General features: G+C 44.0%; 1 protein-coding gene across 1 annotated transcript; it reads right to left on the reverse strand.

Moving 5' to 3' along the window:
• Positions 1–499: 499 nt before the first annotated feature.
• CFAP161 (cilia and flagella associated protein 161) lies at positions 500–12,676 on the reverse strand. The gene is made up of 7 exons (XM_068538041.1): positions 12,602–12,676; positions 11,661–11,750; positions 10,910–11,142; positions 9,588–9,672; positions 4,814–4,972; positions 1,682–1,755; positions 500–1,273 (listed from the first exon to the last, which is right to left on the reverse strand). Exons 1-7 carry the CDS (start codon positions 12,668–12,670, stop codon positions 1,042–1,044), a joined length of 942 nt encoding a protein of 313 aa, XP_068394142.1. The 5' UTR covers positions 12,671–12,676; the 3' UTR covers positions 500–1,041.
• Positions 12,677–72,089: the final 59,413 nt, after the last annotated feature.

Below are 72,089 nucleotides of genomic sequence, written 5' to 3' on the forward strand. Positions count from 1 at the left end.
GCTTGAAGCCGCATCTATTTAAAACGCATTTACATAACCCGTGACTTACTTTCCGCCTCTGGGTATGCAGTCGTCCCTCGGTATCCGCGGGGATTGGTTCCAGGGCCCCCGAGGATACCAAAATCCTAGGATGCTCAAATTCCTTAATGTGGCCTCCGAATCTGCGGGTTCCGCAGCCGCAGATTCAACCAACCGCAGATCGTAAACATAATACTACACATTCAGCGGTAGGTTGAACCCACGGATGCGAAACCGCAGATACGGAGGGCCGAAGGTATTTAAAAGCGAACCAGCCTTAGCCCTCACCTTTACTTCCTGGGCTGGGCATCTCTTCATCCCATTACAACACCTTACACATCATAGGTGCTCCGTACTCGACAAAGAATGAGTAGATGGACAAACACATGGAAGGATATATATGTATTTTGTCTGATGATGTGAATGCCACAACTAATGCACTGGTTTCAAAGATAAGGTAGAAATAAGGAGATTCTGCAACACGAAAATCATTAGAAAATAATGGAGGTCAAATAGAGGTCTTGAGCCCACCCCCGCAAGCCAGAAGGAGACACAAAAATACAAGGGGGAAAATGTTCAACTCTAAAGTAAGGCCACAGTCCACAGCTACCCATTTTTGATTTCTTAGTACATTGTACAGAGTCGGGGGAAAGAGAATGGTGCCAGAAATTCAGTAAAGTTCCGATAGCTTCATTACACAGACATAGCTTTAAAAAGTAACATTTTTAAAAAGCAACGAGTTTTTTACAGTCCTTATAGAAGCTGCTGCTGTAGGATGTAAATAAAGGAAGCTGAGTCTTCAGAATTTGGTCATCAACAAAGAAATATCATCTGTCACCTTCAAAGACCATTTCTGAGCTATGGCCCAAGGCAAGGTTTTTTGTTTGTTTTTCCCTGTGTCCTAGACCTCCACCGTTAATTCAATAATCTGAATACAGCCTTTGTTTTAATACAATGTTCAGAGAGTTCTGTGCCTTCTTTAAGAATAGCTTGAGGCATGACCAAGATAGATTTCCTGTAAAGCTACAGCTGACGAGTGCACGCATGCGCACCAGGTGCATTCCTGGCCCCCGGCTCCGCCACCGGCTCCAGGACTCGGGTGTCCTCCGCCGGCGGTTTAGGCATGTCCAACATGGTGGACGAGTCCTTTCGGGGATTCCCAGTCACCAACATCCAATGGTTCTTTGGCTTTTCAACTCTGTGTGAATCCAGATATGTGTGTGCAGCGACCTCTGCTTCCTTTCCAAAATAGGTACTGGGGCAAGAAAGAATTAACACTGGTTGGAAATGGAATTACAACCCTCAGTAAGCTGTTAAGTTCATCTCAAAGCACCTAATTCAACAGACTGCTATATAAAGCTCTTGGTGGGGGGTGGGGGGGGGGGTGGTCTCTAAAACACTATGTGTTTACCAACAAGACTCATCCTATTTGGGCAAGGACCAGGTAGATAGGATCCCATTATAGCTAAAGTCCTCTGTGGGGAAGGACCTGTATAATACAAGGGACTCTAATAGGAGTTTTCACACCATCTATGGTGGCGATATTTCGTCATCAAAGGACTTTTTCTGTGCGTGGCCATCCTCTTTAAATTGAACTTCTTTGCCTATATTCACAGCCCCTGCCCTCTGGCATGGCATTTTCTTGTACCCTGCTATACAATACCTTAAGAAAAGATGCCGGTGGGCCACCAGCCCCCGATTCGTGTGGCAGTGATTGATAAGAATTTTTGCATTTGCCTTTAAAGATAAAGAGAGTATGTTATTTGAATTATGAATTAAGGCCTCCAGTTTCCTAAAAGCAAAAATTTGGAAATATAGTATATATATATAGAGAGAGAGAGAGAGAGAGAGAGTGAGAGAGAGAGATGGAATAACCTAGAAGCCAAACCATAATAGATTAATAAATACATTATTATAGATACACATATGATGAAACACTATACAATCATTTAAAGTCATATTGGAGAAGATCTTTGACAAGTTGAAATATGGTCAGTGGTGTTAAGTGGAAAAAATAAGAATATTCCTGATGTCCTATTTTTTTAAAAAATTAAAACTAAATTAAAAAAACAACATATGCATGGAAAAAGAAATGATAACAGTGGCTTTCTCTAGAAGATGGAACAACTGGTAATCATCATATTATTTTTTTGTACTCTTCCGACTTTCCATAAGTGAACATATATTGTTTATAATCAGAAAACAGAAGACGTATTATTTCAAAATCCTGACTCGTGTAAGCTAAAAGCAGTGTGAGATGGGGAAAAGCAGTCCCTGACATCCGGGAACTGGCCTGGCAGCCAGGGCTCTGCCTTAGTGTTCCCCTGTGGCATATAATCAATTTCACACAGTGCCCACATCAGACAAGGCCACGCTGTGACCACGATGGGGCAAGACAAAAAGAAGACCACTTTGTGATCATGTCTGAACACAGCAAAGACATGAGCATTGCCCAAGCCACAAAATACCAAATGTCCTCCTCTCCTAGAGGATAGGAGTGACTCCTGCTTCCTTACTCATGACAGCTTTGGCAGTGCTCTGGCCTGCCCTCTATAGATAAGATGTACTGAGACAGCCCTGCTTCCTGACAGATTCCAATCCAGGGCAAAGCCCCACTTCCTGAGACCCTCACTAAAATCTCCCAACCACAGCCCCAATTCTATAACTTGTCCTTTCTTTCTAATTATTTTATTTTATTTTATTTTTAAAGCTTTTTATTTTATATTGGAGTATAGTTGATTAACAATGTGTTAGTTTCAGGTGTACAACGAACGTATTCAGTTATACATATACATGTATCTCTTCTTTTTCAAATTCTTTTCCCATTTAGGTTGTTATATAATATTGAGCAGAGTTCCCTGTGCTATACAGCAGGTCCTTGTTGGTTATCCATTTAAAAGATAGCAGAGTGTGCATGTCAATCCCAAACTCCCTAACTATCCCTTCCTCCCCCCCTTCCCCGCTGGTAAGCATAAGTTCGTTCTCTAAGTCTGTGAGTCTGTTTCTGTTTTGTAAATAAGTACATTTGTATCATTTCTTTTCAGATTCTACATATAAGCGATATCATATTTCTTCTTCTGTCTGACTTGCTTCACTCAGTATGACAGTCTCTAGGCCCGTCCATGTTGCTGCAAATGGCATCAATTCATTCTTTTCTATGGCTGAGTGCTATTCCACTGTATATATGTACCACATCTTCTTTATCCGCTCCTCTGTCAATGGACATTTAGGTTGCTTTCATGTCTTGGCTATTGTAAACAGTGCTGCTATGAACACGGGGGTGCGTGTATCCTTTCGGACCATGTATACCAGCCTCTTACTGAGACGCCCCACGGTTTTCCATGGCGCGCATTCTCCATCACTGCAACAAGTAATAAAGCCAGCTCGTTCAACCCCAGGTGCTCCTGATGGTCTCTGACTGGAGGGTATTGACATGTGGGCAGCAGCTGGGCAGGTATGAAATGTCCCATTCTGCAGATGTGTCTGAATGTGGCTCAGAGACCTGCCTCGGGCTGTGGACTGAGTTAGCAACAGAGAAACGAGCTCCTGGTGCCTGAACTCCCCAACCTCTCTGACCTAATGACAGCAACAATAGAACAACCACCGTTAAATTAACAACAGTGAATGCTTGGGAGTGCTGTCTGGGCCAGGCGCTTTTCTAATAAGCACTGTAAATGTACTAACCGCTTAGTCCTCACAAAACCTCGTAAGTTAGGCATCATCGTCTGTCCCCATTTTACAGACAATGAAGCTGAGATACTGACAGTTTAAATCATGGGAATGAGAGGCAATTCCAAGGAGAACAAAGCCTGGCAAAGACCAGTGGAAGAGAGGAAATCTGTCAAGCATGCATCGTTGTGGACCACGTGTATATTCTCCGTGCTGGGAGAAAGACCCTTGCAAACCTGGGTCCGCCTGCAGAGCTCGGGAGAGAAGCCTACTGCGTCAGGTGGATTCAGAGTGCCTGGTAACTGGGGGCCCCTTCCTGGATGGCCAACTCTTTAAGTCCTTCCTGGCTGTAAATCCAGTAACTCTCCCAATAACCTCCAACAACTCCTTAGTCTCTGTCTGCTGGATGTCTCACAAGCAAGTAGCATGCCCTCTAGTCCTCAAAACAGCTCTGTGCCCACCAGACCTGCCTTCCCATCCAGAACTCTGCTCCTGTCCGCAGGGCCCAGGCTCCTGAGAAAATGTCCAGCAATGTGCTCACCTACGCGTCTGCCCTGCCCTGTCCTGCACTTCCCCCAGATTACCCAGTCTCTTTAGAAATGAGGACTTAACAGAGGCCTGAAAGAAAGCAGTGTCATCACCCTTACAATCTCGGGGCAGTGGTTCTCAGCCTGATCTCAGGGGCAGAGCCTGGGCCTCGGTATCTTTATGAAGCTCTGTAGGTGATTCTGTGTGCCGCCAGAGTCGAGAAACACCAAGGCAGGATGCTGCCACGGGCAAAATGGTGCCTCCCAAACGTGAGTTAATGAAAAAGAGGGACTTCCTGGCGGTCCAGTGGTTAAGACTCCGCTCTTCCACTGCAGGGGGCACAGGTTCGATCCCTGGTCAGGGAGCTAAGATCCTGCATGCTGCACGGTGCAGCCAAAAAAACAATTTTTAAAATTTTTTTAATAAAAATAAATAAATAAATATTAAAAGAAAGAAATGAAAAAGAGAGAGAGCGTGAAAGTGTGTGAGGCATGTAAGGCATCGGAGCCCTGACGAGCCTCCATTTCACACACAGGAGTAAATCGCACCCGCTTCACAGCATCCGCGCACACGTCTGTCTTCCCCAGGCTGCGCTCACCAGGACGGGGAAGCCTTCATATTCCAGGCGTAGCTGGGGGTCAGGGAAGGCCGCCTGCCAGCAGTTCAGGTAGGAGTCCTCATCCGTCAGGTACACCTCCTGGAGCCAAGACCTCTTAGACGACTTCGTGAGGGTCCTGTGGTCACTTGATAAACATAACTGAAAACGACAGCAAGCAGATGGACTAGCTCACAGCTATCCGAGAGGCTGGGGAAGCAGGGAGCAGTCAACTGGCTGGACGGCCAGTGTGTTCAAAAGCAGTTTTCAAAAACCCTGTTCTTACGGATTGTACAAGAACATTCAACTTTCCTCTCCCTCAGAAAGGCCATCTCAGAGGCTGAGACCACCCGCCCTCACATCACCTGCAACTGTTTTCCCTTCCTTGGAATACCAAACCCAGCCTCCCTCTCCATCTCATGCACTCCTCCTCTTCTTTTTAATTAATTAATTTATTTTTTTAGCATCTTTATTGGAGTATAATTGCTTTACAAGAGTGTGTTAGTTTCTGCTTTATAACAAAGTGAATCAGCTATACATATACATATATCCCCATATCTCCTCCCTCTTGTGTCTCCCTCCCACCCTCCCTATCCCGCCCCTCTAGGTGGTCACAAAGCACCGAGCTGATCTCCCTGTGCTATGCGGCTGCTTCCCACTGCCTATCTATTTTACAATTGGTAGTGTATATATGTCCATGCCACTCTCTCACTTCGTCCCAGCTTACCCTTCCCCCTCCCCGTGTCCTCAAGTCCATTCTCTACGTCTGTGTCTTTATTCCTGTCCTGCCCCTACATTCTTCAGAACGCTTTTTTTTTTTAGATTCCATATATATGTGTTAGTATACGGTATTTGTTTTTCTCTCTCTGACTTACTTCACTCTGTATGACGGTCTCTAGGTCCATCCACCTCACTACAAATAACTCAATTTCGTTCCTTTTTATGGCTGAGTAATATTCCATTGTATATATGTGCCACATCTTCTTTATCCATTCATCTGTCGATGGACACTTAGGTTGCTTCCATGTCCTGGCTACTGTAAATAGTGCTGCAATGAACATTGTGGTACATGACTCTTTTTGAAATATGGTTTTCTCAGGGTATATGCCCAGTAGTGGGATTGCTGGGTCATATGGTAGTCTTATTTTTAGTTTTTTAAGGAACCTCCTTACTGTTCTCCATACTGGCTGTATCAATTTACATACCCACCAACAGTGCAAGAGGGTTCCCTTTTCTCCATACCCTCTCCAGCATTTATTGTTTGTAGACTTTTTGATGATGGCCATTCTGACCAGTGTGAGGTGATAACTCATTGTAGTTTTGATTTGCATTTCTCTAATGATTAGTGATGTTGAGCGTCTTTTCATGTGTTTGTTAGCAATCTGTATATCTTCTTTGGAGAAATGTCTATTTAGGTCTTCTGCCCATTTTTGGATTGGGTTGTTTGGTTTTTTTGATATTGAGCTGCACGAGCTGCTTGTGTATTTTGGAGATTAATCCTTTGTCCGTTGCTTCGTTTGCAAATATTTTCTCCCATTCCGACTCCTCCTCTTTTTCAGGGCATCAGGCCTGGAGCAATATTTTATTCATTATAAATAATGTTGCATGAAACTTATTGCATGAAGTGAAGTCCTCTTAAAACCAATACCAGCACAGCTGATATTCATACGTGAGCCTCCAAGGGGGCCTCGGCCCCTCTGGAATTGATGTCCACACTTGGAACTTCTGCCAGCTCTCTGGTTGCCTATAACTTCGCCAAGGAGCACGCCATCTTGCTGAAAGGTCCATAATGTTAGTTCCTCGTTAGCCGTTTACTGATTCGCCTTCGCCCTGCACCTGGAGGTCGTTTCGGCATATCTTGATCGGTTTTCATTAAACACCTTTTCTATACAAAGCTATGCCATGAAGTGTTCTGGGGAAGGCAGAAATGAGGTACTGCCCTCAAGAAGCTTTCCGACTAACAGGAGAGATGATTGAGTATAGAAACTGGAAGCGTCTGTAAGGTATGGCGTCCAGCAGGGATGCAAAGAGCTATAGGAGGGGAGAGATGGGAACACATGCTCTCCCGGGGGCTCAGGAAAGACTCCGAGGAGGAGGTGATGTGGTATCAGGGAGCCCGAGAGGATGAGTGTGGACAGGGAGGGCTTTAAATGCCACAGTGAACAGCAGCACTTAATGCAGAGGGCAATGGGGGCACCGCTACTGACTTTTCAGTGGAGGTGGAAGGTGAGCAAATCTGAGCTTTTAAAAGATCGACCTGACAGCACGCTGCGAGTATGAGATGAAGTCAGGATAGACTAAAGGGATGAAGCTATGGGGGCGTGGACTGAGGTACCGGCACTGGGAGTGCAAAGACGGGCCAAACTGCACCGTGAAGGAAGAGCCGTGGGACCTGACAATCGCTGGAGCTGGATGTGGGTGGGAAAGGAAGATGGGTCCAAGATGCACTGCGGCTCTGGCCTGGCTGATGGGGAGAATGACAATGCCATTCAGAGCAAATGGAAAATAATGTCTATCTCAAACCACAAACGTAGCTTTGTTCATATAAAGAACAACAATAAGGAAATCAGGAACAAAAATCAGGCCTCTGCAAGGCCACCATCACCAGATTTTTCATAAATACCCTGAAAGAGCTTGCTAATTCAAAGACAAGAAACAGAAATAAGAGGTATAAGAATTTGAGGAGAGATAAAATTGTCATAATTTGAAGATGAGATGACTGTCTACCTAGAAGTCCTAAGAGAATCAACTAGAATTCATAAGAGTAAGTGATTTCATCCAAGGTGAGTATAAAAATCAATGTCTATCTTCTATTTTTGCTGCAACTGTCAAAAGGACCTACCTTCAATAGCTTCCAAAATAGAAGATACCAAGGAATAACCTTGACGAGATCAGTGTCAGATCCATGTGAAGGAAAGCACAAAACTTTACTGAGAGATAGAAAAGAATAATTGAAGAAATAGAGAGACATCTCAGAAGAACAAATATTGTAAAGCTACTAAATATGTGAACTTACTTAATTTTAGAATGCCAATCAAAATACCAAGTGACTTTCCCCCCGACAGGGGCAGAGGGACTTAAAAAAATTATTATTGCATTTAACTGAAAGATTAATTCCTAACATAATTCAGACAAAGAAGTGTAATGATAAAGAACTAGTCCTACAAGTCATCAAAGTGACCTGGAATAAAAATAAACAACTCCAGTTCAAAGGATCCAAATAGAAAGCCATGTCTAATAATTTAATGCATGCAGCATGTGTCAGTGAAGAAAGGAATAATTATTCAAGAAATAACACAGATATGACTGACTAGTCATTTGGGGGAAATTTAGATGTTCACATCAAGGCCTTTATCAAAATAAATCCCAAGTGGAGGAAAGAATAAACTTAAGCAACAGTTCAAGTTTAGACATCTAAAAATTAATACAAGTTATTCTTTTTATCATATCTTTGGAGCAGACTTCAAAGGCTCTGAGCAATGGAAGGAATTACAGAGAAAAGCACTGATAGATTTTACTCAAAAATAGATGAGAACAACTACAATTTAAAAGCCAAGTTAACAAATGAGAGGAAATATTAACAACAAACAAACATGACACATTTTTATCATCTGTGGAAGAGCAGATATTTAAGCCCAAGTCAATAAACAGGCAAAGAGCAGACGACTTAGGGGAAAGAGAAGGAGAGCAGAGATGGAGGGGAGAGGTGGGAAAAGAAGGTAAATAAAAAGAAAGAGAGAAACAAAAAAAGAAAAGAAACAAAATAATGTCTGAATGTTGTAATGCTTGTAATTTTCCCTATATTTTAAGATTGTCCCTTTATAAAATAAGCTAAAATGTTAGTAGGGCTACTCTCTGGATGAGACAGTGATGATTTACTTCCTCTTTCAACAACTGGGTTATTTCCTCTAATTTTCACATTTAAGATCGGGCTGCAGCTTACCATCTACGGTGTGTTGGAATTTAATTGCCAGCATTGATTTCTTGGTAGTATGAAGATAATAATGATGCTGCTGGTAATGATGCCACATCATACAATAATGGAACCTCTGATTCAATGAAAAATGTTATATATACTACCAGCTCTGCCACTTAGTAGCCAAGTGACTTGGAGCGAAGTCACTCAACTTGCTGTGCCTCGGTTTCCCCATCAGCAAAACAGGGGTAAAACAGTCCCTACTTTAAAGACTTGTTGGGGGAATAAATGAGTTAACATAGGTGAAGCTCTTAAACACCTAGTAAGTAAATAGTCTCCATTTTATAGAAAGACTCAAAAAGGTTTAATAACTTACCCAAAGTCCCAACCCTTATGCATCTCAGCGGGAATTCAACTCCATATTTGTCTGGTTCTATTACACTGCCTAATTCCCAAGGTAGAGGTAAAGATCAAAGACTTATGCTCCCCGATTTATGCAAATGTGTTAGCATTGGTGACATTAAACAGCTGTCAGATTATTATTACATAATCTGATCATTTAACTTGCAAGTGGAGGTGGTATAAATTTTTGCTTTTTACCAGCTGCATTGCAAAGAGGTTTTTTTTTTCCCCCCCCCCCCTTATTCTGTAGCTTTTAAGGATGTATTTTTGTAATTCGTGAGGTTAGAAGGAAAGCATTGGCCCCAAACTGCCTTGGAAAAGCTGCAGGCTGACACCATAATGAGGCCAGAGATGGAGCCCATGCCCTTAGAGTTCTCTGTCCACTTCAGTAAGTAGCCATTAGCCTACATGGAAACAAAAATGACTGGTCCAAAGTAGACGTGCAGTGTTACGACTTACCACTCTGTCTGCAAATCCTCCTGCTATCCCGAGGCGAAAGTTCTGCCCGTATCTAAGGACCTGACCAATGACCTCTCCAGCTGCACTGTCAGTGGAGAATTAATAGAACGTAAATTCTCTGTATTAGGATCATTCTACAGCTCTATTTTTTGTGCATGCACTTTTGTTTATAATTTTCTCAGCAATGTCTATTCACGTACCATAACTGAAATAAGTCACTTACCAAAAGGTCTTTTCTTTTGGCCTTCAAGTCTTGCTGGCACCTTACTCACTGTCTTCCAACACACTCGGAACACACAGTGTTCCCACTTTGTGAGCCTAGGGTAGACTGAGCAAGTCATACTGTCCTACGCTAATGAATTGGTCCAAGTCCACTGACAGCTTTTTTTTAATTGAAGTACAATTGATATATAATCTTATATTTAGTTTTAAGTGTATACATCATGATTTGATATTTATACACGTTAGATGATCACAATAAATCTACTTACCATCTGTTGCCATTAAAAATTATTATGATATTACTGACTATATTCCCTATTCTATATATGACATCCCCATACACTGACAACTTTAGAGAGAAGCAAGGTAACAAATTTGTAGACATTTAATACACTCTTCCCTCTTAATCTTCCAGGAAACAGAAATTGTGATCAATCTTTAGCTGTTTTAACATAAATTATGTGTATTAAAAAAATCTAAAGACTTAAAGGACTAGTTATATCCCTGTCATATAAACTTGCTATCATAGTTTAGTAACAAACTGAAAGCAATGACTTTTAATTGTAATTATGTATCTATTCTCTAAGGATTTAAATGCTCATCTCCAAAAATTCAAGCACATTTTTAGTGGACAATTAATTTTAAAACAGCAAATCCCCATGTACTGCTACCTTGCATTTAACTATATATTTCTGACGTAGAAATAACAGAGTAGCATTAAAAACAATGAAAGCACTCAAATGAGCTCAAAGCATTATGAAATGTTATTAGGAAAACCCACTTTGCTTCTGGGCAGATTCTGAATTTAATTCCCTGGATCCAATACTTTTGAATTAAGCATTTTGAATTGAATTCAAATTATCCATTATCCTGATGTGAATTGAAATCAAATTACCCATTATCCTGATGTTTAAGGTAACAGGATTGTAAAGGCCCCTTGACAATCATTCTCAAGATAAGAAAGCAAGATGAGAATCACAGAGAATATTCACATAACCTTTGCCTCCAATCAGCACTGCTCTAATCCCAGGGCATCCTTAAACTGCAAGTGAAAACAGATATTTATGATGAAAATGAGCCTAAAATTAAAGTATCTTTACCACAAAACGGTAAAAGTGTTTCTGCCAACCGGGATCTTGGTTTGAGCTGCACTCAGGCCACAGGGCACCTCTAATTCGTCACTCAGATGGGCTTTAATTTCATCTGGAGTCATACACAAGCTCAGGTCCCCACCCAGAAACAGATCAGCTTCTGTCTCAGGGTGATCAGGATTCACAAGCATCACTTTGTCGCCATAGCGAATGTATCCGTCTTCAGATATGGAAAGCTGCATCTACAATTTAAATAGGAGTTTTTCAGATAAACCATGCGATTCCTTCACAGCCAGTGCCGAGGCCACTGCAGATGTACCCTATTTTAAGAAGGGATTGACTTGAATTTCCTGAAATCTTTCTTCTTCCTTTTCCTGCCACCAATCTGCTCCCAATTTGCCAAATCAATGCCCCTGATAATCCCAAACGAAGTAAAATAAAGCTGATGAAAAATTACATGGGTTGATTCCATTATTGATTTATTCAACATTCCTAGAAATTTTCTTGAGCACCAACTAAAGGGCATCTTACTCGTGCATGTATCAATCTATTCATTTCTTAATTTGGAAAATGCAGGTGAACATAATAGCAAAATTCTCATGTTTCTAAAATCTTAGGGAATTTTAAACATTGTGGTTATCTAAAGAGAAGAATTGGTATTTTCCAAATGACAACTCACTTATGGAATTTTTGCTTGCTTAACATATTCTCACATTTAATTTGATAGACTTTTGAAAACAACGCTTGAATTTAAAATTACCGGTCTCAAAAGATTCTCTTTCAGTCTTCTGTTTCTCTGTATGAGAAGTTGTCCCTTGTCCCTCTTTGCTAAGAAGTCTTTCATGAGCTCCTGGTTAAAGAGAAAAATGAATGAAACCCAAAGGGTCAACAATAGTCCTGAATAATAGAGATACTGAGAGCTTTTAGGTCCAAAGCACGACAAGTTGTAAAAGCAAACTTTGAGAAGGTAAAAAGAAATGTGAGCATAATGGGAATGGGGGACTTTTTTTAGCATTACTTTTTTAGCATTACTTTATTTTCTGTTTCATTGTGGAATGTTTAGAAAAATGAGAAAGACACAAAAGAGAAACATCACCTGTAATTACTCCAACCAGTGACGATGATGAGTAACATTTGGAGGTCATATATCCCCTCCTACTGAGGTCTCTGCTAGTTGTATGATGATGGACACCGAAAGTGTCTCCCCACCCAACTAGTTCCATTAAAGGATGGCCCAGGGTCTTGTTAAGACCGCCATAGGACAATTCAGGGCAATGAGTATAAGGTCAGTAAAAGGGATGCTACAGGGACACTCAGGAGGGGATGTGGGACAAGGTGGCGGATGGGGGCAGTATTTCTGCTTAGAGTCTACCTGCTCACCTGGACCGCAGCTTCGGAGACTGTAAGTCTCTGCGGAACAGAGGGAATTTAGTGGGGCTCTAGACTAAGGGAGAGACACAGGCAGGGGCCTTGAGAGTTTGGGAGGCCAAGAGACGCGGGTAAAGAGTAGAAGGGCGTGAGACCTGCGGGTCAGCCAGTGAGATTCTTAGGGCGTTCAGAGGGAGTTGGGATTTTAGGGACATTGGGTGTGTGCTGGGTGCGAAAGGAGGCTTGGGATGCTCAGTGCAGGGGCCCGAACTTAGGCCAGGGGTGGGAGTCCCCGGGCAGTGGGCGGGCCGTGCCCGGCCACTCCCTCCGTACCTCCTCCAGGTAGACGTCCTCGTTCCAGTTGCCCATCCGGACTCCTGGACCGTACAGGTTCTGAGCCATCGTCCCCTGCTCTCCCACGAACAAGCTTCCGGGGCACAGCGCCTGTGTTAGCCTCCCCGTCGCCATGACGACCCGGTCCCCTGCGATTGGCCAAGGTCCGGGACCCTGCTAGCCAATAAGTGACTACACACGAGTTGCGCTGGGCTCTGGTGCGGCCCCATCCCAGGGGCTGTCACCGCCCCCCTTCCGCCCCCCGCACCCTGCGCCTCACTTCCCCTCTTAGGTTTTTCTTGAGTTTAATTGCAAAGCAGGCAAGAGAGAAAACTCGAGCCTACAGACCTCACTGTCCTAAATGATCGCTAGAGAGAAATTTTTAACTTTTTTTTCTTTTAGAATCTAAACGAAAATTGCTTTTAAGTAAAGTATCCCTTGCTCTGGGGGGCAGCAAAGAGGAGCTTTGAAATGGAAGCATAGCTTGCTTGCAGCCTACTTTTATTATCGGAAAGCAGCCATTTCATCCTAATCATAATACTGGCTCAATGTAGAAATTTGGAAACCAAAATAATATAGAAAGAAGGTGGAAGAGAAAATTACTCAAAATTTTCACTGTCTCCAAAGTAAGAAATATGTCATACTAGCCTATTTGTGTTTATATGTGTCTGAGGTGGTTCTTATTTTCACAGACTTTACAGCATTCCTCCTCCCTCCCCCAGATACCAAGTGCAAGGGCAAGCCTATGATTTGCAAGAAGTCTTGATAAAACTGGAATATGCTGGAGCCAACATTTTTTAAACAAAATATAATTTTATGAGTAGGAAGGGTGAACAGTTACTGCAGGACTCCCCAGGGCTTGATGCTGATTGAATGCATTCAGTAATTCACCTTTATTTAGTGTCTACTAAGAGAGGACAGAAATGAAAGACACAGGGACCTTTCTTCCCTTCAGCAACCTCAGTCTAAAAGAGAAGAGAGTTCATGAAAACAAATTACTTCAGAAAGAATGGAATGAGTGCAATTAAAGATGTGCCAATGAAGGGCCATAGGCACTTAAAGAAAGATTCATTTCTGCCTTGGGGGATGGTGAGAATGAGAGTAAGGAGATCTATGGGTGGTAACTGAGGGAAGGGGGACTTTGGAGATGAACTTGGATTTGAGCTGGCAGCCTGCAGCTTGGGATACAAATAGGAACATTCTCACACATTTGTGAATCCACGAGCTTTGTCAGTACAGCATCACATGCTAGGATCCTTCAAAAGGATAAATGGGACAAAGAAGGTAGGTCAGATATTATATCACTAACTGCACTTGATAAATCAAGTAACTGAGACTCAAAGATGCTAGTGGCTTATCCAAGTTCAAACTGCTAACAGTTGCTCAAAGCAAGGACTTAACTCAGATTTTCTGACTCCAAAGTCCATGTTTTTTCTCTTTGTTTCCATATTCCCTGTAAAATTGGGAGTAGGATAAGGCAACTTTGGTCTCCATATGATTTATTAAGGTTCTAATGATTCAGTTATTTGCTTAAGTCCTTACACCAAGACAGCTTTGCTCTCACCTATTTTCTTTGTGCTATCATGGTCAAGTATTGTACACTTCTGTATGTTACAGGATCAACAATACAATTACATACATGTTGCTTTATGAAATTGCTTCTTAAATCAGTCAGGATTAAAAATGTGCAATTATGCTCTTTTGTAAATTACATACATAATTATCTTTATTTTTTCATGTGGATACCAATTACAGCCTGGTATTACTTGCTTTCCACCTGAAGAGTCTCTGTTGGTATTTCTTGTAAAGCAGGTCTGCTAACAACACATTGTCTCAGTTTTTACCTGTCTGCCTATTTCACCTTCATCCTTGTAAGATAGTTTTACTGGGTATAAGACTCTTGGTTACAGTTTTTTCTTTTAACACTTCAAATATGCCCTCCTTCTGCCTTCTGGCCTCCATTGTCTCTAATAAGAAGTCAATGATTAATCTTATTGGGGTTCCCTTGTTTGTCTACTAAGTGTGTTGTACAGCCCCTTGCTGCTTTCCAGATGTTCTCCTTGTCTTTGTCTTTCATCATTTTGACCATGGTCTGAGTGGCACTCTCTTTGCATTTATCCTATTTGGAATTTGTTGAGCTTCTTGAATGGGTAGATTACTGTTTTTTTAAAATAGAATTTGGGATTTGCCATTCTTTCTTTGAATATTATTCTGCTCCCTTTCTCTCTTTCCTCTTCTTCCAGAGCTCCTTATTGTTGGTGCACTTAATAATGTCCTTGTTTCTGTAAGGCCATATTCACTTTTCTTCCTTCTTTTTTCTCTCTGTTCTTCAAATTGCATAAAATTTCTATTGATTTATCCTCAAGTTTGCTTATTTCTTCTTCTGCCAGCTCAAATTTACTATTCCATCTATCTGGTGAATTCTTCATTTTGGTTATGATACTTCTCAACTCCAGAATCTCCACTTGCCTCTTTTTTTTTTATCATTTCTCTATTGATATTCTATATCTGAGGAGGCATTGTAATCATACCTTCCTTAAATTCATTAACCTTGGTTTCTCTTAGTTCTTTGAACATGTTTTTAATAATTACTTTGAAGTCTTTGTCTACTGCGTCCAACATTTGGGCCCTCTCAAAGCCTGTTATTTTCCCTGTGGATGGATCACATGTTCCTGTTTATTTGCAGGTCTCACAATTTTTTGTTGAAACCTGAACATTTTAGATAACATATTGTAGGAACTCTGGGTACTGATTCCCCACCCCCAGTGCCTGTTGCTGTTGTTTGCTTATCCACTTGTGTATCCGTTTAGTGACTTTGGCTAGACTTGTTAGGTAAGGTCTATTCCCCAACAGGGTGCAGCCCTCTGATGTCACTCTTCAAGGGTATAGCCCTGAACATGCGCAAGGTCCCCTGACCCCCTAAATAAATCTTAATATGATAAAGTAACATAAAGAAGCATCTCACAACTTACAACACAGGTGGATTTAAAAGCCAGGTGATAATAACAAAACTATAAACAAACATACAAGGAGTTTTTTGAAAGAGCTTTTTACTGATTTTTACTTTTATTTTTGAAAAATTATGAAATCTTTATTTTATTGCAGTTATAGAGTATTTTAAATTTATATTCTTCAAAACTGCTCAAAACTACTATTAAAACAGAAATGCACACATACATTGCTAGACTCTGTGTAATTTACTCAGTTCATGGTGTAGCAATAAATATCTGTTTAAATTAGGACACCATTCCCTCCCTTTTAGAATTATTATAGTTTTGACATAAACCAGGTATACACTGGAAAACTCATTTGCTATTTCTTTTTCACGATTTGATGAGGCTCTTGGAAAAAGTTAATTGGAGCCTTTTGTTACTTACTTGTGAAACATCTGGCAGGAAAACAAAAGCCAAAGAAATACTTGGACAGGATCATTTTTAGAAAAGAAAAGGTCATTTTTAGAACTTTTAGGATAAAGTTCAGATATTGAGAAAGAGAAATGAGAGTTATCATCTTAGAAGCAAGTAACTTCCAGGCTGCAGAAAATAAGTTTACAAGTCCTCATTGGGCAAGAAACATTGTAAGTGATCACTGTGTCCTAAAGGAAAAAAACGGGATTGAAGTTCCTTTCACTCAGCTTATGCAACCATTTTTGTCTCCGAGCCTCAGCATCTCCATCAATAAAAACGAGTCAAGGATAATTTTACAGCTAACTCTCTAGGAAGCATTTCCAAAATACTCTGTGTATGTTAACAGCTGTGGAGAGGGAGAGAGTTCTGTTGTAGATCATTTCGAGAAAGGCTGGGTTAAATAGGCATCCTTATTGGAGTCCTTCCCAGAGCCTTGAATGTCTCGGCGTTCTCTATAAACCCACAGAAAGATGATACGTACGGCATTGCCCAAGCTAAGTTCACTGTGGAACACTTTTTAAAAAGAATCATCTTGGGGGGCTTCCCTGGTGGCGCAGTGGCTGAGAATCTGCCTGCCAATGCAGGGGACACGGGTTCGAGCCCTGGTCCGGGAAGATCCCACATGCCGTGGAGCAGCTGGGCCCGTGAGCCACAATTACTGAGCCTGCGCGTCTGGAGCCTGTGCTCCGCAACAAGAGAGGCCGCGATGGTGGGAGGCCCGTGCACCGCGATGAAGAGTGGCCCCCGCTCGCCGCGACTGGAGAAAGCCCTCGCACAGAAACGAAGACCCAACACAGCCATAAATAAATAAATAAACAAATACTTTAAAAAAAAAAAAAAGTAAAATCTATTAATTAAAAAAAAAACAAAAAAAAACCCAAAAAGAATCATCTTTGGGCTTCCCTGGTGGCACAGTGGTTAAGAATCCGCCTGCCAATGCAGGGGACACGGGTTCGAGCCCTGGTCCGGGAAGATCCCACGTGCCGTGGAGCAACTAAGCCCGTGTGCCACAACTACTGAGCCTGTGCTCTACAGCCCGCGAGCCACAACTACTGAGCCCACGCGCTTAGAGCCCGTGCTCCACAACAAGAGAAGCCACCGCAGTGAGAAGCCCGCGCACCGCAACAAAGAGTAGCCCCCGCTCGCCGCGACTAGAGAAAGCCCGCGCACAGCAACGAAGACCCAACGCAGCCAAAAATAAATACATAAAATAAATTAATTTTAAAAAAAAGAATCATCTTGCAAGAATAATTTTTAAGAGGTTTTGTGCGGCTCAAATGATATAACACTATGTAAAACGGGTAGGATTTGGACATGTAGATAAAAGAATCAAGGTAAGCACTTGACAGACAGAGGAAACAGGATGGAGCAGGGCAAAGAAGCTGGAATCTCTAGGGGTCAGAAAGGGGCACACAGTAATGAACGTGAGTGGGGAGAAGCTAGTTGGGGGGCGGGGGGTGGGGACCTGTGGTACAGAGGCAAGTGCTGTGAATTTTCTTCTTTAAGTCAAAGAGAGCCATGAAAGTTTCCGAAGAGGAAATTGACAAAGGGCAGGGTCGAGCTTTGGAAATTTGCTGGGACTATAGGCTGTGGATTTCAGGCAGATGGGCCAAGTAGGGGGCAGGGGTCCCAGTTAGGAGACAGCCTGGGGAGAAGTGATGGGTGTGCTTAAGTAGAGAGGTAGAAAGGAATGATAAAATAGCTCAAGTCAGGACGGTGAGCTCTTGGAAAACGACTGTGCAGTGGCAGAATCCATTGTTCACCCAGCCAAGAATCACCGAGCCCCAAGCACTGTGCTCAGGGATAAATAAGGAAATCATGGGCCCTGCCTTCGTGGAGAGTCAAAAGGAGGACACAATTCTGAGCAAATAAGTACACATGGGAGGCCTGGTGCCAGAGGGTCAGTGCGGGAAACACTTCTCCGAAAGGATGTCAGCAAATAACCATCCTTGGACAAGTAGGCAGGCTACTGAAAGTCCTGATGGAACTATAATACATCATCATTTTGTTAGTGCGTCATTTACTCTATCCTCTCCAAAGACCACAGGGTGGCGTGTGACCAGAAAAGTGTCTCCCCCTCTTGTTTTCCCTTCTGGTTGCACCAGATCCCTGGGGAAAAGACCACCCACAATGCACTTGTAATTCTCCCTGTCCAGATGCAAGCACCAGAGCCAGCCTTCACCCCAGGGGCAAACCTGCGGGACTAAAGTCTCTCAGTCCCTCTTTACTGCCGTTGGCAATCTTGCAGAAAACCTGCCGTCCCCCTCCATCTAGGCTGACCTCTTGGGTGACAGGCTTGCATGTACTCTTAAGTCCTGGAAGCAGAAGACATTTCCTTCTGTTTACAGAAGGAGGAGGGTGTACCCTATGAAGAGGAAGCCCTTCTGTTCTACTCCTCTCCCTGCTGGGCTTGGAAATGCCAAGGGCAGGATTTGGCGGCAGGAGATAGGAAAAACCAAATGGCCTGCCTAAGAGAGCAAGAAGAAAGCCAGTTTCTTCCCCGTCGGGGCGGGGAAGTCTGGAGAAGCACCAGCACCCAGGGGAAGGGGTGCCCAGGAGAAAAGAAGCTCCCTGGGCAGGACTCTGCACTTTCCACAGGCATGGAAGCAAGGCTGCCAGCTGTCTCTTCTAGATCTCAAAGCACAAGGAGGATGTTTAGCTTCTAGGAGTGTCATTCTGTTTTAAAAGTACCAGAAATTCATTTCCAACTCTTTCTCCCTTTTTAAAGTAGAGGAGCCCTCTTTTCCAACCAAAGCAAGACGGAACTGAATTACAGAAAACAGAGAGACTCAAATGATGAGCCCCAAATGTCCACCCTGTCGCCCTGGAGGACACCGAGAGTCTACAGAGCCTAGTTTGAAAACAGCTGATCTATTTTGTCTCATGCCTGACTTTACAGGTGATGAAAGTGAGGCTTACAGAGCGGGACTCAGTGCCAGGAGTTCTTCAGGAAGAAAAGCAGCGGCTGGAATCGATGCCACTTTTCTCTCAGTCCAGGGCTTTTTCTACTTTTCAGCCCTCACAGGTCCCCATCCAAGGGACCACTCATCTTTTTACCACTGACCCGTTAATCTTGTCTTTCTGGTCAAAAGAAAGTTCTGGCCTTTATCGCTCCAGAAAGATATACATAGAAGCATTTTACACATTGAAGGCAAGATTTAGAATGCAACAAGGATAAATCCATTTGGGTCCATTTCTCCTGTTCTTTTGCAATATGAAAGCCAGTAATTACAAATGTGTTCTGAAAGCAAGGCAACCATGAAAACACTTAACAGTACCCTAGGACACAGTGGAGAAATGAACCAGTTCCAGGAAATTCTGGAGGGTGTCAATGCAAAGACACATTTCCCCAAGCGGTCAGCGTTTCCAGTTCCTTTAATGTGACGGGAAAAGATAGAATGTCCCTTCGATTCACAAATGAGGAAACGGAAGCACAGAGAGGTTATGGGGAATACCCAAGTTAGCATCCGAGCCAGAACTAAAAGCTACCACAAGCATGCAGGAAGAGAGGAGGAAGAAAGAAAGGAGAGAAAACAGAGAAAAATAGGGCCTTGTATTTTCATAGCATCCCCAGGTGTTACACCGCTTTCCACACAACATTTTATTTGAGTATTACCATTACAGGAAGTTGGAAAATAATTCTATGTTCTACGGCTAGCTCTGTGGTTTAAAACACAAGCTCTGGAGTCAAACATTCTTAGTTCAAATCCCAGAACTAACCACTGGCAGGCTGTGTGACCTTCAGGTAAAGTCATGACCTCTCTGTGACTCAGTTTCTCCATCTGTAAAATGAGGAAATAATAAAACCCACTTCATATGGTTATTGGGAGGCATAAATGAGAGTGTCCAGGACAGAGCAAGCGGTCAGTAGCTACTGCTGTGTATTGAACTGGAAAGACTGACATCAGGAGTGGCTGGACCAAGGAGTTTTCTGTTTGCAAGATTCACAAGTTTCAAGTTCAAGGGATATTTCATTTTACAAATGGGGAAACAAAGACCCAGCCAGGGGAAGAGAAGTGGCTAAAGTCACACAGCTAGTGACTCCAGGACTCCTACTAATTTCTTCTGTTAGACGCTAAGGTTCCAAGTAAGAAGCTAGAAGATGAAGCATGTCTTCAGTACATAATTCCCAAATAGACAGTAAAGGTGGTAATGTTTAATATTATGGCTCTGTGTGGTAGAAAAATTCCATATGGGGAGTTAATTACCTATAAAGGTATCATTCTCCCTTCTCTTAGGGTGAGCTCTGTGGGCCAGTAGGATGGTCTGAACTGCCCAGAAGCACAGAGGCAGTGCCAGTGCATGGCCTGGGTAGAGCCCTGGACCCACTGCCTCCAAATCCAGTGCTCCCTGGATCATACAACTAGCACACCCTCTAAGAAACGGGGAGAGAAATTACACACACCACAATCCTTGAGTTGTTGAATTTCTCCTTCAAATATCCTTCTAGGGACTTCTGTGAGCTGCACTAAACTGTAGCTTCAACTAGGGTAGGGTTATTCTGTTTATCAAAATCTGATAAATACCCTGAGAGTTTCTGGGAAGCACTCTCATCTGCTGCTGTTGAGAAGGAAAACAGCAACAATGATTCTGGAAGGCAATTTTGCATTACATCATCAAGAGCCTTAAAAATAAATATACTAGATATCTCTAAATTCCACTTTAAGGATATTATACCAAGGAGATGTGTATATTAACAGGAAAAAATTGCAAAGAACACACAACCCAAGTATCCAATAATAATGGGTTGTTTCAGTAAATTACAGAGCATGTGTGCTTTGGAAGGCTATGCGACTATTAAAAATCATGATATAAGAGCAATATTTAATGATTTGGGAGATGTTCATAACATTGTGAATTAAAATGAGATTACAAAAGAGTTTATAATGTAAGATGTCCGTTTTACGTTTAAAATGTGTATTTTTATTATATATGTTCATAGGAAAAATAATATAATTTATAAACATGCGTGACGATCTATTTGTACATCTATATGTAAAATATGCATACATGCTATATATAATACAATATATAATATCATATAAAATCATACACATGTATAATCTACATAATCTGTACATATATAATCTATACACATATATATACATAGCTGATATGGAGGGGGCATCAGGCTTCTTTTTTTTTTTTAATATTTATTTATTTATTTGGCTGCTCCGGGTCTTAGTTGCGGCACGTGGGATCTTTTATTTGCGGCATTCGAACTCTTAGTTACGGCATGTGGGATCTTAGTTCCCTGATCAGGGATCAAACCCGGGCCCCCTGCATTGGGAGCGTGGAGACTTAGCCACTGGATCACCAGGGAAGTCCCTGCCTAGGCTTTGCATATGAGAATGCTTTTTTTTTTTTTTTTTTCTATAATGAGCATGCAATTTTTTGCAATAATAAAAAAAGAAAACCCTCTGAAGACATTCTGGCCCAGGGGTAATCCACACCTAAACTAAAGCTCTGATCTGTGTCCCAACAGCAGGACTAGTGGATAAAAGGTCTCAGTGGCTCGAGAAGTTAGGACCAAGAATGGGAGCCAACTCTCTGCTCGAACTCCTCCAAGCACCTCACTCAGCAGATGTTGGCAGCTTTTATATAATCACTGTGGTCCACTTCTCGTGCTCATTGGTAGTTTGTCAGCCAGAAGAGCTTGCGAGGACAAGGTCTTTTCTGACCTTTCTTTGGAGGTGAATTGGATTCGATAACTGGGCAATTGCGCCCTCGTGTGGCACCTCCTGGGTACAGCTTTTTGTCCGTAACGAGGAAACTATGGACTCAAGGCAGGAGACCCCTTGTAGACCCCAGTTTACGAGTGGGTCTTTGTTCCCAAAGGGAGTTGTTAAGTTGGGCTTCTAGAAATTACAATGCATCTCCCTAGAAGTGATAAACATTGAGGTTAAGAACCACTCAAATGTCAAAAGCCTATTAAATCACTGTCTACTTACAATAGTCTCAGCTTCCCCTCCTGTAAATAATACTGTTTTACCGTATGTTCTAAGAGTATCAAGATATTTGAGGCTTTCCAACAGGATGTTTTTATTGCCCTTGATGTTTCCGCTATTTGAATTTCCTTACTCAAGACACTTCTTCCCCATGTAATTTCTACTCATTCATCAAGACCATCCCAAAGGTCATCTCCCTCAATAACATCCCCAGACTGGACAAAGCCAGTCACCCCTCTCCTGGCTCTCAACGCACTTTGTATTTTCTCTGCAAATTGCTATGATTAGAAGTTTTTATTGGCAATGGGCAATTTGAACCAGTGTGTAAGCTCCATGAGGACGGTGGCTTTTTGTTTCATTGGTGTATCCTTAGCACTTAGCACAATGCCTGATACATAGGCATCCAAAAGTACACGTTAATCAAAGAATTGTTCGGTTACGTATTCCCCCTTCCCAGCTCCCTTGGGGCCATCTTCAGTACAGTCCAGCACAAGCACGCTTACCCTTAGATACAGTCATAAATGTTATTTACTGAAAATACCCAGCTACACCCACCCAACACCCACCCAACACAGAGACTGGTTGCACACGGACTTGGCCATCTCCTGTCTGCTACTGTCTTTGAAAGACTGTCCACCCAGATCCCACGTGAACCCTGAAATGAGATCCCTGAGGCATCAGGCAGGCCTCGGTTTCCCCACCAGCATCATGGCCTGATTGATAAGATTCCTTCCTCTCCTACTCAGCGCATGCTCTGAATCTTAGGGGTGGGCAGGAAGCCCTCTCCTGTTCGTCCCAGGTGAATTGTTTTCCTTCACTTCTGCCAGCCAGCTTCCGGAGTCCCCTTCCTGTGCTCGCTGCTTTCTCACCTCCTGAAGACCCATGATGTCTTCCCAGGCTCATAGTAGGCCCTCTCCCCACACCCACAAACCAAGACACACTCCTTCCACCCGACTCTGGGGGCAGAAGGTGGCTGGTGTTTGTTTGATCAATGCATGTCTCCATTCCTGTAACCTGAGTGCCCTGGGACAGGCTGAGCAGATGGAGAGATTGTGACCCAATCCAGTCTGAAAACCACGCTGAGCCCTAGATGGGGGCTGGCCACTGCCGCCCCGGTCAGACCCCCGTGCTGTGAACGGAAGTCAGAACACATCTCACAGCAGGAGCTGTTTTCTTTACAGAGCATCCCCACAGATGCTGGTTACAGGCCCCACCACGACGACAGTGCCAGAACAGGACCCGGCTCCCGCCTCCCGAAGCATCTGCTCTCCCATCCTCCCCGTGTGTTTGGTTCCCAAAGAAAACTCACTGTCGAACATACAGAAATGTCCTCTCTCTACCAATGCAGCACTCAAAAAAGTCTATTAGTTTTTCCCTGGAAAATGTCTGTTTTCCATAAATACCCATGTTCATTTGATAAACATTGATGAAATGCCTGCTATGTGTCAGATACAGAAGTTTTTGTGGCATTGAAATGAGCTTCCAGTGAGGCCATGGAATGCTCTGGAGGCTCCCACACTCCATGTGTAAGAGCAAAGTTCCCACAGCCTACGGTCCCTCTCATCCATCGCTGGGGCTATCTCCGTGAGAATCTCGGTCAAGAGATGTCAAGATAAAAATGTAAAAAAAAAGGAGTGATGGCAAGATAATAAAAGTGCATGCCCTTTGGATCACCAAAACTATTTACAGTATTTCTCTAAGAAAAATAACTATACAAGTGTAAATCTATGCATAAGAGTGTATATCAAACAGATGCTGAAAATAGCCAAAAAGAAAAATTATATAACCTAGATATCAATCCTTAGGAGATTGGTTTAAGTAAATGATGATACGTATCTCCAGTGAAATATTATACTGCCCTTAAAAATAATAATGAGTGGGACTTCCCTGGTGGTCCAGCAGTTAAGACTCCACGCTCCCAATGCAGGGGGCCTGGGTTCAGTCCCTGGTCAGGGAACTAGATCCCACATGCTGCAACTAAGGGTTTGCATGCCGCAACTAAAAGATCCCCCATACCGCAACTAAAAGATCCCACATGCCGCAACTAAGACCTGGCACAGCCAAATAAATAAATATTTTAATAATAATAATAATAATAATAATAATAATGAGTATCTATATTTATTTACATGAAGAGGTGCCCATGTGTACTAGGTTGAATGTTGTCCCCCCAAAATTCATATTTACCTGGTACCTATGAGTATGACATTATTTAGAAATAGGGTCTATGCAGATATAATCAAGTTTAAAAGAGGTCATACTAGATTAGGGAGGGTCCTAATCTAATGACCAGTGTTTGCTTTTGTTTGTTTGTTTGTGGGGGTTTTTTGAGGCCAAAAAATGAGTTTATTGGGGGTTTGTTAGGACTGCAGGCCAGGAGACACAGATCCAAGAAACACTTGAACTGTGTTCCAGTAGACTACAAAATGGGGCCCAAAGACTGGTGTTTTTATAAGAGAGAAATTTGGATCCAGACACACAGGGAAAACACCATGTGAAGATGGAGACAGAGATTTGAGTGATGAATCTACAAGACAAGGGAAACCAAGGATTTTCAGAATCCACCAGAATCTAGAAGAAAGACACAGAGCAGATTCTCCCTTGGACCTTCCAGAAGGAAGCAACCCTGCCAACACCTTGATTTCAGGCTTCTCCAGAACTGTGGGGCAAAACACTTCTCGTGTAGCCACAGAGTTTATGAAGATCTGTTACAGCAGTCGTAGGAAACTAGTCCACCATGTAAATCGCAAACTAGTAACATCATATACAGTATGACACTATTTATGCACAACTTTATACAAATTAATACCCATGTACAGAAGCTTAGAGGGATGTCTGAAAACACTTATGGGTCCCCTGAGCTTGCCTTCTCAGTTCTGCCCTGTGTTAGGGAAAAAAGAATCCACCAACTCTAACCCTCTTGTGAATTTAGTGACTCATTGATGATGTCTGGATGTCGAGGGAAGAAGCGGGTCATGCCAGCATAGCCTATCCCTATCCTGCTCACACTTCTAACATCCTTCCATCTTCAAAGTTCATGTTCCCAACAAGTTACTCTTCCCGACCCCCACGTGGGCTGGTGGAAGGCCCTGATCCCACTGCGTCCTTCCTGGTGAGTAGCCCTCTGGCCAGTCTATGTGCCCAAGCCCCTTGGATTCAACAGCTAATACACCCCGTCCTTCAACCTAACACTAAAAATCATCAGATCCTCACTAGCCCATGACGGGGGGTCACGGTGGGCGGATTTAACTTTTCCAAACTTCCAGACTGGAAAAGTGTAAGACTTCAATATAAGGCATTTGGAAAGAATTCCTTTATATGGCTCCTCAGTGTGTGAGCTCCAAAAGCAATCATTCTAGAACCTTCCATAGATGGTCAAAAGTGTGCCTTGTAACTCATGGGTTGCATCCCTTTGGCACAGCTTAAGGCCCACCTGTGGGAGACAATACCTTCCCTGTAGCTCCCAGCTTCCCTTTGTATGTCTCCTTCCATGCCTTGAGACTTTCCACGGCTCAGGCTAGGGCTCTCTAAACCTATTTCCTCACCCCACCCCCAAGGAGGGAACAGAGGGAACCAGTTCCCATTGTCCTCAGCTCCAATCTGACCTCACACCCTAGCTGGCCCTGGAAGCAGGAATTGGCAGCAGGGCTGATCCCAACTCCACAGCCTGTTGGCAATAACAGCATGTCTAGAATTTCCAGAGAGGAGTACTCAGCTACTCCTACCAAGCCCATACACAACCTGCCCAGTATTTCTCTCACTCACACAACTTGTCCAGAAATTCTAGATTCACCAACATATACCTTCCCGGTAAGTTCTTCTCGGGGAACATGGACCAATGACCTCCTACAGATTGAGTTGGAAATGACCTACAGTCCGGCTCTGCCCGGCAAGTATCTCCATCTGTTCTTGGGTCATTGCCCATAGCCTTGCCTACCCCAGTGGGAAGGGCTTAGGTTCCCCGGGCAGCTGCTGTGTGAGAGGAATCTGGAGCAGCCGGGCAGAGCTGGACCTAATGGGCTATGACTCCAGCCAGCCAGAGCCCATGATCTGCAACTCTTTCCTAAAAGGCATGACTTGTCCACGCCGAGGAGAGATTCTCTGAGGGGTTTCAGGTTGCCAACCCATGCCATTTCTTCCACACTGGTAACAAAATATGGGTGTACCTCACTGTGGGTGACCTTAAACTTCATTTCAATCCTACCTGCTCCGCTAAGGGGTTCCGAATCCCCTGTCTTGAAAGTAGCCACCAGCACTTCAGCCTGCCTCTGTTCAGTTGCCAAAAAAACTGGATTAACGTCCATGAAGCCGCGTCCACTGCCCCATGCCCCTGCCACAGCTTTCTGGCCACCCAGATGCACTGCATTCGTGAGAGAATAAAGAGCTGGGAGAGGGAGTTGGCTACAAGCTCCTGTCTCTGGATGCCCCTGGCAGTATTTGATTGAGCCAATCCCCATTTTTCATACTAAATTCTACTGTTTTCTCTGCTTTGCAGAAAAATGCCTGATTTTTATTACTGGATTGCCCATTCTTCACCAGAAGAAAAGGACTTGACAACCAACTCCATCACGTATATGTTTGGTGACTTTGAGCAGGGTTTGGCCTCCCTCTATGCCTCTATTTTCTCATCTACAAAATGGGATAGTAACACTACCTTTTTGTCCACTCATTCCAACAAGTGAGTCAATGGATTTGAATAGTACCAGGCTCACACTAAGCGCTCAATAAACGTTGCCTGTTGCAACATCACCATCGCCGTCATCAGGACATGCTTCCTCTGTCCTCCCTTCCTCCAGCTAACAGTCCTGCGGTAAACTGAGGTTTTTGGTTCTTCAACCCAGGCACTCTCTGAGGGCCTGTCTGGCAAACTCTCAGGAATCCCCCTTTATTCTCAACCCTTGGGATGTTCCATGCCTACAGCATTTCCTCAATCCCATAGATCCCAATTCTTCCCTCCTGAATTAATACCCAATTTAAGAATCCAGCACCACCTGCATCCCTTACCCCATCACATGTCCTAGCCTATCAGCCCTGGGTCTTGGAGTACGTGCATGCATAAACCAGTGTCCCTTTGGGTTGGCCTGCCAAAGACAGCAGCCTGCCCTCTCCAGAAGCAACCCAAATGCCTACAGAATTTCTGGGGGCCAATTCCATATTGGGTATTTTTTTTTAAACATTTTTTAAAAAATAAATTTATTTATTTTTTGGCTGCATTGTGTCTTCGTTGCTGTGCGCGAGCTTCCTCTAGTTGCAGCGAGGGGGGGCTACTCTTTGTTGCGGTGTGCAGGCTTCTCATTGTGGTGGCTTCTCTGATGCGGAGCACAGGCTCTAGGCACACAGGCTGCAGTAGTTGTGGCTCGCGGGCTGTAGAGCGCAGGCTCAGTAGTTGTGGCGCACGCGCTTAGCTGCTCCGCGGCATGTGGGATCTTCCCGGACCAGGGCTCGAACCACTGTCCCCTGCATTGGCAGGCAGATTCTTAACCACTGCGCCACCAGGGAAGTCCCCCATATTAGGTTTATGTAATACTCTGCAGAGACAATCTCCTCCCATGTTTCCTGCAAAAGGTCTTGTGCAGGAACTGGCCTAGAGAACTTGGCCATGGCCCAAGTCCCAGCACCTTCTCTGACCCAACCTTCACCCCAAAGCTTAGGTGCCAAGATTATGGCCACTATTTTTCTGACCCTCTCCCTGGGTGAGGATTTATTTTTGTCGAATAAATCTGTAATTCCTGGCACCATTCTCCTGACAGTTTGGCTGCGGTGTGACAGAGCCATTCTCTGGCTCAGTTTAGGGTAGGATGAGATTCAGTAACGGTTAAATGCCGATCTCCGTTCAATATCCAGATGGTCCTTGCCATCCCCCAAACTACCCTCAGAGCTACACCTTTTATCACGGAAGAGAGCAGGGGTACCGGCTGCAGTGTGATGGGCTCGGTTCAGGCACGTGCTTAGATTCCTGGAGAAAGTCCAATCATTGTCTGTCCTGACTCTGAGCTTGGGAGGATGCTACTGGTATTCAAGAAGCATCGCAAAGCATCCCTGCCAGAAGGGCCCCAAGGAAGCAGAGGCACTAACGGAGAACCTGGGGGAACAGACCAAAGGAGTCATCCCTGACGCTAGGGGTTGGGCATGGACTGGCATTGCTATACCAGTTTTATCACATTGATTCACTTCCATACTGATTGGCAAATAGCTGTTAACCCCAAAGTGCCTTAGTGCCCCTCTGCTGCAGTGGCCTCTCCAGACCGCCCCCCCACCCCCGCCCAGGCCACCCAAACGTCACCCTCGCCACCATTATTCAACAATTAAGGATAAATACTTAGCATAAGAGGCGGTCCCTAGGCCTCTGCCACTGTACTACCTGCTTCTTTCTGATTGGTCAGGGCAGGCTGTTAAATATTGGCTGTCAATATATTGGCTACCAGCCCTGGCTGGACCGGTTCACAAAAGGAAGAGTGAATGGATCAGAAATTTGATATGGAAACTTTGCTCCAGTAAAGTAAGCATTACGAAAAACAAAACATACAGATCTAAGGATTTCCTAAACTCCATCCTCAAGCCATCCAAGCTAGGGGCCAAATCCTTGAACTTGTAACACAGACTTGATCAGCCAGCCCTCCACCATGGGAAAAAAAAGGAGACATCCACATCCAGGACAAGTCAACTGGGGGCCCAGGGGGATCACAAGTGCCTATCTGGGGAGAAAATACCTGGCCAACTTAAACTTTTTTTTGGTAAGAAGGAGAACTCCTAAGAAAGAAAAGGTGGAGACTTTTTTCTAAATTCAAGGATAAGGGAAGATGTCTATAATCATCTAGGCATATAAAACTTTGTAGGCAAAGGAATAAAAAGGGAGCTGGCCTGAAACTCCTCGTCTACTGGATCAATAAAACTCTGAGCGGAGAAAAGTCTGGAAAGCAAGATTTCAAAACCCAGCAAGTTGTTGTTCATGATTTAAAGCAACAGAAAGACATTCCAAGGTATGTATCAGTTCAGAATACGCCTCTTAGGTAACTTTCCTGAAAAATATTATGCAATTGGGCTATAAATCAAGTTAAAGAACTCAATAATAGGGAGGCTGTTTTACAAAGGGACTTATAAACACTGAAAGAATATGTATTATATAAGCATAAAATAACTTAAGCATAGAACTAAGATGAAATAATTATAGTGAATAGAGTGACAAAACAATGTCCTGTTACATCATTCTTGAAGAAGAAATACTTAATAATAATAAGCATTAACCTTTAATTATTTTTCATAGTCAAGAATCCCAGACTATACCAAAAACCTGGGAGGCAGGCAGAGGTGAAAGAAATTAAAAATGGAAATTTTCTCCCCTGTGATGACTTTTATTGAATGTTCGAGAACTGTTTTAAATGCTTTACCTGTGTGTGTTGTCTTATTTAGTTGAAGCTCACAGATCTATGAGGTAAAGATCACCCCCATTTCATAGATGACAACATGGTTGCACAGAAGTGTATTACTTGTATGCATAAAAGGAAAAAAATTAGAAATATGACAGACATGAGGAGGGCAGGAGACATACCTTTATGTCTAATAAAATAGATTTTTAAAAGTAAGGATTTTTGAAATGGTATCATTAATAAGGTTGACTTAAGTAACATACATTTAGCCCCTCTGGCCTTCAGTTTCCTCCTCTGTCAAAAGGGATGGGACTTCCTTCCCATTGTAATGTTTTGTTTTGTTCTTTTAATTTACTTATTTATTTATTTATTTTTGGCTGCGTTGGGCCTTCGTTGCTGCGCGCAGGCTTTCTCTAGTTGCGGCGAGCGGGGGCTACTCTTCATTGTGGTGCGCGGGCTTCTCATCACGGTGGCTTCTCTTGTTGAGAAGCACTGGCTCTAGGCGCAAGGGCTTCAGTAGTTGTGGCACGTGGGTTCAGTAGTTGTGGCTTGCAGGCTCAGTAGTTGCGGCGCAAGGGCTTAGTTGCTCCGCAGCATGTGGGATCTTCCCGGATCAGGGCTCGAACCCGTGTCCCCTGCATTGGCAGGCGGATTCTTAACCACTGTGCCACCAGGGAAGCCCCCCCATTGTAATGTTCTAAGGGTGCTGAGAGGGAGGGGATGCTTCATCTCAGCAGCCATGCACATCAGGCTACTTGTGGAGCTTTTGGAGTCTCCAGAGCTTGATTTCTAAGACCTGAGATGATTGTCCCAGAATTCTGGACTCAGTCGGAAGAAAGGACCAAAATTCCCCTTTGCTCTCAATTACAGAAGTGACCTTCGTCCTCCACTTCCAATGTAATCGAGTATCTCGAGAGGGGCTGCTGGGATCCTGCTGAGGGTCCTGGAAGAGTCTGGCAGGAAGAATTCTTCTTTAACACACAAATTAAAGTGGTGTTCTCCATGTCACTGGTCCTCAGCTGGTGACCCTCACTCTCCCTCCTCCGGCTAACTCATTCCCTTTGGGGTAAAGGATTGGGCAGGGCTCCTCGCTGGTCATCTGCTTCTGGAGATAAGTCCTTGATGACTCTCTGCAGCCTCCCGTTCGGGAGATAAATTTCCTATTTGGGAGGAAATCACACCCCCTCTTCCCCAGCAGAGTGGCTGCATCTCCCCGCCTTCAGCAATGGTGGGAAGTGACCACACCCACTCTTCCCAACCCTGGGGGATTCCAGCATTTGAAATTTCAGAGCTGGAAAGATAAACATCACCGCTTATCCCTCACTCCCTCATGGTTCCTCTTCAGCAACAGAAAAGGAACCGAGAACCCGGCTGCGCGGAAACTCACCCATCTGCAGGCGTTGTTAAGGGAACCGCGGCTGTAATTTACACTCACGGGCTCCTCCTTTTCCTCCTCATCAACACCCCCACCCACCCCTTAAGGAAAAAACGCAACAAAACTTTGGTTCTTATGTCCAAGGTAAACTTCACGAGCCTGGCCCTCCGAAGCCCTCCTCCTGTATTTCCAGAGGTGAAACTTTAAAAGAAAGGATATATTGAAGCCAAATTTTGGTTATCCATTGCAAAGTACATATCACTGTACAAGAATATTATCCTTCCCTCCCACCGCCTCCTTCATGGGTCTTACCTGCCAACTGAACTAGATTCCTGATGTTTTTGCCAAATGTGGGAGGTGCAATTTATTTTTTCCTATACTGGTCTTTGCTGAAACTGTTCGCTCAGTCAGAAATGTTCTTCCTTCTCTATCTATGCCTTTGAAATCCTTTCCATCATTCCCAATCTAGTTGAAATGCCCTCCTCCCTTCCAGAAGCCTTCTTCCATTCTGGTATCTTTTTCTGGAGTCACTCCACCTCCAGCCTTTTCTTCATCCCTTGATGTCAGCGTTGACCCTATTCTGCCTTACATTCAAGTTCTCTGTCCATCTGCTTATCTTCCCAATAGACCAACTGTCAGCAATTCACAGGCGGCACCATTTCATCATTGCTCTCCCAGGGCCTGGCATGGTGATGGTAAGAAAGGGATGGGGGGTGGGGTACATCTGTGTCGTGTACATGTGTATGTATGCATGGATTGATTGAGGGGACATTCACACCTCGTTATGTCCTCAAAGAATCTAAGGAAACTTTAGAAACAGAACACAACTCAAAGCAAAAGCTAGAGTAAAAGAGAACAATGTGTTTAAAGGCACCTGGGAGGAGTTGTTTACTACAGTTGACTGCTGGATTTATCTCTGAGTTTCCTGGATGAAAGGGGAAACGCACTGGCTCGTGTATTTTGCATTGTACAAAAGCTTTGGAATCAGATTGGAAAGAGAAATTTTTCCTGGCGCCATGTTCAAGGAGAAATTTATCAAGTGAGTCCTTATATAACAGACATGAGGTAACCCAAGGAGCAGCAGTTCCAACTGGCTTTTTGCAAAAGGACACAAATGTCCTCAGATGGACAATTCCTGTGTTCGAATGCAGTTCAAAGAGAGAAGGGATTTCTGCGAGAAAATGAGTTAGCGTGGCCCATATCCAGGGTTTTCCCTACATTTGTAGAAGTTTTGAGAACCCAGAGAAAAGTAAAGTTGCTATGAGTCCGTTTAATATCAGATCTCAAAGACTCTACCTAGATCCATCTTAAAGAACTTGGTGGCCAGCTTGCAACAGCTCAAGACTGGTAGAAGCAGGGAGTGAGCCAGGAGTTCAGACAAGAAACCCACCCTTTCCTCAGGGGGCAGACTCCAGAGGGGCTGGTATGCACTGAGTGGGCAGGGCTCTGTGTTCAAGCACACAGTATGTGTCCCTCCATGGATGAAGTCAAGGGAGCCACTGTTCATCGGGAGGGCATGCCCCGCCCTGGTTAACCTCAAAGGAGACTCGAGAGAAATCTAGGAGCCACACAGATGTCATGACAGGCAACAAAAGAAACCTGGGGAAAGAAAAGGACAGTAACACCAGGACCCAGCCCCAGGGAACAACTAAATGCGAGACCACCAACATGGCGGACACGGATACCTACTTCCTGCCTTAGGCGAGGCTGGGAGCATTGGGGTGTCCTTATGTGAGTTTCACAGGCTGGAAAGAGAGGTGGCAGTTGACCATTTCAACTCACCTCCTTATGTACTTTGTATGGGAGGAATTGAGGCCCAGAGAAACTAAAATCTAAGTGCTCCCATCTGTGGCGACCACAGAGAAAATTCTTACCATCCTCAGTCCTAAGTTGGCTGCTTTGTCTCCACATAAAGAGGGGAGTATTTGCCTTCTGGGGCCTCATTGCACCTGAGGAACGGCAGTGCCTCACCATGAGTCCACAGCTGAGACACCACTCGGGTTTTCAGGTTGAGGTTTGTATGTCTAGAAGGAACTGTCTCTATCTTTTTTCTTTCCTTTCTGTGCTTACTGCAGCTAGAGCACCTCCCGAAAGGTGGGCTTAGTCCCTCTCACTCACGTGACTCCAGAGGCCTGGACCCTTCTCTCTGAAGGCACTCTGGATGAGAAGAAGGGCTGGTCTCTCAGTATATTTGCCTCCAGTGAAACCTGAGAATTGAAACCCCGTGGTCACCTCAGACCACCACAGACATCACGGGGTTGGGAAAGATAGACTTCCTGTGGTCCTTATTAGTAGCTGTCATGGAAAAGGAGAGCTCAGAGACAGAGCATGGAAAGGTCCAAGGAGGGGACCACCAGGATGCCCAGAAGGAAAAGTAATCTTGTGTTCCCCTTCCCGTGTATGTGTTGTAGCTTTATCCCAGGTAGCCCCGGTGTGGACATTCTGCAGCCACGCCAGGGCAGTTCTGATTCCATTGTATTCAACCGTGTCTGGTTGATAAGGCTGAAGATGCGATGCCAGTTGAGCCCGAAGCTAGAACTCAGTGCAGACCCCGACCTCTCATTCTCATCATTGCCATTGTCATTACCACTGCTGACGGCAGCAACGTAAGAGTGGTGTTATGGGTCTGAACAGCTTGGCAGTCAAGTACAAAACTGCAGCATGCGTTTCCCCAAAAGAAATTAGATTATGTTTTCATTCAGCTGAAAAGTCCAGAGCAGCAAATTAATCAATTGATTAAATGTTTCCTAAAAAAAAAACTCCTTAATAACTCATCCCGTTAAATGACTATCATCTTAAGCATCCACTGTGTGCCCACCACTCTATTAGGCACTTTCCATAGAGACTGCCTCTGATCTCCACAACAACTCTGCAGGCCAGATCTAGCCCCTCTCACTGTAGAGGAAATGGCACTGAGAGCTTGGGTACCACAGGGCCAAGGTAAGTTAAGCAGCTCTTAAGAAGCTACTTGTCATCATTTCGTGGTCAACCAGAAAGGTACCGGTCAGAGGTACCCTCCGTGCTGCTCTCCGCATGCGAACCTAGGGGATGATTGGGAAAATATGGAATAAAGAAACTACCCTTAGAGCAGCTTATGATGAAGTAAGATCCCCTAAGGCCGAATCCAAAACCAGCCAGACCAGAAAATCATCTACAAATGTTTCCAGCTAGACTTGGGTTCAGTCAGTCTACCCAAGTACCTCCAACGCGCTCTCATATATTTCACTTCGTTCCCTCCTCCCAATACCCTTTGAGTTAGATTTCTCTGTGTTGCTGATAAACAGAGGTACAAACAATCAAGTAAGTTGCTCAAGATCCTGGTTAATCTATAACAATGCTAGGATTCAAGCCCGGCCTGATCACCTGCTCCTGGCTGGCACACAGATAGAGGCCAGCTACTGAAATGCATGATCAGGAAAGATCATAATTTCATTTTTTTGAGTTTTTTTCTTAAAAAAAAAAAAAAAAAAAGGATGCACTGCTGTCTTTGGGGAAGCCGAGAGGTACACACAGCAGCACAGCAGCAAAGGCATAAGTATGGTTTTTGTCTTCTTTCCTTCTTTCTTTCCCTCTTTTTTTTTTTCTTGTTCCGCCTACTCCTCTCCTAATTGTCTAAAAGGGTCTCTGAGAGGCTAGAACTCCCTTGCTGCTTGCTTTCTCCCGGGCACTGGGTCATCTGGCGCTCACATGATGGTTGCTCTAATTATGAGCGCATTTGTGTGGCTCAGGGCGGAGGGAGAAGTGTTAGCTCACCGAGGGGCTGGGAAAGGAATGGCCTTGATCTGAGCTGCAGCCGCGTTCTAATTTTAGCAACAAGGGAGCACTGGACTTCCTGGAGGTATCAGATTGCTGGTGCTCTCCCCGCTCCCTGCACTGGGCTGACCAGACATGTGGAAGAGATTCAGATCACAGGAATCACCAAATCAGGTTACACCCATGGCTCATCCAGCCCAGCCTCTGTCTCAGAAAGTGGGGACAGGAAGTCTCAGATGGTCGGAGCTGAGCCACCTCCTTGTAAAACTCCCTTAGTTTATAAACAAGGGCAGAGGCAAAGAGAGCGAAGCACAGCTATCCGCAGTGAATGGCCAGCAGAGCCAGGGCATCGACCCAGGGTCTCTGGCATCTGGTCTTGTGTGTTACCTGTCTTGTGACCCTCTCAAGGTTAGGGTTGTAGCCTGAGGATATATTCTTTCCCTTTTGAGGTATGAGCCATCAGGCATATTTTTAAATAATTTTCCCTACTAATTCTGTATCTTTTTAATGAGGTCACATTTACATACAGTGAAATGCACACCTCTTGTGCGCATGATTTCATGAATTTGAAAAGCATGTATATCCCCATGGAGGTAAAGAACACATCCTCGGCCCCAGAAAATTCCATCACGTGCCCCCCTCCCCACTTCCAATGCGTCCCCCGAGTCCTCACCTCAGTTCTGATTTCTATCATCATAGCTTAGTTTTCTGGTTCTTAACTTCAAATAGATGGCAACGTGGTGTCTGCGAGACAGAGAAGATTCTAACCGACCCTCAGCTTATTGCAGGCCCTTCAGTAGGTGGTTTCCATTGCATTACACTTGTCCAGACCTCATCTTTTGGGGCTCAGTGGAAAAGACCCTTAATTCATGAGCCTCCATCTCCTGACCCCACAATGTGGAAAAGGAACTCAAGGCCACAGTGATCCCTGTTATATTGTCAAGTTAGAAGCCATTTAATCTAGTTTCCTGCCACAAGCGAGGCTGGTACCCCTGAGAGTTCTTTATTCCATCCTCCCAGATCTCCTGGAACAAAGTCTGCAAACCTTCTAGTTACTTAATAATGAGTCTTCATCCTACAATTAACCTGAATGTTTTTCTCATTAGAACACAAGCCCATTTCTTCATGCTTTCTCCCCAGTGAAGCTGTTGAACATTTGGTCGATAGTGCAAGTAACTCAATGTGAAAGCTCCTTAAATTTAATTTTGTGAGCTCACTGGGCAGGGATTTTCTACATCCATTCTGAAAAATTTAGCATTGAACGTGTAGTATGTCATAACTGCTACATACTAACTTGGGTTTGAATTTTAATTCTACCAGTGACTGGTCCTGTTCTTGAGTCTTGTCATGTGTGTGTCCTGGGCAACTCAGTTGTTCCCAGTGGAAAGCATGTGTGCATTAGCAAGTGGTACCTCCTTGGGGGCATCTCTCACCTGGGCTCATCTGGGCTCATCTGGGCTCACCTGTGCTGTCTCTCCCCTCAGGGACAATGAGTCTTGCCTTACTTTCTTGCACGTACCTCCTGCTATGACCTCATAGAACTCTCACAGTGTTCTCAAGAGCTTCTTGAAAGACACTTCATTTCTACATCCCCAACATTCAGCATAAGACCTGGCTCAATAAAGACTAATAAATAGGGACTTCCCTGGTGGCACAGTAGATAAGACTCTGCACTCCCAATGCAGGGGGCCCAGGTTTGATCCCTGGTCAGGGAACTAGATCCCACATGTGTGCTGCAACTAAGAGTTCACATGCCACAACTGGGGAAGCTGCATGCTACAACTAAGGAGCCGGCGAGCCACAACTACGGAGCCCACCTGACGTAACTAAGACTCAGTGCAACCAAATAAATAAATAAAATTTTTAAAATACATGCAAAAAAAAAAGACTAATAAATAAATTAATCAATAAGCTACATTGACTCCATCTGGGGAAGAAGGAGAGGTAAGTTCTCCCAAAGCATTGGCTCCTCCTTTCCCATAAACCAGGGTATTGCCTTCCTGGTCCTGAGCCAAGACACATCCTCTTAACACCCATGATCAAGACCTGCCCTCACCTTAAATATTGGGTTGGCCAAAAAGTTCGTTTGGGTTTTTCCAGAGGGGGAAAATATCACCTACTGAAGTTGTCCAATGTCATTTAACTGTAGGCTGTCCCAGACTCGCCCTCAGCTGTCCCATCACCTGGGTACCCACCTTTCAGGTAAGCACAATTGCGTTCTCCCTGAGGCCCCCTCACCACCTTTTCTTTTGTCTCTGTCAGAGGCTGACTTTGTATACCCAGCTCAATGGACTGTACTGACCACGAAATAAAGGAAGTGTCAGTTCCTTAAAGAAAATCTTCCATTTTCTTAATGTTGTTTCTAGAACCATAATCCCATCAGCAAAAGGCACCCTTTCATCAACTGCAAGTTTCACTAAGCCCTCATCTTCCCCAATATCTTTAACAGTTTTCCCATAGGCTCCCTGATTTCATGCTTTGGGTTCTCTTCATTGCTCAGTAAGAGGAAGAGGAGTCTCCTTTCCTTGTCTCACCATCCCTGCCTCCATCCTGAAGTCTGCCCCTTCATCACAAGAGCCCTGAGCTGTTCCATTAAGCATGTGATTTTTATCCACAAGCAGAACTCTAGCTTTGTTACTCTGCTCTGCACTCAAGAAACAAAATGAGTAATAACTCCTTGCATAGAAAATGGCTTCCCTGGAGCCATGCACTTTACGAGGCAGGAATACACACTCCCCCGATCTGCCCCAAACTGCTGTCCCGATAGCATCCGAAACCTTCCCCAGAGGGTCATCCGTCATTACATGGCACAGCGTGGCAGCCGATCCCAAAACGGAACTAATAAGAAGTATTCACGGATCGTAAGTGATGGAATCAGAGCCAGAAGGAATCTTACAAATTGTCTGGCCCAGCTCTTTCCATGTTTCAAAGAAGAAACCGAGGGAAAGTGATTTGCCCGGGTCACCCAGCAAGCAAGCAGCAAGGTATGTTTTTAGCTGATTTCCCTCCAGCTATGAAGCCATCATTTTAAGGAATATGCTGGGATGATACCAGATATGCTGGTCACCTTTCTAGTAACCTAAAGAAATGAATGGAGCCTTCTAGAAACTTAGACACAGAAAAGCATTTCTAGCATGTACAGGTGCTATGTGGGCAATGAGGCAGAGTTAGGCAGAAGTTTCTGGAAGAACAATAATGAAAGTAGGGGCAACTCCTGGCAAGGGCAGCCTGCATTCTCAGTGTTCTGGGAAGACCTGGGCCATGCCCAGTAGGACACGGTTCAGCTCAGGCCAGAAAAGTCAGCCCTTGCAGGGTGGGAGGGTAGGTGTGAGGGGTTTTGATTTCTGGAGCCAGCACTGTAGATGCCAGGGCCTGGAGAGACTAAAGTGGCTAGAAAGTGCATGTGAGTGTGTATGAGAATGTGTGTGTGTGTGTGCACACGAGTGTGCTCCTGTGGGCATGGTTGGGGAGATCAGAATGTGCAGAGGAAAGAAAAGAGTCAAATGGGAAGAGCCCAGACAGCAGGCGCCCAAGGCATTTGGATTCTCTTCCCCTGGAAAACAAATGTAAGAAACAGCATGGCTGCACTGAAGAAAAAGCAAAGAGAAAACAAAATCCCCCGTAGTCCTATCACTTTGATGTAACAACCACTCTCCTGTTCCCTTCCAATCACTGTCCGAACGCAGACATTTTCACACATTGTTGTCACGGTGCGCAAATCATTTCGTAATATATGTTTACTCAATATGGGATACAGTCAGTCCTCCGTATCCACGGGTTTCGCATCTGCAGATTCAACCAACCAAGGATCGAAAATATTTGAAAAGAAAAAAATTCCAGAAAGGTCCAAAAAGCAAAACTTGATTTTGCCCTGCGCTGGCAACTATTTACATAGCATTTACATTGTATTTACAATCATTTATCTAGCGTTTATATTGTATTTACAATCATTTACCTAGCATTTATATTGTATTAGGTATTAAAGTATATGGGAGGATGTGCCTAGGTGATATGCAACTACTATGACTTTTTTTTTTTTGGCTGCGTTGGGTCTTCGTTGCTGCGTGCGGGCTTTCTCTAGTTGTGGTGAGCAGGGGCTACTGTTCTTTGCGGTGTGCAGGCTTCTCATTACGGTGGCTTCTCTTGTTGTGGAGCACAGACTCTAGGCACAGGGGTTTCAGTAGTTGTGGCATGCGGGCTCAGTAGTTGTGGCTTGCGGGCTCTAGAGCACAGGCTCAGTAGTTGTGACACACGGGCTTAGTTACTCCACGGCATGTGGGATCTCCCCCGGCCAGGGATCAAACCTGTGTCCCCTGCATGGGTAGGCAGATTCTTAACCACTGCACCACCAGGGACGTCCCTACGACATTTTATATAAGGGATTTGATTATCTGTGGATTTTGGTATCCACAGGGATCCTGGAACCAATCCCCTGAGGATATATATGGGACAACTGTATAAGCATTTTTTCCAAGTTGATTGCCCAACTTGGAAGAGAAGATGAAAATGCAGGCACCATCATTTTCTAAATAATTCCCTGAAGGTTGGATAGTTAAGATTCCTCACAGATTTTACGTAGTAAAACAATGATGAAGGTGGAGCCTTTTCTCCTTACAAATTATTTGTTTAGGATAATTTCCAGGAGTGTAGGTCAAAGATTAGGCAGTGTTTTGAGTCAAACCCGGAAGAGTTCCAACCAATGATACTCCTACCTGTAGCAAGGAGGAGACTCCATTTCACTATAAGACTCTTCAGGCAAGGAAAACGACTATTTTAACAAGACTGTAAAACCCTTGTATGCAAGGACCAAGTCTGGCACCTCCAGCAATGTCTTGCAACACCAAACACATAGTAGATAACCAAGGCTGATCCAGGCTCGTGACACCTGAAGCTAAAATTAAGGAACCATCTTTAAGAGAAAGAATATGAAATCACCAAAACAAAACTAGGTATGAAAGTGACCTTTTCAAACGGGGGGAGGAGTGGGAATCAAAACAAGTCATCATTGTTGAAAGGGCAAAAATGCAACAAATTCACAACACTGAAAAAAATAACACAGTTTTCACTCATTAACTGCCTGACACCCCTCTTTAATACCTTTTTCCCTATGTCTTTGGCCGCATGCTCTTTGGTATCTTCTTCATATGATGAAAATCTTCAGTATCCTTTTCTGTAGCAAGAATAGAAAACGAATTCAGTCTTTCCTCTGGCATGGCTGATCAAAATTGTTTATTACTGTTAATGGGTTATAAAAGTTTTTTTCAGCTTCACAACTCATTATTAGCAATATCAGGACTTCCCTGGTGGCGCAGTGTTTAGGAGTCCGCCTGCCAATGCAGGGGACACAGGTTCGAGCCCTGGTCTGGGAGGATCCCACATGCTGCGGAGCAACTAAGCCCCGCGTGCCACAACTACTGAGACCGCATGCCACAACTACTGAAGCCCTTGCGCCTACAGCCCATGCTCCACAACAAGAGAAGCCATCGCAATGATAAGCCTACGCACCAAAAAGAAGAGTAGCCCCCGCTCGCCGCAACTAGAGAAAAGCCCGTGCGCAGCAACGAAGACCCAATGCAGCCAAAAATAAATAAATAAATAAATAAATAAATAAATAAATAAAGCAATATCACATAGAGTTTTAGAATTGTAAAATTTGGGAAAACCTCTTGGTCCAGTTTCTTTTGAATACGAGAAAAATTCATCTTCATTAATCGATGCTGCTTTTATCATAAGTTTAAACCGGAATTTATTTTCCTGATTTGGGCAGATCCCTTGGAATTGACTGTATTTTACAGTTGCATGTGGAAAATAATCTAGGCCGAGTCTGAGTGTATGTCAAACTTTGTTTCTCTACCGATACCCAGATACGTCCTGTGCTGGTGGCTGTAGGGTATATTCACATGGGGTACAACCCCTGGCCCTACACTTGGTGACAACATAGGGCTGATGAATCAGACAATGAGTGTTCCTAAAAGCCATTCTTCTACAGAGGGTGGGGAGCAACCGATTTAACTCTACTTGGAAGGACTGTGTATCACAAAAATGTATCCCACCAAACCCAAACTACATGTATCTCTAAGTCAATTACAGATCCCAAGTAGACCTGTCACTCTAACGCCAAGTGACACAAGGGGAAATGAATAGAGAGGAAGATAAAGTGGAAAGAGACAGTCGTTCTACCCAAATTTGGTTAAAAATGTCATATTTGTTTAAATTGTGTAAACACACACGACCATGCGAACACATTTCCAGGGCTCCTCCTAGGGCCTTGGAAGGGGTCCATGGGAGGAAGAGTACCTGAGGCTGAAGCTTCATTTGCTTCATCAGTGCATTACTCTGAATTAATTCATACATTTGTTTGATATAGTGAGAATGTTTAATTACCTTAATTGTAGTAGGATGTTCCGTGGAACTTGATTTTTATTGCAACTGAGAAATTCTGCTGAGGAAAAACATAGTTTGCAATTCAAATAATTATCATCCCCCCTGCAGAGATGACTAAGAGGAAGCTGAGTCCCATCACCCACCCTCCCCCCACTCTATCTATCAAGCAGACAACGACCAGGGGACAGGGAAGGAAACTGGAAAATTGGGTGGAGTCAGAAGTCACCGAACTATTTGGGAAGTTCTGGGGGTTTTCCACTCCCAATGCCAAATGTTTGGTGGTCCCAGAGCACCACACATAGTGCCTGGGGGGCTTGAAAAGGGGGAAATTAACATCTTCTTCCCATTGAATTGTTGCTTAGTCAGAGTAGTGGTGACATGCTTCCATGCCTACTGGAGTGGGAGGGAAAGAGAACTGGAGAGGAATGGCAGATGGAAAGCGGGTGGGGGCTGGCCGTTTGAATTCCCACAGTCTGGAGGGTCAAGGATACATGGATTTCCCATAGAGGGCCAGACATAACAAGAGCAGTCAAGACCGTCTTCTTGCTTGTATGTCATTCAAAAGGGATGGCCAGCAGATAGAAGAACCTCATCAGTGGGAATCTCTGGATAGATCATCAAAGTCGGAGCTTAGGGGAATAAAAAGAGGTCAGACCAGGCCAGAATGGATCTCCTATATCAGGGAATTGTGAAGGTCAGAGGCCCCTTCCAAAAGGACCTTCCTCAAGACTCACACATGGGCCCCACAGAGGAGCCATCCTCTGAGCACCTGCTACCCAGACAGCCACGATGGAGAAACAACCATCAACAGAGAGAGGGCCCTAGTAGCATCAATCCTTAATGCACTGGAGGAGAAAGTGACCCCGAAGAGGGAGCAGAGGTGTGTAAAAGAGAAGCCCAATCCCATCCACTCCAGGTCGCTCAGGCTGGAGCCAGGCTGGGCAAGGAGGGGAGTGGGCATTCGATTTAACGTGATCATGAAGTTTTATACCAAGGCTTCAGATCTACCTGATACGCCACTAAGGAAAAGGAATGAGAAATTTGTCATAGAACAATTGAAGGCAAAGAGTGGAGGTTCTTAAAAAATTGTCTCTACAGCAAGTTCAGACTGTTCAGTGAATTATTCATAAGCTTGAAGAATTAGGAAAAACAGATTAGGAAATCTGCTGTGGGACAAGAATCATCCTTCTAACAGGTTTCTCTGTTCTCTTCCACATCCCACAGATGTGCTGGCACAAAGCTGTCACTATTATCTTTGGTCTAATGAGTTCCCCAGTTAGTGGAAAAGGGTTTCTCTAACAAATCTCTGGTTTATTCATCAGAGTGATAGTCATAAAAAATGGTGCTTAAGAAAATTGGTGCTTCTAACTTTTATCATACATAAGCCTTCCATACATAGTGGTAAGTTCAGAAGTGCAATGATCTTTTCCTCCTTTTGGAGTTCTCTTGAACGTCCAAACAGTGAGAGGCCACATGGTCCAGTGAAAGGGGCGGTGAACCAGTCCTTGGTACACCTGCTTTCCAGGTCCTACCCTGTCGGCTGTCAAGCATAAACTTTCGCCTCTCTGGCAAAGACTTTCCCCAGTCTCAAAGAAGGTGCATGACTTCTCCAGGGTTTCCAGATTAGCGAGAAGCAGACCTACATCTCAGAACTGGGTCTTCTAACTCCAAATGAATTTGCACATACCTCTGTTTTAGCGGCCATTCCTATATGGCGTGCGTCTCTTCTTGGCCTTGGTCTGTAGGCTCTGAAGGATGGTGATGACGTCTTTTCACATTTGTGTACCACACCTGTCAATGTCCCTGGCGTTGAGTGGAAGCTCAGAAAATGTTAAAAGAATGAGTATAAAAGCCATGCACCGTGCAAACAGAAACTGCGCCTCAGCATTCACTTAAGTAGCTCCCATGATAACCCACTTAACCTTCAAAGTAAAAGAAAAATGGAAATAGAAAAAAGCAGAAAGTGAAGGATGATGCCTTTCATGGTGTGGTTGACCAGGATAGCAATAGTATTATTGATAAAATGTACCCATCACTCGGCAACATGCCACCTGTGGCAGGGGAGGAAAAATTTGCCTTAAAGGCTGGCTGCAATCTCAGCCATTTTTGTTTATGCGCTTTATAAGGAGAAGGTGATTATTTTTGTTTATAAAAACACTTTGATGGGTCTTCTTCAGCTACGAAAGGTGAGCCTAGAGAGAAACTGAGCTGTATAACCTACTGAAGGAATTTGGGGTTGTTCCCTCGCGCAAGAGACAGGGCCTATGGGGGCCCCAAGTTGTAGAGAAGAGGAAAGATAGAGAACCATCTCTGCAGAGAATGGATCCCAGCTATGAGCTAGCGGTCCAGAATCTAGAGGGTTAAATGGTTGTGAGGAGGGCCGGGGTGCGGGGCATGGTGGGGCAGTTATTGCTTCTTCTGTGCTGTCCTCTGATCCCATCTATCATCCCCACATCTTTTGTAAATGGCTCTTGTAGACACAGGTGTCATCCGTGGCTTGAGGGATGCAGGGGAAGGAGCTGTCCCATAAGTCTGATAAAGCGAATCAAAGACAACAGCAGTTACAACACCCATTGCAGGAGACTTGGCAAACAGAGTCATGAAAGTGCATCAGGTGTGAGAAGTGACTGACAGGATACAAATCCCCCCTCCCAGCCAGGACCCTCGAGACTCCCCAGGGTCTCGAGACTTTCCCACAGGACTCCCCACAGCCTGCGGGAAAGGTGGGTGCCAGCTATTTTCTTTGGCTATCCTAGCAGAGGTTGGTGGGACCTTCACCCTAACCACTTCCGTGGACACCACCTGCTGACTTCCAAGTGCCAGCCCTGCATTTTTTGCCTAGGGGCTTTCTCTCATCACTGCGGCCTTTGTGACCAACATGGCAGCAGCATGGAAGAACAAGGGGAATTAATGTACACCCTCCTGCCCCTCTGATAACCCTCAACTAATGAGTGAGGAGAGCCAGGGCATAAATACCCCAGCTCCCTTGCCCCTAGTAGAGGGGGTAACTCTGAGGTGTGTTTCTACATTGGCTTCCAGAGTCTCCTGCTGGGTTCAGTCTTGGTCATTCTTGGTGACAATGGGCTTGAGAAAGCACCTTTCACTGGCTTTCTTCCCTTCACTGTTTCACTTCCCCACGCCCCTCTCTTCACCTCCCAAATAAAATACCTGTACCAAAGTCCTTGTCTCGGGATCGACTTCTGCTGGAACCCAAACTAAGACAGATATCACATTAAAGAGTAGCCCTGCAAAGCTGAAGGGCTGGGCAACACCCAGAGGACACCTGGGAAACCTGGTGATGCAGGAAGCCCTCAGATGCCACGTCAGCATCAAACAAAAATTTGGTGGAACATACGTGTGTGAATGTTTCTGTAAGAGTGCCCTTAAGTGCCCAAACGCGAATCTCTTTCCACCTGCAAACAACCTTAAGCATTCTTTCTTGCTGTGTGAAGCATCTGCTCCTCTCCTAAAAAAAAAAAAAAAAAAAAAAAAAAAATCCATTAAAGGAAGCCAGTTGGAATCCATGGTATGTTTATTCCTGACAGTTTGATCTGGCCAAAAGGTCTGGAGAACAAGAATCACCCAGCTTGGCCATATCTGTTCCTTGGGTACTTGATCTTAAGAGTCTCTGGAGGGACTTCCCTGGCAGTCCAGTGGTTAAGACCCCACGCTTCCACTGCAGTGGCTGCGGGTCCAATCCCTGGTCGGGGAACTGACATCCCACGTGCCGCTCGGAAAGTCCAAAAAAAAAAAAAGTCTCTGGAGGCTCCTCCATGCTCATCTCTGTCAATACAAAGAACAGGCCCTAGAGGAAGGCCAGACACAGTAAGGGTGGAGGAAAATGGCTTGACTGCACCACGCACAAAAAGCTCCTGCAAAGGGATCCTGTTGCCATCTTGTCCCAGCCTCTCTGATCTTCTAACCACGTTTATCCTCTGCACCTCTCTCAGGCTACCTCAGGGTATGGGAAAGGCCGCTGAAATCCACAGTGTTGTCTGGGTGCACCGCGGATCTGAACACTGGCCAGTGCCTGGCTGGGCGCTCCCACAGTGTTGCTTGGCCATCCTGCCATCTGAATGCATCCACCATGGGGTTCCATCTGGCAGCATTCCAACCGTCTCCCCTCTTCCACTTCAGAATTCCTCGCTCTCTGTGCCAGTCTCCCCATCCCTCCCTCCTGCCTCTTCTTCAGTGCCCACCCTCCAGCATCCCGCCCTTCAGTTGCTCCCTTTCACCCACTTTGTCTCTTTTCTCTCGGGTTGAATCCAAACCACTCTCTCCCTCCTCTTCAGCTCTCCCCGCTCTCCCACCAGCTCTTCCACCAAGACCATGGGGCCCCGAGAGCCCCCACTAGGCGTCACATCTTTCCTTAGCCTGCTGGAGCCCTCTCCTCAGCCACACAACCAGCTCGCTCATCAGGAACTGCTGAGCCCCACATCGGTACCAGTCGAAGAGTCTGCCACCTCTGCTCCTTCACCCAGGAAGAACCCAGCCAGAGGCAAATGGGACAACTGCACAAGTCAACATGCTTACTTTTTATTCCTTATAGTTTCTTGGCCATATCTCTGAGCAACTTCCTAATCACAGCTAACTTTCACTCCTCTCGTTTCTTATCCACTGCCCCAGTGAATGTACTTTTTGAGAAGCACGTTGGTTCCTTTCTCCTGGTAGGACACGGCCCTGAGATCTGGTGGAATCACTTACCAGGCATGAAAATAACACCTATTATTCACTAACAGTCACTGAGACTGAGAGATTACTAGGGAGACGAATGAACCATAAGCAGGGGCTGGTGTGGATCTATATATCATGCCAAGAGTCCCCTTGAAATAGATCATTGGGCAATCCATGGCCACTTGACTTTATTGACACCTTACTCCCTTCTAAAACATACAGTTTTCTTGGAGAACAGAGCCTTCACAATAGTTCAGTCACTTTGGAACCCACCGCATGGTTCCATTTCCTTTTACTCTTCAATTAAGTGAGACTATGGCCCCAAAAGAAGTGGTTAGACCTCCTACACTGTTGGTGGGAATTCAAAGTGGCACAGCCACTATGGAGAACAATATGCAGGTTCCTCAAAAAACTAAAAATAGAGTTGCCGTATGATCCAGCAATTCCACTGCTGGACATATATCCCGACAAAACTATAATTCAAAAAGATACATGCACCCCTATGTTCATTGCAGCACTATTTACAATAGCCAAGACATGGAAGCAAACTAAATGTCCATCAACAGATAAATGGATAAAGAAGATGTGGTACATATATACAATAGAATACTACTCAGCCATAGAAAAGAATGAAATAACGCCATTTGCAGCAACATGGATGGACTTAGAGATTATCATACTGAGTGAAACAAGTCAGAAAGAGAAAGACAAATACCATATGATATCATTATAAGTGGAATCTAAAATACAACACAAATGAACGTATACAAAACAGAAACAGACACACAGACATAGAGAATAGACTTGTGGTTGCCGAGGGGGAGGAGGGGTAGGGGAGAGATGGATTGAGGGTTTGGGATTAGCAGGAGCAAACTATTATATATAGAATGGATAAACAACAAGGTCCTACTGTGTAGCACAGTGAACTATATTCCATATCCTGTAATAAACCATAATGGAAAAGAAAAAAAGGTAGTTAGAGCCTAGGAAGGGACAGACAAAAGGTGACCACCTGTGCAACAAATAATCAGGACAAAACTCAGAGAAGGGTGATTTGGGTCAGGTCCTAATGCTCCTACTCAAATTTCATAATAACTTTAGGCAGATCATTTAATTTCTCTGAGCTTAGCTTTCATATCTGTAAAATGAATGTAAGCCAAAGGTTTCCAATTCCAGTCTTTTCCAACTTTTCTGGGTCCCTCATTCCTCTGATATTCAAGTTGAATGGCTTGAGCTCCCAGACCCTAAATTATGAGAAATCAATCAGGGCCTTCCCCAAGAGTTCTTCACATCCCCCCCTTCTTTCCGTGGAGTCAGCAAACATTTTATTGAGCATCTACTATGTGCCAAGTACATTCAAGCAGAGAACAAGACAAAGGAATCCTGCAGGTATACATAAGCCCCCCTGCTCTTCTCTATTTCTGGGGATAACTTAGGAAACCCAAATTTCTCCCACATGATCAGGCAGAGCAATTCGGTGCTTCCTTCAACTCATCCCTGCCACCCAGGCTGTGCTCAGGGGGCTTTGTCTTTCTCCACCTCATCTCATCAAGGTGTTTCCTCAAAAGAAATCATCACTTCTTTTTCTTTTTTAATGGCTGTTTCGGGTCTTAGTTGTGGCACGCAGGATCTTCGTTGAGGCATGCGGGCTCTTCTTTGCAGTGCGTGGGCTTCTCTCTAGTTGTGGCGTGCGGGTTTTCTCTCTCTATTTGAGGTGCGCCAGCTCAGTAGTTGTGGCGCGCGGGCTTAGTTGCCCTACGGCATGTGGGATCTTAGTTCCCCAGCCAGGGATTGAACCCGCGTCCCCTGCATTGGGAGGCAGATTCTTTACCACTGGACCACCAGGGAAGTCCCAATCATGACTTCTTATGAAACATGCCACTCACTCTCCAAGAAGGCAGACAGTTTTTGTCTTAAATGGAAACCAATATATTTCCTAATGTGAGGGCAGGAGAGCACTGGTGAGCTTTACAAAAATATAAAGTAACGTATATGTATATGTATATGGAGGGTTTCAGTCACTTTCTCAAAGTCTAATGTTATAATTTCCCCATGTCCTGAAGCTCTGTTCTCCCCCTTTCTTAACCTGCCAGGGAACTACGCAGTTTGACCAGACAGAATAAATTGAACCTTATGGGAACACTTCTTTGCAAAGAAATCTTGTAGGAGGGGTGATCTGGATAAACGTGACTCTAGGCCCCAGACTAAGGATGAGTTAGGCTAGTTACGGCTTCCAAACAGAGACAAACTCTTCCAAATACTTCAGGGGCTGAACTTAACACCTGACAGGACACAGGGGAGCTCTTGACTCCCACATGACAGAGGCTAATCAACGTCCCAAAAGAAACACAGCAATTCCCTTCTTCAAAGGGATCCTGTGTTCTGTTTCTCTTTACACACAATAATAGTTTCGATTGTAATTTGAAAAGGCAGAGACCAAAGGGAACTCCAGGGACTGCCTTGGCTTTGGACCTCATTAAATAGCTCTGATTTCTTTCTCCTTTGCTTAAGTAGATAATAATATTGCCAATAAATACAGCCCAGAGCATCCTCTGCCAAAATCTGGATTAGACAGTATTTTAATAAAGTAAAAAATTATGTTCAGGAATAGAAAATTTTACATTTCACAGAAAATGAGAGTCCACGGAGGACAGGAAACTGGCCTCCAGCCATGAGGGATGTGAAGATGGGGACAACAGAGTTATTGAGCACAGGTAGTTCGTAGCAAAGGAAAACAGCCACGCCATGAACAAGTGCAGCCAGAAGGATGAAGGAATGGCAGAGTCTGTAAACGTTCCAAATGGAAAGGCAGGCATTGCTGTGGGAGGGACTAGCCTTGAAACCGACATGTAGAATCCTTGGAAGGGTCTGAAGAAAAGAAAAAAAGCCCAGTACATTGACCTCCTTCTTCAAAATAAGTAATTCAATTCATTTCAATCTTATTTAACCATCCCAGTCAAGACCAAGATTTGATTGCGGTTGCCAAGAGGGAGGGGTTTGGGGGAGGGATGGAGTGGGAGTTTGGGATTAGCAGATGCAAACTATTATATATAGAATGGATAAACCACAAGGTCCTACTGTATAGCACAGGGAAATATATTCAATATCCTGTAATAAACCATAATGGAGAAGAATATGAAAAAGAATATATATATGTACTACTGAATCACTTTGCAGTACAACAGAAACTAACGTTGTAAATTGACTATACTTCAATGAAAAGAAAGACCAAGGAATGAATAAAGATGTGGTACATATACACAATGGAACATTACTCAGCCATAAAAAGGAACGAAATTTTGTCATTTGCAGAGATGTGGATGGACCTAGAGACTGTCATACAGAGTGAAGTAAGCCAGAAAGAGAAAAACAAATATTGTATATTAACGCATATATGTGGAATCTAGAAAAATGGTATAGATGATCTTATTTGCAAAGCAGAAATAGAGACACAGACATAGAGAACAAACGTATGGATACCAAGAGAGGAAGTGGGGAGTGGGATGAAATGGGAGATTGGGATTGACATATGTATACTACTATGTATAAAACAGACAACTAATGAGAAAAAAAAAAACAAGATTTGAGTTTGTGTTCAATTTTCCTACTCCCCCAAATTTCAATGAAATGACAAAAAACATTGCTTTAATCTGGGAAATACCACATGAGCAGTAGTACCTTGGGAAAGGTGAGCTCTTAGCAGCATTCCATCCAGTGAATTAAGCCTCTACATGCTGGAGAGCTGTAGGGCTCAGTCCCGACCCCTTTACCACCGATACTGACTCTCTAGTCGATACTGACTATCCAGCCCTGGGGCTCTAAATGTGATGCAGTCGTCATCCCAGATGGGTCTCCTGTCTTCCTGGACTGCCATCCCTGCCTCCAGTCTGGTCGCCCTACGTTCCCCTCCTTCTAAAACCCATGTCAGATCATCTCACTTGCCTCCTCAAACTCAATGATGGCTCACATCCTGATCAGGGTGAAAGACAAAACTTCTTATGAGAATCTATGGGGCCCCACCTGATCTGACCCTGGCTACCTCTGTGACCTCATCTCCTGCTATGCCTCCCTCCATCCCTCCCTCCCTCCACTCCAGCCATACTGATGTTTCTGTTGTTCCTTGAACATGCCAAGCTTTCAGGACCTTTGCCTATGCTGTGTCCTCTGCCTAGAACACTCTTATCCCAGAGACTCATATTTATTACACCTTCATTTCCTTCTGTCTCTGGTTAAATGTCACTTTATCAGAAAAGGTCCCTATTTAAAATAATATTCCCTTCCTTACTTCCCCCGTTCTCTCTTTAACCTGATTTGACTTTTTTTCCACTTAATGTATCCTTATCTATCACTATATTATATATTTGTGTGTTCATTTGCTGTCTGCCTTTCCCTCTAGAATGTAAGTTTTGAGTACTGTATCTGCAACTCTTGGAACCATGCCTGGGCACAGTGTAGGTGCTCAATAAATATTTATGAAGGAACAAATGAATGAGTCAATTAATTTACATGCCAATAGTGTCTTTTTTTTTTTTTTTTCTTGCAATCTACAGTTCAGATAGGGCCAAATCGTGTTGAACCTGTGAAAAAGCACTCCCAGGATGGAAGAGGATCAAATCTGCAGCAGACATACAAACACCCCAAGCCTGGATGAGTAGGGGCTGGAGGAGAGAGCCATCCATGGCAAAGTTCCCCTTGAAAATTGCAGAAAGTGCTTGATTCTCTAGGCAGTAAAATTAAAAGACAACTAACAAGAAAAGTAAAAATAACAAGATAAGCAGTGGACGCTGAGACAGGCAGCCCAGATCCCCCTTAAAGACGGATGGACTGAGTCCCCCAGCTGCTGGACATGCTGCCAGTGGTCAGCCCTCTTCTGAAAGAGGCTTGGCTGATGACAGCTGCCTTGTCCAAGGCCATACTCCCTTTCTCGGGCTCCTCAATATCCAATGACTTTTAGATGCAGAGGTATGTCACTGACCCCAACTCACAACTCTGAAGGGTCCTCCTAGCTTCAGAGGCCTCTGTGGGGTTGGCTGGGGCTTCTTGAGAATGACTCACAGCCCAGTTTTTCCCTCTGCCCATCCTGCCAAGACATGGAAGCAACCTAAGTGTCCATCAGTGGATGAGTAAATAAAGAAAATGTGCTATGTATATATTATGGAATATCATTCAGCCCTGAGAAAGAAGGAAATCTTGCCATTTGCAACAAAACGGATGGACCTCGAGGGCATTATGCTGAGTGAAATAAGTCAGGAAGAGAAAGACAAATACTGCATGATCTCATTTATATGTGGAATCTAAAAAAGCCGAACTCAGAGAAGCAGAGACTAGAAGAGTGGTTACCAGGAGCTGGGAGGTGGGGAGAGGGGCGTCGGGGGCGGATGGGGAGATGGTGTTTAAGGTCACAAACTTTCAACTAATAGATAAGTCCCAGAGAGCTAATGCACAGCATAGAGATTATAGTCAACAGACTACTATAAACTTCAAAGTTGCTAAGAGACTAGATCTTAAGCATTCTCACCACAAAAAAAGAAACGATAATGATATAAAGTGATGGAGGGGATAGCTAAAGCTAAGCATGTTGCAATAAATAAACGAGTCAAGTAAATAAATAAACAAGTCAACATGTTGTATACCTTAAACTTACATCATGTTATATGTCAATTATATTTCGATTAACAAAAAGAAAAAAAGACAGGCCTCTCTAAGCTGATCTGTGTTCACAGCTGGAAGAAAGGCAATGTCTCCATGGCCTGGAGGCCCTCAAATGGAGGCTTGCTTCCTTCCCCAGAGCTCCCCAGCCGGCCACCAACAACCAATCGGTGGCCCCTTTTTCTGGGGCCTGTGTTCTCTCCTCCTTGGCTTCCTAAATCCTTGTTTCTCCCCTGCTGTCCGGTCACCACGCACTGTACGTCTTCCTTAACTGGAGCAGACCTCTAGGCCTTTGTACCTCAAACCTTCCTGATAACCCCTTTGGTTTACCCACTTCCTTGAACTCTTGATCATGAGTTCTGGAATGTCATCCCACATTTCAAACTCTGCTCTTTTTATTTATTTCTAGGTCAGAAAAAGAAAACAACAACTCTGCCTACCTACATCACATACCTTGCATCACAGAGATCAAAGTAACCCCCTCTTTAACTCTGTGAATTCCTCACAAGAGAAGAACACAGACAAGAGTCTGGAGACAAAGAGGCAGGCTGAGCAACTTGTCCCAGTTTGCCCGGGCTTTCTGGTTTTAGCACCAAAGTCCCACATCTCCGTAACCCCTTTTGTTCCAGAAAAACCAGGACAGTTGGTCACGCTGGGGAGGATCCAAAATCCTCTGGCAGGAAGATAGGGCATCGTCATGATGATCAGAAGGGCTTGGTGATTAATTGGACAAAGGCCTGGATATCATGGGAATCTTGAAAAAATAGCAGCTAGAAAAAGCTAGATAAAGATTTAATGTAAATATTTCAGTACTGTCAACAACAAGTAGAGCATTTCCCTCAAACAGGCAACAGGAGTAACACTGAAATTCTAGCTCAGAGAATTTGTGAAGTTCCTTGTATTTATTGTAGGTCTATTGTCCACTTTCTCATACTGTACCCCTTGATGAGGATTGCATTGGTCATTTGTCCTAGATCTTAGTATTAGGAATATCTGGGTTCCACCTGTGTAGCAGGCTTCTGGGTTTCTTAAGGATATTTAATGCTGTTTTCCTTTTAGCATTGGTTGATTATGAGACCAAAAGTCAAATTTGCATTCAACCTTCGAGCAAAATATACAAGATATAAGGCACATATTCTGGACATTATCTTTACCCACAGCTTTATTTTCTTTTTCTTAGTCTTATTGCCTCTTCTAATTTCTTGCATTAGAAAATGTTGCATTCTATTTTTTTTTCATTCATTCTACAAATATTCATTGAACAGGCACACTTTCAGGGGCTAGGGATGGGAAAATGAGCAAAACCAAGTCCTTGCTTTCATGGAACTGGCATTCTAGTGAGGAAAGTCAGAGCAAAAAACAATAATAAATGCATTAGGTAGTGTCAGGTGTCATGAGGTAGGGGGAGGGGATGCAGAGTGAAGGAGGTGGTAAGAGGCAGCTATCCTAGGTGGGTGGTCTGGGAAGGCCTCTTGGATAAGGGACATTTGAGCAAAGGCACAAGAGGACTGAATCAGTGAGCATCAGCGCTATCTGGAGGAAGACTGATCTGAGCAGAGGAAAGAATAAGTGCAAAGGCCCTATCACAAAAAACCGTTGGCATATTTCAGCACCAGCTAAGAATCCAATTTAGCTGCAGGGAAATAAGTAAGGAGGAGAATTGGTAGGACTTGAGGTCAGAGAGTAGCCAAGCCAGATCAGAAAGGATGTTGTAGACTCTGGAAAAGACTTTGGGTTTTACTCTGAAGAGAAGGGAGCCATCAGAGGGTTTTGAGCAAGGTATGGAATGATCTGACATATATTACAAGAACCATTCTGGCTGCTGTGTTGACAATGGCCTGGAGGAAGGCAAAGACAAAAGCAGGAAGGTCAGAAAGGAGGCAATTGAATGGTCCAGCCAGAAGATGCATACGGGAGGGTAGCAGTGGAAACTGCGGGCAGTATGCAATTCTAGGCACATGTTTGAAGGTAAGGCCAACAGGACATGCTAAGGGGTTGGATGTGGGGTATGAGGAAAAGAGAAAAGATGAGGATGACTCTGAGAAACTGGAAATGGCATTGAGGGAAGACAGCATGGCATAACACAATGGCTCTCCACCCAGCTAGCCCATTGGAATCATCTGGAGAGCTTGCGAAACCTATCAGTGCCTGCTCCCACTTCCCAGAGAATCTGTTGCATTGGTCTGGGGTGGGGCCCCAGCACTGGGGTTATTTGAAAGCTCCCCAAAGGAGAGAACCATTGGATGAGTACAAAGAACACTGATTAGGAATCAGACCACTTGAGTTCAAATCCCTGCTCTGCCACTTCCTACAGTGAGACTTTGGGTCAGCTTTCACACTTTTAAGCTTTTAAGCTTCCTACAGTGAGACTTTGGGTAAGCTTTCACACTTTTCTTCAACTGCAAAACAACTCTTCAAGACCATAATGAGGAGTAGTAATATACATATAAAGGGCCTAGCATATAGTGGATGTTCAAAAATCGTGGCTGTTACTATTTTTATTGCGTATTTTTAGAATGAGATAAGGTAGAAATAAATGTAAATAATAGGGACTTCCCTGGTGGCGCAGTGGTTAAGAATCTGCCTGCCAATGCAGGAGACACGGGTTCGAGCCCTGGTCCGGGAAGATCCCCCATGCCGCGGAACAGCTAGACCCCGAGTGCCACAACTACTGAAGCCCGTGCACCTAGAGCCCGTGCTCTGCAACAAGAGAAGCCACTGCAATGAGAAGCCCGCGCACTGCAACGAAGAGTAGCCCCCGCTCGCTGCAACTAGAGAAAAGCCCGCACACAACAACAAAGACCCAAAGCAGTCAAAAATAAAAAAATAAAATAAGTAAGCAAATAAATAAAAACTTTTAAAAAATGCAAATAATAAAGAAGAGGGACTGCATGACTCTACCTTCCCCAAATTGGTTGGACTATCCTACCGGTTAATGACTACTTCCCTACCAATAGCTAAAGGGTCATATGCCACTCCTGGGTCAGGAGAATCAGGCAGTGGAAGAAATCTCTTCCCAGATCCCCTCTAGTAAAAGGGTATTTGTGGGACTTCCCTGGCAGTGCAGTGGTTAAGACTCCATGCTTCCAATACAGGGGACACGGGTTCGATCCCTGGTCAGGGGACTAAGATCCCACATGCCGTGTGGCGCGCTCAAAAAAAAAAAACAACGGTATTTCTCAGGCGGTGCCACATCCACACTTCCCTGCCCAGTCATGTGACTCGATGCTGTTGGTGATAAGCTCAGTAAATGAGCCTCTACTGTCCACATGGCTTAAGATCTAGGGGAATAGCAAGTAAAGATACACAAGGCAAGGAAAAAAAGGCAAGGTGGACAAGCCCGAGTGACCTTGAGGGATTGATTCCTCAACCAATCATGAGGACCAGGACTGGCTTGGGTCCCCATGGATGGTTTGCAGAGGCTTTGAGGAGAAACAGACTAGCTCCTCATGGTTCTTGCTAGTCACAGCATCCTGACGCCGCCAACCCTTCATGCATGTTGGGATCCTCCTCTGCAAGGGAACTCTGAATGAATCCTTCCTTCACCTGCTCCCTTGTTCTCTCAAGCATCCACCTTAATTACCATTTTTTAAATTCAAAGACCAAAAATAAAAACCATGCTCACTAAAGCAATAGGAGTCACATGGAAATTCTAACTCAGAGAATCTGTTCTAACATCTTCCATGACAAAGCAATGACTTAAATCCTTTAGGACTCAGAGGTGTGGAGCCAATGTAAAAATCTGTGATTACATGCAACCCCTCACATCTGTCCCCAAGGAGTAGTCCATTAGTCAGGACTCTGCAGATTCTCCAAACCCAATTCAAATGAGCTTAGTAAAGTTGGAATCTATCAAGTCAATGGTCAAATCATGGGAAAGGCAGGGTGGAGCCAGCTTCAGAAATTAGTGGAACCCTGAACTCTTTTTTTCCTCTCGTGGCTTCTTATGTTGGTTTCATCCCCTTCTGATTCACTTTTCACATTGACCACAGCACTCTGACATTAAGAAAATCAGGCTTCTCTCTTCCAGATCCCATTTGAAAAACCCCATAAGAGGACTGTGTTTTCCCTGGCTTGGATCATGTGTTCAACTTTTTGGGCAGGAGGTCAAGTTCTGTTAGCATATGATGAAGAAAAGCGCTGAGCAGACAAAAGCAGTAGATGTCCACTACAATTCCCTGCAGTCACAGCCCATGTTTACACAGTCACTGGTCCCTGAACAGTACTTTCTGGCTATAGTGGCCACAGAAGCATAAGATCTGGGTCCAATCTCGTAAATATCCAAGATTCCTTCATCTCTGTTCCATCCTCAGAGACTCATGAGTCCTTTCTCAAGCAGGCATGAATCTATACAATTGAGTCATTTTTTTACAAAACACTTTGTCTGGATGCTGAATTTTTATCTAAACAAATTGTTTCAGGTGGTTACAGGATGACTAAAAGTCATCGCTATGGATTACAAGTCAACGTTCCTTCACTGATTCCAGACCAATGCAGGAAGCATCTCTGCCATGAAGAGCATTTATGATCATTTGTTGCCTTTACACTAACTTCCACAAACTCAGTTTCCTTAACTTTGGACAGCGCAAACTTCCAAAAATGATGACAAAGGGAAAAAATGGAAGATGCTGGAGCAATTAGGCGTAAATCCCAACTTCTCTCCTCTGCCTTCCAAGCTGGTGGGAAAGAGAGAAAGCTGGGTGGGTTGCAGAGAAGCTTGGGAATTCTCACTAATATCCTCCAACTTGGAGTGAAGTTCACCTAAGCCGGTGATTGCATAGCCTGGGGAAAATGTGCAAAACCCTTGCCAGTAGGAGCCCTGACTTACCACCTGGGCAGCCAGTGGAGCTGGAAAGAGGTCTAAGGCTGCCAAAACAGTCTCCAGGCGCAGAGCTGCGTTGGGAAAATGACGTGAAGGTCAAAGATGGGTCTCCCACCGCCAGGAAACAGATGCACACCCTCCTGCTTGCTGAGTGAGCCCTGGAAAGGTCCAGTAAACATTTCAGATCAAAGTCAAGTCCAGGCCTTGGGGCAAGGCTGCCCACAAACTGACATCTCCCTCCCCACGCTGCGCCCTCAGGCCACAGGAAGGCAGAGGACACAGTGAGCTATTCTCAGACGGTAGCTATGATGGGTAGGCCAACAGGCTCAGACAATTTGGGAAGGGGAAAAAGTTCTGGAAAGAATAAAAGAGGTACTAATAATAAGCACCAACGCCCAATATTTGCACAGGTGAATTCTGTCACCCTTCCAAAGAACACATCATTCCGTTCCAGAGCCACGAATACCTGAAAAGGACAGAACAAAAAGAAAACGGAGGAGTCACAAATTCAAATGACTTCACAGACCAGACAGGTGACTAAAATGTGTGACACTGACTGACTGAAAATACGGAGCGCACACTTGTGAGTGTTGGGTCCTGCAGGGATTGGAGAGGATGTCCACTTTAAAGGTGGCCACCACTCCAATCCCCAGACAGTCTTTTCCATGCAGAGACTCAGGTTCACAGAATCGACCTGGTTTTTCAAGAAGAGCTGGATTTTTATGTTTAACCCCCCAATTCTGAAATATTAAAGGCCAAACAAAATTTATCAGCCACCTGGATGTGAATCATGATCCAACGGTTTTCCAATCCCTCCCCATTGACAAACTGTACTTACAGATATTGACCTAAAGTATTTTTTTTAAATCAGCAAATATGTTTTAGCAGTACATTAGAAGAATAATTTTAAATGACCAAGTGGACCCATCCTTGGAATAAATATCTAGTCAGTATTAGGAAATCTATTAATATAATACATTATATTAACAGATCAAAGGAGAGAAAGCATAAGACTACCCCAATAGGCACTTGACACACTCCAACATACATTCTTGATTTTTTAAAACAAAAATAACCCTTAGTAGAACAGAAATGCTTAGATTTCCTAGACTGCTTGGGACTTTTGATTGCAAGAGATAAAACCCAACTCAGTATCGTAAGAAAAAAACATAAAAGGAATTTTTTTAAAAATTGACTCACATATGTGAAAAGTCCAGGTGTATCTTTGCTTTAGGCCTGGCTGGAAACCAGAGCTTAAACAGGTCAGAACTGACTAGTTTGCCATGACTTACCTCTACTCTCTTCATGTCGGCCTCATTCTCTCCAACTACATGTGGGTTTCTCCTTGTAGCTAGAAAAGATGACTGCAGGAAGCTCTCACTTAATTCATATTTAAAATTTGTAAGAGGGAATTCCCTGGAAGTCCCATGGTTAGGACTCCACGCTTTCACTGCCAAGGGACCGGGTTCAATCCCTGGTGAGGGAACTAAGATCCTGAAAGGCGTGGCACGGCCAAAATAAATTAATTAATTAAGTTGGTGAGTAGCAAGAAAAAGAAAGAATGTCTCTCCCCACAGTTTTAGTAGGAAACTTCCAAGGTGGATTCTAGTTGACTTAGCTTGGGACACATGTATATATTGTAAATCCTATATCTAGTAAGGGACTTGTATCTAGAATATATAAAGAACTCTTAAACTCAATAATAAAATGACAAATAACCCAATTAAAAACTGGGCAAAGGATCTGAATAGACACTTCTACAGATAGCAGTTAAGTACATGAAAAGATACTCAACATTATTAGTCATTACAGAAATGAGAATCAAAACCACAGTGAGATGCCATTTCACACCCACTCTAGTCAAAAAGACAGGCAATAAAAAGTGTTGGCAAAAATGTGGAAAATTGGAACCTTCATACACCGCTGGTGGGACTGTAAAATGGTGTAGCCACTTTGGAAATCAGTTTGGCAGTTCCTCAAAAAGTGAAACTCAGAGTTACTAGAAGACCCAACAATTCCACTCCTAGGTATGTACTCAAGAGAAATGAAAACACATGTCCACACAAAAACCTGGACACAGATCTTCATAGCAACATCATTCATAATAGCCAAAAAGTGAGAATAATCCAAATTTCCTTCAACAGATGAATGGATAAACAAAGTGGTCAATCCATACAACAGACTATTATTCAGTCATAAAAAAAGGAATGAAATACTGATTTATGCCACAACATGGGTGAACCTCGAAAATATTATGCTAAGTGAAAGAAGCCAGACACAAAAGGTCACATGTTGTCACTAATCATTAGAGAAATGCAAATCAAAACTACAGTGAGGTATCACCTCACACCAGTCAGAATGGCCATCATCAAAAAATCTACAAACAATAAATGCTAGAGAGGGTGTGGAGAAAAGGGAACCCTCTTGCACTGTTGGTGGGTATGTAAATTGATACAGCCACTATGGAGAACAGTATGGAGGTTCCTTAAAAAACTAAAAACAGAACTACCATACGACCCAGCAATTCCACTACTGGGCATATACCCCAAGAAAACCATAATTCAAAAAGAGTCATGTACCACAATGTTCATTGCAGCACTATTTACAATAGCCAGGACATGGAAGCAACCTAAGTGTCCATCAACAGATGAATGGATAAAGAAGATGTGGCACATATATACAATGGAATATTACTCAGCCATAAAAAGAAACGAAATTGAGTTACTTTTAGTGAGGTGGATGGACCTAGAGTCTGTCATACAGAGTGAGGTAAGTCAGAAAGAGAAAAACAAATACCGTGTGCTAACACATATATATGGAATCTTAAAAAAAAAAAAAAAAAATGGTTCTGAAGAACCTAGGGGCAGGACAGGAATAAAGATGCAGAATGGGCTTGAGGAGATGGGGAGGGGAAAGGGTAAGCTGGGATGAAGTGAGAGAGTGGCATGGACATATATACACTACCAAATGTAAAATAGATAGCTAGTGGGAAGCAGCCGCATAGCACAGGGAGATCAGCTCGGTGCTTTGTGACCACCTAGAGGGGTGGGATAGGGAGGGTGGGAGGGAGACGCACGAGGAAGGGGATATGGGGATATACGTATATGTATAGATGATTCACTTTGTTATACAGCAGAAACTAACACACCATTGTAAAGCAATTATACTCCAATAAATATGTTAAAAAAAATTTTTTAAAAGGGTCACATGTTGTATGATTCTATTATGTCCAGCACAGACATAGAGACAGAAAGTAGATTAGTGGTCGCCGGGGGTTGGGGAGGATGGAGGGGTGGGTGTGGAGTGACAGCTAATGCATACCGAGTTTCATTCTGGAGTGATGAAAATGTTCTGGAATTAGATCGTGGTGATAGTTGCACAACTTTATGAACATTAAAGTGTACTGAATTAATTATACACTTTAAAAGGGTGAATTTTGTAGTATGTGAACCATATCTTAATAAGAAAATTAATTTTAAAAAATAGAATTTGATGGGACTTCCCTGGTGGTCCAGTGGTTAAGAATCCGCCTTCCAATGCAGGGGATGCAGGTTCGATCCCTGGTTGAGGAACTAAGATCCCACATGCTGCAGGGCAACTAAGCCTGCACGCTGCAGCTACCGAGCCCGCGTACTCTGGAGCCCGTGCACCACAACTAGAGAGAGGCCCACGCTGCAACAAAGAGCCCGCGTGCCACAACAAAAGATCCCACATGCCACAACTAAGACCCGATGCAGCCAAATAAATAAATAAATATTTTTTTTAAAAATAGAATTTGATGACTAGTTACACAATTGATATATAAAAATTAGTAGTTTTCTGTGGAAATAATAACCAATAATAAACTATAACGGGAGAAAATATCCCATGTACAATACCAGCTAAAAAGATAAAATACCTAGTAATAAACTAGGCAGGAACTGTGCAGAACCTATATAATGAAATAAAATACAAGTAAATGGAAAGACACATCTTGCTCTTTGATTGAAAATTTCTATTCTTTTCTCAGAGTTATATCTGTGGTCATGAGTTTCCAAATGCGATATCAAAAAGATTATTTCGAAACTTAGGAAGTAAAATGTATCTGGAAAAATATTCATGCAGAATAACACAGGTAATTTCTGAAAAAGAAGAGTAACAGACTGGTAGAGGGAAGGGAAAGAACTATCCCTAAGATATATTATCAAGCTATGATAATAAATATATATATATATATTTTTTTTTACTAAAGACTAGAACAAATGGTTCATAAATAGACTTTACACGTACAATTTAATTTACAATAAAATTGGTATTTCAAATTAATGGGGAAATTAGAAATTATCCAAAAAATGATGTAGAGATAACTAAGTCTTTGGGGAGAATTAAGCTGAATCCCTACTTTACTCTTTATATCAAAATAAATAATTGACAGATCAAAGCTTTAAGCAAAAAATAAACCATAAAATTTAAAATAAAGTATTGGGAATTGTCTTATATTCTCGAAGTGATGAACACCTACTAAGTCCAGAGCCATAAAGAAAGAAAAAAATAAACTGGTTCATATTATTATGTAAAAATGTGTGACTTTCATATAACAAAAAGAAAAATTACCAATAAAACAAAATATATGACAAACTGGGTGAAATATTTGGAGCACATATGAGATAGAGATAATTTTTTTTCACTTATGAAGTATGAATGCAAATCAATTTTTAAAAAGCTCCTCAATCTGACTGAAAAGGCAAAGGGTGTGAAGAGACACTTCACAGAAAAATAGATACAAATGACCAAATTAGCATACAAAAGTGTTCAACCTCATTTATAATTTTTTTTAAAAAAGGAAAATTTTTTAAAAGAGATGCCACTTTTCATCCTTCAGATTGGGGAAAATACAAATGCTAGCGAGGGTGTGAGAACATTCGCACTCCTATCACGAGTGCATAAATTGATGCAACATTTTGGAATGGCACTTTTGCAATAGCTACCGCATTTCACTTATTTGTGAAACACATGCATGTCCTGCAGCTAGGAATTTGCCCTACAATTACACAGACCAAAGATTACCAAGATATGTGTGTAAGAATGCTCATTGCAGTGCTGTCGGTTATAACAGAGAACAAGGCAAAAGCAAGACAAAATAAATGGAAACAACCAAAGAATCCAGCTGCAAGGAACAGATTAAATAATTCACACTATGTCTTCCTGAACCAGACCAGCATGACCTCTGGCTGGAATTTTTCAGGAGCCTCTAAATGGTTCTTTTTTGGGACATGGCATGCAGGATCTTAAGTTTCCTGACTAAGGATTGAACCCATGTCCCCTGCAGTGGACGTGCAGAGTCCTAACCACTTGACCGCCAGGGAAGTCCCTCTAAATGGTACTTCATGTATCCTCTCTTGTTCCTGCCCACCCCTCCAATCCCAAGTCCATTCCCCATTCTGCAGCCAGAGACATCTTTTCAAAATGCAAATTTTGAAAATTCTGATTGTTTTACACCCACATGCAGCCTGCTTGGTACCTCTTCAAAGGCTTCCCATTGGTCCAAGATAAAACACAAACGTCTTACCATGGTCTATAAGATGCTACCATAGTGTGGTCTACCTGCCCCACCAGGCTTATCTTGAGCGAGACTCCAGCCTCAATCTCACTCCCTCAAACTCACAATGTTACCTCCACCCCTGGACCTTTGCACATACTTCACACTCTTCCATCTGCTCTGAGATTTTTATTTGTTATTCTTTGTGAGTTTGTTCACGTGTGGGGGGTATGTCTAAAGCCATATTTTTTATTTTCTACTTTCCTGTAATTTAAAAAAAAAAAAACTAAGAGATGTTATAAACAATCTTAAAGCAACACCATTATTCCTATTATTTGCTTGGCCTTTCCCCAAAACTATTACATTCTGACATGATCTTAAATTGTTTATTGTCCAGACAGCTAACCCTCCTTTAACCCCTATTTACTGGCATCAGTAATAAGGCTGTCTGCTTGACAAGAGCACTTGTTTCCCTTTTCATTTTCACAGAAAAGAAACTCAGCTGGCAGATGCCTCCTTTGCAGGCCTTCTGGCCAACACCACATATGTTAGGAGCTCGGGGGCAGGGACAAACCCTGCATTGTAATCACAGAGCCTCTGATGGAGCCCATCCAGAGAATCTCCCATCAAACTCCAAGAGATGCATACTTCTTATTGGCTAGTTTGTCTTCAAAGCACATTTTTGTAAATTGTATCATGGTTTCTCCTTGACAGTCTACCACCAGAAAACAATATGGGGATGGTACCAGATGTAATGTTTTAAATCCTGTTTAATAATTTGGCCAATCTTTTAAAATCACCTATTTAAAGAAAAAGCATAACCAGGCATCAAATTCAAGTACCTGCTGAAATGGAAAATGGGGCATCTGGTAATCCATGCTCCATGGACTGGATTCATAGAGAACGACAGGAAGATGGGTTTCTTGGCTCTTTAAGAGGTACCTTAAATTTCTCGCCTCCTGAAAGTCCATAAATGTATTTGAAAGTCAAGCTTTAATTAAGCTATTTATTCTAAAAATAAGCTATTTATTCTAAAAGCTATCTTGTTCTCCACTGGCTGTCCTCGCGGATTCTCTGCCACTACCCTTCAGAAAGTGTTGTGGGGATGGACTGCCCCTGTCAACTGCCCACAACCTGTGACAGTGACCGTTTTCATCTCAGAATAGAGATGCACATACCCCAAAAGAGGCATTGCTATAGGAGCGTTTGTCAGATTGGTGTCCTTTTTAAATTCTTTATGGAGAAATGTCCAAGAAAAATAGGTTCTGTTTAGTTATTAGTTAAACACTTCATTTGCCCAATTTGTTTTCATGAAGGATCTTCCTTAGGTGGCTTGTTAGGAGGTGCTTACATGTAAGGATTCACCTGACCAAAGACAGCTGAAGACGCTGGTGATGGTAAAAGCTGCTAACTGAGCCAGAACATAAGCCTCAGGGTAGAGAGAACTGAGCTCAGCTTCCCACACAGACAATGCAGCTGTGTCTAGACCAAATTGTCAGTCTCCAAACTCTGAGATCAGAAAAGAGTTTCAATGTCTCAAGGAATTAACTGACACAAAACACCAAGGCAGGTATGGGCCAGGAAGGTCATTTCCAAATAGGATCAATTTCATAAATGCAAAAATAAACGGACGTTCAAAAATAACTTTTGAAAAACAACAGGCTCTTACTTCTCTGGTTTTCCTTTTTTGCCAAAAACAAAATAAGGATGTTGGACCAGGAGAGTCTGAGGGGCCTGTCAGCTCTGCTATTCTGCTGCTCTATTAACAAATCCGAGGGACACTCCTGAATCTTAGTCCAGAGTTTACCCCAACCCTGTCCTCTGGCTGAGCTGCCAAAGGGTCCTCAGAGACTGTCTCATATGCCCATGGGTGGTCTGCAAAGCTGCCTGGAGTACATGCCTCTCTATCCTGAGATGAAAATGGTCACTATCCCAGGTTGTGGGCAGTTGATATGGGCAGTCCATCCACAGAGCTCTTCCCTGAAGGGCACTGGCAGGGAATATACCATCCCAGCACCAGGGGCCACCTTGCAAGCCAGGCTTGGCCACTGTCCCTGGTTATACCGAGAATTGAGCCTGAAAGAAGAGGGTGTGTACCTGGAAATAGCAGGTGATGGTGGGAGAAAGGGCAATTGAGGGTAGATGTTTGAAAGGTCTTGAATATCTGACCAAGGAGTTTGAAGACTTACTCAGCAGATCTGGGTCAGCAAGGGGAGATGAAATTTAGAGCCAGCAGAACACATTTGTCTCTGAAAAGGAAGAAGAAACTGAGGACTTGGAAGCCAAGGTAGATGAGGCATAGAAAGGATAAGGCTAGATGTCAATTGTACATCAACTATACCTCAGTTGTTTTAAAACAGGCTGGACATCAGACAGATGGGGGCTTAGTCCTGGTCCACTTCCTGGACATGTGATTCTGGGTAAATCGTGGCAGGCCCTGAGCATCATCTTGTTGAAATAAATTTCTACCACCAAGCTGGAGCCGCTCCTGCCTAGGGTGCCACTTCAGCAAACCGAAAGTTAGGTGACTTTCGTGTCCCTGGAAATGCTCCGCTTGACCAGAAACGCAGGATATCCAGTCAGCCAGCCCCCAAACGCCAAGCCAGCTCTGGACTGTTTGCTTATTTCCTTCTTCCTTCTCATCCCAGACAAGGTGGGCTATGTGGCCCCAGCCAATTAGATATTTTCTATTTTTCTTTTCCTTGTTCTTTATTCTTTATCCTGTAAAAGCTTCCTACCCTCCGCCCCATTTTGCAGCTTTCCGTATGGTGACTGTCTGCTTCACGAAATTTAGATAAAGTTTGTTTGTATCACCGAAATTGTCTTCTTCCATCATTTTTTTTAACAGTCTCCAATTAAATTTTTCAGTGGTGCTACAGTAAGTTTATAAACTGTAATTCACGCCTGGACATGCACTAGGAGGCAAGACCATCAGCTGGACAGGCAGAGTGTTGATTTGAGAACCCAAAGAAGCAAAAGGTCTCAAGTAGCCCACATGAGGCCTGCGTACGGAATTAAAAGAGCAGAACAACGACTTTAATCGATTCCCCTGGCTTCTTTTTTTTTTTTCCCTTTAATTTTTATTTATTTATTTATTTATTTATTTATTTATTTATTTATTTATTTATTTATTTATGGCTGTGTTGGGTCTTCGTTTCTGTGCGAGGGCTTTCTCCAGTTGCGGCAAGTGGGGGTCACTCCTCATCGCGGTGCGCGGGCCTCTCACTATCGTGGCCTCTCTTGTTGCGGAGCACAGGCTCCAGACGCGCAGGCTCAGCAATTGTGGCTCACGGGCCTAGTTGCTCCGCGGCATGTGGGATCTTCCCAGACCAGGGCTCGAACCCGTGTCCCCTGCATTGGCAGGCAGATTCTCAACCACTGAGCCACCAGGGAAGCCCCGCCCCGGCTTCTTTGCACCCTGCTTTGGTTGTCACACCATCCTATCCAATACTCACAACGGTACTTTTTAGGTAAGTGCGATTATGCCCAATTCAAAGGTAGAGAGGCAGAGAAATTAGCTCACTTGTTCAAGGTCACATGATTATTGAGGAGTAGAGTGTCTCGTGGGAGCCACATCTCCTAATTTCAAACCTAAAAGTCCCTCCGATACATCCTGCAGAGAATGTCTACTGCCAGCCACTGAGTTTGTAGCTGGCCCGCTCCTAGCACTCGCTGGACTGAGGGTGACTGTATCACGTAGCACACCCGGATGCAGGCTCAAACCAATTACATGAGAGGCAGGGAACACAGACTTCGGCATCTAGATTCAAATACAAGGCAGGACACCTGACTAGGTATCTTACTTCATTCTTTGCATTTCTAACACCTAACAGACTGCCTGGCACATGCACTCAAGATAGAGATGTTGAACCGTGCCTTATAAATATGATGAGAAAAGCTCATGGCTGGAGGAGAGGAGGCCCTGTTCAGAGTTTCAGGCCAAGCAGTGCTATGTGCCTAAAATCAAGATGAAGCTTCAACTGCAGCCTCAGTCAGACAGCCCCAGCTCACCACCCCTGCCACTCTCATTCCCAGCTCCTGGCCTTTATTGATGCAATTGCCCCAATGTGAAAAGCCTTTCTTTGTCCTCTATTTGTCAACTACAACCGAGATCAATCTCCTTCCCTTCAGGAAACCCAGGGTCCAAGTTCTGGGGTTTGACATGCCAGGGTGTGAATCCTAGCTCTGCTATGCTGGGTGATTTTGCGAAGGCTACTTAACCTCTCTGACTCAGTTACCTCAAGTCTAAAATGAGGATAATAATAATGCATACCTTTTAGGATTGTTTAAGTTTGCATAAAATAATACATACAAAGTATGCAGATCAGCAACATAGTAAATCCTCAGTGCGTACGTATTTTTCACCCACTGTCGTGTATTGTGGTTCTTTTTTTTTTTCTTTTTGGCTGTGCCGGGTCTTAGTTGTGGCACGTGGGATCTTCCTTGTGACGTGCCAGATCTTTAGTTGCAGCATGTGGACTGCTTAGTTGTAGCATGCAGGCGGGATCTAGTTCCCCAACCAGGGATCAAACCCAGGTCCCCTGCATTGGGAGCATGGAGTCTTACCCACTGGACTACCAGGGAAGTCCCTATACCAGTTCTTATACTCATGATTTCAACATCTAGATAGCTCCTCTTTAGACCTCTCTTTTGAGCTCTGGAACCATATATCCAATTTTGCTAGAAAGCCTGCCTCCCACCAGACATCCCAGTGGTACCACAAGCTCAACATATCCAAAACTGAACTCATCTTCCCACCAGCTGGCCCCATCTCAGTGTTCCCTAGCATTGTGGAATGGCCTCACTCTCATCCCAGCTACCCAGGACCAAAACCCGCAGGTCACCCTCAATTCCTTTACCTTTGCACATTAAATCACATGCCACGTTTTGTCAATTGTACCTTCTAAATATTTCCTTATTCCTTCCCTTCTTCTCCATCCCTCCTACCGCCTCCCTCATTCAGGACATTGCCATCTTTTTCCTGGGTTATTGCCATAAATTCCTCCCCCACTGGGTTTAAACCATTGAAATCCATCTTCCATGTATTCTGATCACCGTGTTTTAGGAATTCCAGATTCTCTTTGTGGCAGAATTGGTGGTTCTCCTCCTTGTTCCATTTGCTCCTCTGTGATTCCTCAGCAGTTGATGGGGCAGCATTATGTGACTAGTTTTTTTGTTTTTCTAAAAAAATTATTTGCTTTATTATTTGTTATTATTAATTATTATTATTTTTAATTTTATTTATTTATTTATTTATTTTTAATTTTATTTATTTATTTATTTATGGCTGTGTTGGGTCTTCATTTCTGTGCGAGGGCTTTCTCTAGTTGCAGCAAGTGGGGGCCACTCTTCATCACGGTGCGCGGGCCTCTCACTATCGCGGCCTCTCTTGTTGCGGAGCACAGGCTCCAGATGCACAGGCTCAGTAGTTGTGGCTCACGGGCCCAGTTGCTCCACGGCATGTGGGATCTTCCCAGACCAGGGCTCGAACCCGTGTCCCCTGCATTGGCAGGGAAGCCCCTGTGACTAGTTTTAATTCTTAAAAAGGGAGTCAAAGGAATGCAAGTCAGCTCCAGCTCCAGGCATTGAAAAGCCTAGTTGTTCTTCCCCTGTCAATGTGACCACCATGTTCCAAATGGTGTTGCTACGAGACAACGGTGCCTCTTTTTACCTAGATCCCTGAGTGACTGTATGGCACAGAGCCCCCAAATGATCTTTTCTGGACAAGTGGCAAGAACAGAAAGTAAACTTTTGTCATGTTACCTCACTGGGACTTGGTCAGGGTTAATTTGTTACTATAGGATAACCTAAGTCTGCCTTGACTAATATACTGACCATTATGTTTATTTTATTTATTTATTTATTTATTTTGCAGAAAATCCTTAAATATCTCCCTCATTACCTACTAGTTAGAATGCAAATTCTTTACCATGACCTATAACATCCACTGTGGTCTGGCCCCTGCCTACCTCTCTAACTCATTTTTGCTATTTTCGAGTTCACACACTATGTTCCAACATCAATAGGTTTGCTTCTTGCTTCCAGGCCTGTGCTCCTGCTGACCCCTTTATCAGGGCTGCCCCTTCCACAGCTTCCCTCTTGCAGCTGATTCTTATTTACTTTTTTAAGAGAAAACTCAGAGAATCTCCTCTACCAGTAAGCCTTCCTTGATTTCCTCCCCAACCCAGATAAGGTACCCAACATCTGGTTTTTCATATTATCTTATTCACTATCACTAAGATAGTGATAGACCACTCAGGGCATCTATCAAGGCATCTGTCACACTGGATTAGAGTTACCCGTACTTGTCTGGTTCCCTCCTCAGACAAAGTCCAGAGTAGGGACTATGCTTTATTTACCTCCGTAGTCCCCTTGTCTAGAAGAGTGTTTGAACCATAGCAAACATTCAAGCTTGTGGATTGAGTAGGTAAGCAAATGGACTGTACCTGATGATGGAAGATTCATAAGAATTTCTATCAATGGGGCTTTCTTCAGTTCCAAAGAATAAAGACCCACGGAGGTCAGCTAGAGGAAGGAGGTGCTAGTGGACGACTACATGAGGAAGTGGGGACCACAGCAGTCCTGACCTCACCAAGACTGGACCATCTTCGGAAAGTGACTATAGGGGGACTTCCCTGGTGGTCCAGTGGTTAAGACTCCATGCTCCCAATGCAGGGGGCCCGGGTTCGATCCCTGGTCAGGGAACTAAGATCCCACATACCGCCAACTAAGCCCGCGCACCGCAACTAGAGAGCCCACGCGCCACAACGAAGACCCAGCGCAGCCAAAATCAATCAATTAATTAATTAATTAATTTAAAAAGAAAGAAAGTGACTATAGTTCTAGCAGCCTAACAGCAGCCTAGATATTGGTCGGGTGCCTAAAATGAAACAAAACAATATGCAGGAGAGCATGCATAACATGATCCTGCCAATGTTTAAAAATTTTAAAATCATATATAAAGTTACAGAAGGAAACATAAGAACCTAGGACAGTTTTAAACTCTAAGAAATGAGGACGGTGAGTGGGCCTTGGGGACGGGAGGATGGGGAGGCAAAAGTTTTCTTTCTGTTTTAGACCATTCTGTATTTTTAATTTTGAAAATTTTACCACAAGCATGTATTACTTTTATAATTTATAAAACTAGCTCAATCTTTTTTTTTTTTTTTTAACTTTCTGTAATGACCTGGTCTTTCTCTTGGGCTTTCCACGCTGGAGAAGTTGACTCTGGTGCACCTGGAGTATGACAGGCCTGGGGCTGTCTCCCACCTGGGAGGGGTCCCACCCCAGGAAAGAACAGCAGTGGGCGGCTTAGGCCAGCTGCTCCAAACTTTAGGAAGAAATGAAACACTCCCTCCCCCTTAATGAGACGTTCCTCCTTGTTCTGCCTTGCCTCTTCTCACCATTGGATATCAAGGGCCAAGATTAGGGTGTGGGCCTTGGGGAAAGGGGCCAAAGAGGCTATTCAGCCTTGATTTACTTCTGGCTTAGAGCACAGGAGCCAGGAGAGTTCTGTGGCTCACATGTGGGCCTGGGTAGCTCGCCAGGGCCCCAGGGTCCACAGAGGGATTTGGGTCCAAGGTCCTCACTGAAAATAAGGGAAACATGTCTGGCCTCATCCTTCTTGCACAAATCTCCCTAAAAGACTTGTAGGCATGGCAGATGTGACAGTTAATAGCTAGTGTCAGCTAGAGACTGCCCAGTCCGAGTGATTATGCCAGATGCCTCTTGTTGGCTCTTCTTTTTTTTTTTTTTTTTAATTTATTGCTTTAGTTGCACTGGGTCTTAGTTGTGGCAGGTGGTCTCCCTAGTTGTGGCACATGGGCTCCTTAGTTGTGGTAGGCGGGCTCCTTAATTGTGGCATGCATGTGGGATCTAGTTCCCTGACTGGGGATCGAACCCAGGCCCCCTGCATTGGGAGCATGGAGTCTTACCCACTGTGCCACCAGGGAAGTCCCTGTTGGCCCTTCTGATCTGCCCTCCACCCTTCCCCACTCTCATCTGTGCCCAGGAAGCTGAGTTGTATGCACTGCATCAATACGTCCCCTGGCCCTCTACCTTCCTGCTGGGTTTGGCCAGTGGGAGACCCCAGGAAGAGAGTGAGGTCAGTGTATTTGTATTCCAGGTTTCTCCCTTTGAACTTGCCTGCAATTGACTGTGTCTCTTGACCAAAAGTCATTGTTCCTCTCAAAGCATCTTCTGTATAAAACCCTCTCCCTCCAATTCCTGTGACTGATATCTTTCCTTGTCCCTTTGAGCTGTACAAGCCCCAGATCACTGCACCACTCCCCTAAACTCCACCCCTATATAATCACTCCCTTTATCAAATCCTCCTCAAATTATCCAAATTTGAGTGTGCCATTCGTTCCCTCTTGGGAACCTGCTTGATAAAGTATTTATCAATAATAATACCTGGATGGGCGTTTATCTCTGGACTTTATGTAAAGGCAAAAGCACATGTTGAAAATGGTGAAGCCCACTGCAGGAGGCACAGGTTCAATCCCTGGTTGGGGAACTAAGATCCCACATGCCTCGCAGCGCGGCCAAAAAAAAAAAAGAAAGAAAGACAATGGTGAAGCCCACTGTATGAATTGAAAACTAGAGAAAATGTATGTACATACCTATATCCAACCATGGCACGAGCTTCTTCCCCTAGGGGACTGGTGAGAACCTGTAACCAGTCTGGGAAGAATGGTTCTGATCTAGTCCATATGATCGCCTGTGCATTCTACACCATCACTGTCCCACCAGGTGTGGGACATCCCCTCTTTGCTTCAGGGAACTTATCATGGACTTTTAACCTTGGCTTTTGCACTGCCCAATGTGCTTCTTTAAGTCAATTGATTTCTACAGGTTCTGCATCCTTGCCATCTACGCTAAATGTTTCCAATGCTGATTTTCGCACAAATAAATGGGCTGCTCGACGCTCCTGCTCTGTCTTTCCAACTTGAACCCCCATCAATGTGGTGAACCACTGCTATCAGGACAGGAGGGATGCTTTCACTGCCTTCTGACAGGGTCACCTTCTACCAGGTGAGCTCACTGATAACTACCCTTGTCATTAGCACTTCCTAGGAAACATTAAATATCTCCAGCGAGGGATACTCAGAAGAAGCCCAGAGCCATACCACTGCTCCTTTGCTTCCTGCCTAAGATGATGTGGGAAGAAAGAGGTTGGTCTAAATTCTCTCTAGAACCTGGGAGCTCCTGCTGGCTTTTCCTTTTAGAAACACGCAGAGTTCTGTTACCTTGTAAGTGAGCCCCTGGCGTCCACATAAGAAGTTTGTAAGACAGTATTAGAAGAAAGGGATTCAAAATATTCATCTTTGGGGATGCCATGGTCCTGAAAATGAAGAAACCTGAATTCTAACCTGGTTTGGCCACTGATTTGCTCTGCAGCTTTGGGGAAGTTATTTTCCTTTTCAGGCCTCAGTGTTCCCTTTTGTAAAATGGAGGCAACTGAACAAGAATGTCTCAACTCTTCCAGCCTTAATATTAAAAGATCTAATGTGATCACGAAGGAGGACTAGAGTCTTCTCTTTTAGCGGTTTTAGACTATACAGTGTCATCTGTGCCAGGTGCTCTAACCCCTGCCCCGAGACAGTGGGATGAACAAAGCTAATTTCTCCCCCACAGTCTAAAGGTCACTTTCCCCTACAGACCAAATCAGTAATAAGGGAGCTACTGAGAATCAGTCCCACAGACGTTTCGTGGCCTCCAACATCTGTGAATTCCTGGTTGCCAAACTGGGTCTTGACTTTCAGAGAAAGCAATGACTTTCTTTTCTTTTTTCTTTTTTTATTATTTATTTATTTTATTTATTTATTTTTGGCTGTGTTGGGTCTTTGTTGCTGCGTGCGGGCTTTCTCTAGTTGCGGTGAGTGGGGGCTACTCTTCATTGCGGTGTGCAGACTTCTCATTGCAGTGGCTTCTCTTGTTGCGGAGCATGGGCTCTAGGCGCGCGGGCTTCAGTAGTTGTGGCACACAGGCTCCACAGTTGTGGCTCTCGGGCTCTAGAGCGCTGGCTCAGTAGCTGTGGCACATGGGCTTAGTTGCTCCGCGGCATGTGGGATCTTCCCAGACCAGGGCTTGAACCCGTGTCCCCTCCATGGGCAGGCTGATTCTTAACCACTGTGCCACCAGGGAAGTCCCAGCAATGACTTTATTTATACCAGGAGTTTTTACTCCCAAAGCTGCCTATGAAGCATACTCAGGCAACAGTACAAATTAGTCACAGTGACTCTGTTTTGCATGAATGTTGAAAAACCGTCCCAAATGAGTCTGCTAGACAGGATGCTGGATCTGGTGTGGCAAAAGGAAAAGAGAGGCCCATCTTCCCAGTGCAGAAGGCATTGCATCACTGCAGGACTGGAAAGTAAGGGCTCTGCAGGACAGGGATAGGCAAATTTGCCTCCTTCCACAGGAAATGGGTGAAGCCTGGCTCAAAATTATTACTCAGACGTTTTGTGCTGTGAAGGAAATGTCTTCTGATAGCACAAAGCTATTGGTTTCCTGTTGTGAACTGAGAATTTCTGGCTTGCCCAAGAATGGACAGGAAGGGAAAGGGTGGTTGTCCCTTGGAAGTCCTTGT

Source organism: Eschrichtius robustus, chromosome 1 (assembly GCF_028021215.1).
Source record: "Eschrichtius robustus isolate mEscRob2 chromosome 1, mEscRob2.pri, whole genome shotgun sequence".
NCBI classification, from domain to species: Eukaryota; Metazoa; Chordata; class Mammalia; order Artiodactyla; family Eschrichtiidae; genus Eschrichtius; species Eschrichtius robustus.

Bases quoted from the DNA above. Each gene is read 5' to 3' on its own strand.
- CFAP161 (XM_068538041.1), bottom strand. From the start codon at position 12,670: ATGGCTCAGAACCTGTACGGTCCAGGAGTCCGGATGGGCAACTGGAAC. The intron at 11,143-11,660 runs GTAATTTTAAAT...TTTAAATTGTAG, and splicing joins AAGAGAATCTTTTGAGACCG to ATGCAGCTTTCCATATCTGA. The intron at 1,756-4,813 runs GTGAGCGCAGCC...TTATCTTTAAAG, and splicing joins ATGAAGGCTTCCCCGTCCTG to GCAAATGCAAAAATTCTTAT.